The following is a 71932-nucleotide window of genomic DNA, read 5'->3' on the forward strand; positions in this document are numbered from 1 at the left end:
TTACGGAATGTACATGGAGTTTATCGCTTGATTTCTTTTTTATGTTTACATTTATTTTTTATGTTTATGTGCACATCTCCGATTTTTCACATCAGTCCTTTGTCGACAAGAATATGAATAAGGGGCCCCTTACTATTCACCACGCTTACATCTGATACTGGACATTTTGAGATACTGTTTCATATTTTTATGCTTGGCTTTTTATACAATAAATGATATTTTGTATACTCTTTATATATGTGTAGAGTATTCTGATTCAGATAGATTCACTCAGTACATTTAATTTTGGTTTATGGTGGTCATTGTGGTGATCCCAGCTATATTGGTCATTATTACACTTTATTTTATTTTGATTTTTATGTTTATTTGCATAATTAATTGGAGCGCTCACATACCAGTTATATCTTTTCTGTCCGGAAGACAGCCACTAGAGGCTGGCTAAACCCCAAATGTAAACATAGCAGTTTCTTTGAAACTGCTATGTTTGCATCTGAAGGGTTAAAACCTGATGGACCTGGCACCCAGACCACTTTATTGAGCTGAAGTGGTCTGGCTGACTATAGTGTCCCTTTAATGCTAGGATATGGGGGTGATGTGACGATGCCGGGGTATTGGGTGATTTTTAATGTTACAATCTAGGTGTGATGTGAGGATGCCGGGGTATTGGGTTAGTTTTAATGTTACGATATAGGTGTGATGTGAGGATGGTTGCTACATGCTCCCGGCTTCAAGGTACTTGCGAGTGCGCCTAGTGGTCACTATCTGGCTTTTCTCTGAGTTACAGTTTCTACTTCCTTCATAAGGCGGAGGCATTGTTCTTCTTGCCAAGGTAAAGCCACACATTGCACAGCCACGGGAAGACCCACGCCGTCTGACATACCCTGCAAAGCAAAAATACATGGTGCGATTATTGTGCAAAGAATTTGCCCATACTGCTCACATGTGCTTGCTCTTTTATACTAAATTAATGTTCCAAACCGTTAATACGAGTTTTATTTAGAATGTGTAGCATACTAGGTACCCTATAGGGTGTGGTAGGATAAAATCATCCACACTCCATTTTAAATTCTTAATTGCTTAAAACGGATTATAAATATTATCCATATCAGAGAAATATTCATATAAAACGTTTATAACCTTTTGCCTAAATCTGTTTTTAACAGATGTTTATAATGTATAAATACTTTAAAGAATAAGGAATCTACCAAACCTTTTTGCTGATCTTGTCAAGTCCCAATTAGGGCAATGAACTATAAACAAACAGTGACTTGAGACTATGAGTAATCTTTGACATTTATCCAAATGTGATGTACTGTGACATGATAAAATACCTATGTAATCCCATGTGCTATACCAATAAACTCAGAATTGAGTTGGACCTCACAGTGGTGTTGTGTGAGAGTCAATTTTCCAGGTCTGTGAATGTGACAGACTGCAGTGGTTATGATCCGTGGGAAAATAAAATTGCCAAAATAGTATTGGGGGCTCGTCTGGGATTACCCCTGGGGTAAAGTATCTCACCCCTAATGATATTTCCCGCAGTGCAGGTAATACAAGTGCAAAGCATGTCAATCAATCCCAATTTCCAGGTGAAATCTCAAAACAATTTGTAAGAGAGTTGCACAATGTTATTATCCTATTATTTTTGTTAATAATATGGCTGGATGGATTGGGGGCATGCAGCAGACTCTTTTCCAAGATATTAAGGTTTTTGTTCCCTTTTTGTTGGATATGATTAAGGGATTAGTTTAAATGAAATATATTTAATTCTCCCCTTGATATACTTGACTACAACCAAGGTGCAATTGGGTGTCACACAATTTGATCCCTAATGCATATGTGCAACAAATGCATTATATACTGGTAGGAGGGTGGGTGGTCCTTAAGGTCCCCTGTTCTCAACATCTGTCATCTTTAGCCATCTTTACCTGATCCAGTAAAACACCTTATTTGGGTTATAACTTATTTGAGAAGGAATACTATTGAAATGAAATTGGGTGAAGTAGATTGTAGATTTGTTTTGAATTGTGTTACTAAATGGCAGGATATTGTTTGGGGAAATGTATCTGCCCATTTAAAATAATCAAAATGACAGTCAGAAAACCAGGATAATTTGATCTGGACAAATGCATTTGCACTCTTAGTGTAGTGCTGTTGAAGTGGTGCCTGTCACCACGTGCTTGGGAAAATAATTTTGATGGCGCCGTGCCTGAGTCTATTTCAGACTTATTAACACGGGCACCGGTGGTTGAAGCAGTGCCTGCCTTAATAAGAGGCACAGAGAGGGAACTGGCCGGGGACATAGTGCTTTCTGCAGCAAGCACCTTGTGATAAAGTGATGCCTGCTGCCATTCTGCTGCTGCGAGGAGAGGAGACAGCCACGGCCTGGGTGAGCTCTGCAATATGTGCCTGATGTTAAAATGGTGCCTGCCGTCAGTCTTCATGCCAAAACACAGTCTAATGCTGCTCTCCTCCTAATCCATAATGGTAGGGCTCTGTCAATTGTTCTTGGACGGAGGGCAATACTGCTGATAATATATATTTTATCATCATCAGTATTGCCCTCTCTCCCTTTTCCCCAGAACAGTCAAACAATGGAAACTCATCCAATTGGTTATTTTATGCACGTTTTATATATGTTTGGAATAGTTGCCTTTGCCTGATTGACAGCTCCGGGGGGCAGGTTTATAGATGAGGGATTCTGACAAATCACTGCAGTTCAACACAACTCGCAGAGCGAAGAGTGAGTGTAGGATACTCTATGCAGCATAAACTTGGCACTAACGCAAAGTGGTTATGGTGCTTAGAGGTGTTCCCTTCAGACTGGTTGTCTTTGTTCTGAAAGACAGTTAGATAAGACTGTTGAAACTCATTGTAATGTACAGACATAAGGAGAATTTAGAAACACCTGCTCACCTTCTTCAGCAATTTATCCCAGAAATCTTTATAGTGACCCTCGTAATTCTTCAAGGCTTCCTCGTCTTCTTTCGTCACCTTGGTGACAGGCACCACCCCAGCGGGAAAGTCAACTAAATTGTACAGGATCGCATAGGACACAGCAGCTAAAAAAAAAAAAAAATCAAACAAACAACTAGGGATTAAATCTTGCACGTTACGTCTTCTGAGAAAGAATTATAGACATTTGGATGTTATGGAGAATTAACTAAAGCTTTATTTGGTAACAGTTTCCATTTCCATTTTCTAAAATTGCTGCCATTCTGTATTTGTTGACACAAAGCAGAGTTAGAACACGATTTACTATGTATTTTTTTTCCCCAGATTTAGCATGATAAAATGTGTCTCACTTTCAAGTTTGTGCTCTGTTAAGTAACTATTTAATACGAAAAAAAAAATAAAAAATACTTCAAATCATGGGCTTCATTTCCTAGAAGTACTTTGAGAAAACGACCTGGCTTCCCAGGCTGTGAATTCGATGACGATAGGATTTAAAGGTGAGGTCAGCCAACATTCAAGCCACACACTAAGTTGTGATAGAAAGGAGGACGGCTGAATGCCAAATTTGTATTTTAAATTCATGATTTGTCACTGAAGTGTGGCTTGCTGAAAAATGTATTTCAAATTTTAGATAAAAACGGAAGAACTGTAAAAATAGCCGTCTTGAGATTTTTTTTTTTACCCCCCAATTTGTCAATTTTGACATAAAAATAAGAATTTCAATTTGAAGCCTGGTTTTATGGGAGGAAGATGTTAAATGACCACTATAGTGCCAGGAAAACACTCGTTTTCCTGGCACTATAGTGCCCTGAGGGTGCCCCCACCCTCAGGGACCCCCTCCCGCCCGGCTCTGGAGAGAGGAAGGGGTTAAAATCTAACCTTTCTCCAGCGCCGGGCGGGGAGTTTTCTTCCTTCTCTCCTCCTTCCTAGCGACGTCATCGGCTGAATGCGCATGCGCGGCAGGAGCCGCGCGCATTCAGCCGGTCTCATAGGAAAGCATTATCAATGCTTTCCTATGGACGCTCGCGTCTTCTCACTGTGATTTTCACAGTGAGAAGCAAGCAAGAGCCTCTAGCGGCTGTCAATGAGACAGCCACTAGAGGCCTTAGAGGCTGGATTAACCCTCAGTGTAAACATAGCAGTTTCTCTGAAACTGCTATGTTTATAAAAAAAAAAAATGGTTAACCCCACTCATTAAGCTGAAGTGGTCTGGGTGCCTATAGTGGTCCTTTAATTCAGTCTGTATTGTGCTGGTGAAACACCAGTGAACGGGTTAATCCAGATAAAATCACAGCTATGTTAAGTTAATGATACATTGAACACCCTGCAGCCATTCTCAATTCGGTTTAAAACTGCAGCGGCTTGTAAACTCACAACTCTAAGCCAACCCCTCAGAGCTGTCAGTCAGACAGCCTGGAACTAGAAAGCTTGTTTAGATCATTCAAGATTTGCATCCAGTGCCACAAACACAACTTGTGCTAAGCCCTTTCTTCTCAAAGGAAAAGACAAGCCATGAACCGCAGATAATTAAAGAGCGACAGTACTGTTAAACTCCTGCTATAACAATACTGCACTTCAATCAGTTTGCATTTATTTTACTTCAAAGCAAAAAAAACCAAAAAACAGTGTATTATTGTTGAGCGCTCAACACTTTATAAGGTATTGTTCACTGGTTTATGGAGTGCTACCTTTTAAAAAGGTCAATTAAATTTTTAGTAGCTGCCAACTCACTGCACACTGGTATATTACGGTTATCAGTAATTTTTTTCTATTGAGTAGGTTATATTTATTTATTAAACCTTATGATTTTTGATGGACTTTTTTTTTATTGCATTTATAATGCAATTTCTTTACAATGCATTAAAACATAGTCTTCATTTTTTACCCTATTTGCCCATGAAGATGGAGGAAGGGAAATAAGACTGGATTGACTTACTCTCTACATATTTGCTAGTAATTTAACTTGGACAGTTTAAACATAAATAATATCCATCTCTATAAATTCACCACATACTTCGTAACGTGCACTTTAGGCAGTAGACATTCGTTAGAATCTCAAATGATCTTCAGATAGAATTCAGGAAGAAAGTCCATGAGATAAAATAGTCCCAATTTTTTATAAGAAATAACTGTTAAATACACATTTTGAAGACGGACCATAAAATCAGTAGTTTCATTTGCAGTATACAGTATACTTTTTTTTAGATAGCAGATTTCTGTGCTCAGAATAAGCTGTACACCCGTACCTACGAGATATTTCAGTAGAACAGTACCCACTGAATTTGGCAGCTAGTACCTAGGACAGTATTCGGATCTGTTCAGAGCAGCTGTTAATTTGGCTGCCGCTCACTATTTTACTGTACAGCGATAAGTTACTGATACAGTTTAAGAACCAACGGTAATGTCACATACTTGACAATTTTCCAGGATATCCAATGGTTAAGGCCGGTCCCAGAATAGGACACAGTACAGCATCCAGCTTTTGCTTTTTCCACAGCTCTATAAATTCCTGACGGTAAGTCTGAAATAAAACAAACAATAATAAAATATGAAGCTTACCTATCCCTGTACCATTCAGCTTGCTACCAGTGCAGGTATCAACCAAAGAGGCTTGTGGTCTACTCTCCCAAGAAGCTCGCTTCGGTATCACAGGTGCATGAGCATAATGGGAATTGCAGTTCTTAAACATCTGCAGTGCAGGTTTGTCTTGAGTAGCTATACATTAAGGAGTCTATTTGGTGTATTAAACACAGTATGCCTGTAGTGAATCTGAAAACAAACTGCAACAGTCACACAAAAATGGGCAAGCTGTGGATATAGTACTTCATCCACTCAGACTTTCTGTGTCTGCCCATCACAAGCTTCCCAATGCAGCTCAATGAGAAGTCTTTGCAAGGCAGGTGCACTGGGCAATAGCGGCCTCTTGGGTTTAGCTTCAATGAGCTAACCAAACCAGGAAGTAACAGGACTGGGTGCCTGATTGATAGTCAGTAGAGTGTAACAAGCTTTTTCTTTTTTCTTCTTTTTTTTTTTTTTTAAATAAATGAAAACACAATTGCTTTTGAAATCTGCACTTTTTGTAAAATAAAAATAAGAGGACTCATCCTTCACACATAAAGCACTTCACCAAGCTTTAGGGGTCCGGAGTGTCCCTTTAATAGCTACTGTTTTGATATTTAAAGGGACACTCATTGAAGTGGTTTGGGTGCATTGTCCCTGTCCACCTTAGTCCTACAATGTTAAACATTGTAGTTTTAGAGAAACTGCAGTGTTTACATTGCAGAGAAAAAACTGCCTCTAGTGGCCTTAATCCCTGCAAAGACTGCCTATTATCATAAGGAAACCACAAAGGAAATCACTGACGCAATGCTTACCTACCGGGAAGGCCTAATGTGCGAGCAGTATCTGGCGCATGAGCATTTTGATTTAAAAAAAAAAAAATCTAAAAAAAAAAATCTAATTACATATCATTACTACCTCGAAGATCCTCATTACACTTGTTACTTTGGGCAATGAAAAATTTAATGTACATAATTGTGGCTATGTACACACACACACACACAGTTTAAAAAGTCAGCCATTTCCTGACATCACATGATCTCTGCTGCAGGCGCCTCAGCGCCCAGGAGTCACCAGTAGCACTGTCAGACCGCAGGATTCTCCATGGAAAGAGCTGGGGGACAGCTGGGGGAAATGACAAGGCTTGGCAGCTGTAGTTCTGACTTTTTGTCAAACTTGTCAAGTGGAGATAAATACGGAGACAAAGAATTCTGTACATTGCCTGAGTTGTGAATTTCAGATCAGATTTGATCTTCATAAAATACTCACGTTTGATATGGGGGGTAACAGCGGTACTTACCGAATGAGAGAGTGTCATTTTAATGGGCTTCTCCAAGCACCATGACCACTTCACTGATATGAAGCGGCTGTGGTGTCTGGAGTCTGTACATGCAGTGTTTAGATTTAGAGTGTTTTACATAGACTAACCCCTCTGCTGTCAGAGGTGTAACTATAGTGGAGCATCATTAACCAAAATGCTCCGCCAACCATCAGGTTAATGTAGTTCCCAATGGATGAGGTTTACTAGCCATTATAGAGCAACACAAACAATAACAATCCGTATTATGACCGGTATCTGTGGAATTTCTAGAAAATTAAATGACGTATTCCATGATACGCCCATCATTCTCAGAGCAAGTTCCACACTTTATTTAACTTTAACTCTAGCTGTGTTCATATTTCCCAGACACAAAAACATTAACTCTTTCACTTTTCAGTTGGGAGGGACCCTAATGGCAAATTACTACAATGATTTACTGTCAAAATCCATGAAGTTATGAAATAATAAAATAGCCTTTTTTTTTTTTTTTTTTTTGAGGAAAACAAACAAACAAAAAATATTATTAAATATTTACCTCCACTTCTATATGGTGTTTCCAAAGCGTTTTAACAGACCTAGGAAAGGACAGATTTTATTTCACTTTAAACCAATTACTGTGAGCTTGTTACGTGACTTGAATACAGATCAGTAATTTCTTTAGCATCTTCCTAGTGCTGAGACTGACTACAAAGAGACTCTGCACGCACAGCACAACACGTCACAGGAAACAAATGGATTTACACATTTTGCAGGAGATCCAAATGCTTTCATTTGTTTGGAAGAAGTTGCCCGAACAGATCCCGCAGCCTGTGATGGTTCCTACCCACTGTTTCTGGATCGAGTGGGCGAGCTAGCAACAGACACACTGGCACCAGGCTAAAATGACACCATGACTCATTATTCAGTCTTCCTTCAGCAGAACAAACTAATCCAATTTTTTTCAACTGTTTTGAAACCCATAGGTGCCTGGATTGTCCACCTCAATTCTGGTGCTGGTGTCCTGGCATCACCCATTTCTGAGCAATGTTTAATTGCAGCTACTCTTTTAATAAATACATAATTCAACAATACATTTACGGTACCTCATTTCCTGTGAATACTGTAGAACCGCTGCTAACCTGGGGAACTAAAGAGAGAGACAAAGAGGAATTATCATACAGATATTGAGATTAAACTAATGGGTGATCTACTTCTATTATGCATGGAGTGTAGTAATGTAGTGATTGATTATATTTCCACAACCAAAACTGTAACATCCAACCCATAGCAAAACTGTATGGTTTGTCACATCTTACAGGAGGTTACCCAAATGGTTGGTCTCCTTTATAATTGCAAAGCATCATGGAAGCTGTAGTTTCAGAACATAAAAGGGTCCAGGTGTCACTAATAAAATACCCACCAACATGAAGGACCTGACTGGTAACATACGATAAGTAATAGGTGAGATACAATAAGGAGGATTTATAATACAAGATAGATACAGTAGATATGATGGATTGGATAGTTACAGGGAGATGATTGTGTGACAGTTCTGGGTTTCAAACCCCATTTTAAGGGGAAATAATTCTACCCAGATTAGGTTATTCACAGATTTTCACCACTAATTTCCCAAAGTGGCTATTCTCATGAAAAAAAAATCAGTGCTACAATGGAGTTCCATTTCTCTATTATCTATTTATCTAAATGTAAGGTTTCTGTCATTAAAGGAAATAAAAAGAAATTAGTAGTGTGAATTATCAGTAGGAGCTGGTGAAGTTCAGAGATGGTCAGAAGATCTTGCCTCTGGAATTTTGACTCTACCCACTGACTGTTTAGGCTCTGACCACTTAACCCCAATTATTCAACCCTTGATCGAATGGCAGGTCATGACCTGTCCAACACCGAAATCCTGTAGATACACGTACTGTATGTGAACGCACCACTTTAAAGCGGTCTGACTCCACCCCCTGATGTTATCATCCAATCACAGCACTAGAAGACCGGATAATACACAGGCGTCCGTGATCGGACGTTCCAGTGTTCCAATTAAGAGCCAAGGGCTGATGTTAAAAACCGTCTTGGGGCAGACAGCATATCAGAAGGGTCTATGCCCACAGACTGGGGCAAATGTTTTTTACGATAAAATGCCCCCCCAAAATCTTGATATGACTAGCACTCAGCAGCATCTTTACCCGTTTATAAGGGGAAGTGAGAGGAATCATGACTGACAAGACATGTTTAGATTCGAACACTTCGTTCTTTTCACACCAAGAGATCTGTTTTATAGTATTGCATCAAAAGTTAGAATAATGTATTGCAAGCAAAAACGTAGGAGTGGGGAGGCACTGATGACGACAAGTGATCACTCACCACAGGCTTCACAATAAACGAGAGTAAGCTCTTCAGATGTGATGACAATGCATATGTAGTAACTTGGGATTTCAAATTAGGATCCACTAGGTCCCCTTTACTGCAAAGAATGATACAGTTTAGACAGCAGGAAGCGAGTTCATTTCCTAGATCTGAACTACACTCATATATGATGGTGCAAGGCTCAAAGGGGTAAATACATTTTGTTTGTTTTTTCTTGTTCATATAAAATAGCCAGCATGACAAATAAGTAATCCGGTTAATTTATAACTGGAAGGTGTTTGCATTAGATTTGGGATATAGAGACACTTACAAGTTATCCAGAAAAGTGGAGCCCCCGTCTGCCAGCAGTCCCTTCAAGGTGAGCCCAAACACAGCCGTCTCCATTGATGGTGGAGTGAACGGCACCAGCTGGTTAAAAACATGCAAATTATAAAAAAATACGTTATGGAATGACTATCTATCCATGCCAAGCTTCTCAGCTCTAACCTACCACCAGTTATAATGAATGACTGACAGTGTTCCTCAAAGAGGCCAGTCCAGCCTAATATATAAAACAGCACAAAATTCCCACATATCTTTAAATCCATATTCTACGCTCATCCTATGATCTGCGTCCCCTTTGATCTATGCTACTGCAATTTGTAAGCTCATTTCTTCTATATATGTGCATTGGAATGTTATAAAATATAGAAAATATAATATTTAACAAGGAGGATTTTATTTAGCTACATCTCTCCTATGTCCGAAGAATGGTAGCAATGATTACAGGGTCACACCACGCTCCATGGCGATTCTGCATAATTAGAAAGTCGATGGCACAGAGAGCACCTTGCGCTACTCCCAGCTCTGGGAGCAGATTAGACCAGCAGCAAGGTGTTAAAATCCCACTGCTATAACCAGCCCCGCAGAGCTCATGATTTCTCAGTTCTGCCTAAAATCGTTTTTTATTCACATCCTAGGCTGCATGCACAACTTAGCCTGAGACCTGCATAGTGGAACGGGCTGTGTGTAAATCGATAGAAGTTGTGGCATGGCTGCCATCAGGTTAGAGAGCAGTTCTAATCATCCTCTGTGATAGTGGTAATTCTTTCAGGGGGCTAAACTACTGATCCAATAAACATATGCTAGGCAGGGAGTAATGAGGTAAGAGTAAAGCCCACAGAGCAAATTGAGCTGCTCCTTATTGCTAGAACCTATTCCTGCAGAGTCATACTGCGAGAAGTACAAAGATTCATACTCCTATTCACACCAACACACACAGCTACATGTGTCCCACCATGGCATCTGTAACATGGCTCTAGATGGAGGAGCTGTGTGCATTAGCCAATCTCGTTGCTGATGTTTTAGAAAGCACCTAGAGAATGCCGTAACGTTACTAGTGAGGCTGGCAGGAGCACAGACTCCTCAACAGCAGTGATAAGGGTGTAAACGTGGCCCTCATGTGGATTTTTACCAGCAAACCGAAAATAGAGAGATGCCAGGACTCCGTTACGCCTTTCTTATATGAGATGGGTGACTGCTGGCCATATTACAAATATTTAGGGAGTCAGAACCTGCCCACAGGCCAATACTTTGAGACTACTGCTCTAAACTACATCTGCAGGGAGCTTTGATGGAAACTTTTTAAATGAGTTTTAATGTTTTATCTAAAAAAAAAAAAATCGCACTAAAAAGGGGGTGATAGTTCCTTCCCACAGTGGTTCCCTTTTAACGATACTGAATATGATTTGTTTTAATTGAACTTGGAAGAAGAAATAGCGGAATTGTCCCTGATGGAAGCTCGATCTAAAGTAATAACACGTTTTAGAGATTCCCTGACAGGAGCAATAACCACTCAGCTATCTCACCTGGGTATACAGTACACTCACATGTTACTGCTATTACACATGGGGACTTCTATTAAAGACAATCGGTCGTCACAATCTCATTTTTAAAAACCGGATGTCATTGTAGAAGGTTCTAATTATTTTCGAGAGTCACCCTGTGTGACCAACCTTGTGTCCAGCGTCTTCTAGGAGAGCCTTGGTCTGTAAAACCGCACGCCTCATCGAGGGAGTGGCCATTGTAAAACCGTCTGTCTCATAGTATCCAATGCGAAGAGGACGGGCGCTGGAATACACCTAGACAAAAATGTAACAATTAAAAAATGACCAAGTTATCAGTAAAGCTTAAATTAAAGAAATGCACTTATTCAAGGCATGGGCCTCTTGGTTGGAAAAATATATTGTATGCCTCCGGCATAAAGTATCTGCTCATTAAAAGACAGATAATTTCGGGGCCTCAGAAAAATAAAGGCCCAAAACTTAAATGACATGGAGTGTATGAAACTGCTGACCAGCTACTGAAAAGTATTTCGATCAGACAACTAATCTTTTAGGTGTGAAAGACAAAATTAGATGACAGCAACTTGTAAATTCTGTAGCAAGAGTAGTCAGTTGGCATCACACTCAAAGAAACAAATTGCTCTGGAGATTCTGGAACCAACTTTGATTTGGACATCATAGCAGCGACTTCCAAATATCGGAATCCCAAATGTCAACAAAATTCAACTGCCGTAAACCTTTAGCAGTCAAAAACACAACTAATGAAAGCCAAAGGATAATAGGAGTTGTAGTTTTCTACAGGTTGGGGCTACTGGTACTTACAGCAGGATTATGTATTGGGATACCCTAGTTCTGATTGCCTTATCAAAATGCAATATTTGTATTCTTAAAGATGAGAAGTTGATGATGATACCTCCTCATTGAACGGAAGTGGTGGGACAGTAGAGTCCAGGTCAAACATGTCTTCGCACAGCAATGATCTCATAAACAGTACCAGGCTGTCAACGTCCCTAGCAATCGGTCCACTCATCGGTGTAACTGCAAATAAAAAAATAATGAATAAATGCAAGGAGCTTATTATTGCAGGGTAAAATTCTTACAATGAACATAAGGTTATATATGTATACCCGTCTAGATTTATTACATCAAGGTGCAACTACATGCCATACCATAATGTCTATCTTTTTAATTTGACACGATTAGAAACATAATCCTAACCAAAACATTTAGGGTTTGAGCCTGAATTCTACCAACTTTAGGGATGTGTCTATGATATTCAATATGAAAGTTCCACACCTGCAGAGCCAAAATGTATCATTCCCTCTGCTCAGAAAGTGGGCGAAACCTCTGCCAATCCTAGTCCTTCCACTGCTCTATTAGATAGAATAGAGGAGATGGATAAACCGATTTGCAGACGAAGGTGAGAACGTACCTGATTTCTGTCCCGGGGAACTGGATACAATGCCTTTCTTACTGTAAATTAAAGACAAGGTTAGCATCACTTTCTATAGCCATTATTTTATACAGCAAATAATATTCTGATGTAAATAAGATAAGAAAAGTGCATCTACACCTTCTACTAGAAAAGGTGCAGGGAGCACTGAGGTCAGGAAGGTGGTTCCAGATCCACCAAAGGGCTTGTACCCGAAAGAGGTTATAAAATTAAAGAAAATTATTTGAAACTCAAAAAAATGAGAATCAAAACTGGTTTTATAATGTATTACAAAGAACTCAACAGTATAGATGTGACCCCTGACCCAACCATCAGCACTGAATGTACATAATTGGGGGGAGGCAATAAATCCCCAATATTGGCATACAAGGATACAATATCAAATTATACTCTCTAATTGATGTCTCCCAGGGAATTAAAACAAAAAAAGTTTATTATAGTTAATATAAAATTACATGGAGACAACAAAGCTGGAACCCGACGCGCGTTTCGGTGCGTCTGATGCACCCCTGATGAAGGTGCATCAGACGCACCGAAACGCGCGTCGGGTTCCAGCTTTGTTTTAATTTATTTTGGCACAGTTTGTCACTATGGTAGCACTAGTTGTTTGATTTAAATTTACTTAAACTATCAGCACTGAAGGAGTCTTTCTTATAGCCAGCTAGCTGTCTCTACTTGCTTTTTCTCTCCTGTCGATAGGGACAGCATAGAACACCCTTGAAGGTGTTTTTTTAGGAGTTGCAGGGTATATATTTCTAACTCTACTGGACTTTCATCTATGCCACAGATAACCTTTGCCTGCTATCTTTATTCTCCTTATAGGGATAGAACAGAACACCCTCGAAGGTGTCTATCTTGGGAGTGATAGGGGTTACACCCCGGTGTATGAACTTCCGTATATGCTGTAGATACATATTTAGGCAATTGTTGCCTGCTACCCCTCCCTCCACAATAGGGGCAGCATAGAACTGTTGTATTATCCTCATTAGTGGGAGTTTTCTCATATCGATGCTCAGGAGAAATAGCTTAACCTATGATCACCAACGTGTCTAAAATATTAGTTACAGGGTGGATACATTGTCATTGAGACATTCACGTTTTTCTTGCTTTAAATTAACCCCCTGTATACCTGTATATTGACCGGCGTCATATTCATTCACTCAATCTGACCTGTTATCATAGTCAGACCTGGTAGAGCGGTGTTTGGCACCCATAGACTCCTCTCTTTCTTATTGTTTGGTATACTATATATATAGGTCTACACTTTTTTCTTAGCTCCAAGTTTTGTTGTATTTATATTAACTATAGTAGTTATATTAACTATAATAAACTTTTTTTGTTTTAATTCCCTGGGAGACATCAATTAGAGAGCATAATTTGATATCGTATCCCTGTATGCCAATATTGGGGATTTATTGCCTCCCCCCAATTATGTACATTCAGTGCTGATGGTTGGGTCAGGGGCTATATTTATACTGTTGAGTTCTGTGTAATACATTATAAAACCAGTTTTGATTCTCATTTTTTTGAGTTTCAAATAATTTTCTTTAATTTAATATTCTGATGTGTTGGGCATTCTCTTCTAGGTGAGACTACGCATCCACTGTGGCCTCAAAGTAAAAACAGTAAAGTAAAGATCTAACAGCATCTTTGGAGAAAAGGTGAGGAGAAACCAAAGTGTCAATCATCGATTACTGTGGAATGCAGCACACAAATTATGAGAAAAAAAAAAAAAAAAAAAGATTCCAGTCCCAGCAACTTCCTTTAAAGCAATCAGGTACCTTTAGGTACCTTTACTCAATGGCCCTGCAGTACCTTTAATCCTCCTGTAGCATATTAAAAACATTCATTGTTCCGAAGCAAAAGAATCGGAGAAAATCTGTTTCAATGCAAGCATTTAGTAAGAGAGCTCTTTGTCTCACAAAACATGTAGATGTTTATTATTTGCTGCTTATATGGGCTTCATTCTTCTGTAAAGGTCACTGCACAATGTATCATTTCAAAGCCCAAAAAGTGAATAAAAAGGTAAAAGGTTGCTGGCACTGCAATCTTTTCGTAATTTGTGTTATATTGGAAGAGGCTTTTCTTAGTGTTTCCGGATAAGCTGCTGTGAGCTTTAAATCTATCTTCACATTAGATAGATCGATAAACACGGTGCCGCAAAGGGAAGCCGCCGAGAGTGGACCCACTCCCATTTCACCATGAAAAAATTTTTTTTTTAAAAAAAATTATGAATGATATATTTTAGATATAAATATGCGATGGAAACATTTTCTAGGCTCTCAGATAGGCCACTAGGAGAGGGTTCATAGTCTCACCTCCAAGAAATCGCTCTGTCTTTTGCAGGGCCATATTGACATAATAAAGCCCATAATTAAATATTGATAGAACCAAGAACTTTTTTGTATATAACTGAATATATAATTCTTTTACTTTTACATTTTTAAATACATTGTAAGTGAAAACAAATCCATTTAAAAAAATCTCTAATATACCAAATTTCATGGACACAAAAAAAAAAAAAAAAAAAACACACACACCTTTCCCATAAAGTTTAATTTAGAAAAATTACAAAGAAAAAAGTTAATGCGGCTGCAGTAAAAAAAAAAAAAAAAAAAAAAAAAAGAATGAAACTTCAAGAAAAGATTTATGCTGTGTGCCATCTAGTGTTCAAGTTGTGCATTGCGTCTAGTAGTGATACAACTATTAAATAATACAAAGGTGTAATAGGACTTCAGCCACCTGCATGTGTTCTTGAATCTTAAAGGGTGAATTTAAGCACCATAGCAACTAATCATAATTGCAAAAGGTGCACTGTGTGGCGTTTAACTGCAGCAATTTGCAAAAAAAAGATCTCTGCAGCTATAAAGAGGCCTGCTGAGTTCTCAGTTTTGGGCAGCCTTTATCAGTTTTGTCAGCTTTGTACATACAGTGCACACACGCACAGATAGGAAGGATCACGTTCCTTTTCTCTGTAGACACCACAATACACTTATGTTACTTTCATCCTGGAACGTCGGACACATTGAGCCAGTGCAAACCCTGCATGGGGTGTCCCGAATTATCCAGAGTGTGTTAAGATAAAATTGCGAACAGCACATAAAGCAGAATTAATCCGAAATAAAATAGAATTTTGAGACAGATACCAGGTAGAAAAAGACACGCAGGGCAAATATCACTAAAGCTGGTCAAGTTTGTGCCGAGCAGCTGCAACAATGGCTCCCTGATATTGTAACAAGTAGCAATGTTCGGATTAACCGTACTTAAACTGTGTGTTAGAACTGTAATTGCAGGAGTGGGGCTTTACGCAAGGCCATGCATTCACATCGAGCAAGCAGCTTCTAGGATAGAGTTAGCCAACCTTCGTCATTCCAGATGGTGTGGACGATATATCCCATGGTGCTTTGCCAGCCTTATGGCTGTAAGGGCATTATGGGAATGCTTAAGGTTGATTACCTCTGTTCTATGACGAAGGAGCAGGGCTGATTGAACTTTGTGTGGAATTAGATTTTTTTTTTTTTTTTTTTAAACAGCAACATGTCAAATCTTTTAACACAAGTCAAATTGAAAAATGGATGCCATTCGCTGCCGGAGTCAATTTTCTACAGCACATTTAAATCCAATTACTTATTTATTGGGAGTGTTCCTTAAAATAAAAATTATTGATTATAAAGAACAGACAGACAGTAAGTAATTGCTTTACCTGAGCCTGTTCCCAGTGGGTTTAAAGCCACAGAGGCCGCAGAATACAGACGGAAATCGAATGCTTCCTCCGATGTCCGAGCCGATACCAAGGATGGAACCCCCTCCTGCAATGAGGGCCCCTTCTCCTCCAGAGGAGCCACCTGGAGTCTTCTTATGGTTAAGCGGATTAAGGGTCTGGCCATAGAGAGGGTTACTGCAGTCATAGCTGGGGGCACAATCAAAGCAACATAATTAAACATTATGAAAGTGGAATAATGATTTCATAAAAAAAAAAACAAAAAAAAAAAAAAACACACAACGATGTGAAAATATTAAGTAATGGGAACATTTACTTTTCGACAAAATGTGAAACGTTAAGCGGATATGAAATAAAATGTGATAGCTTTGAAGATTTGTTTTTACATTTTGCTTTAAAGGGACACTATAGTCACCTGAACAACTTTAGCTTAATGAAGCAGTTTTGGTGTATAGAACATGCGCCTGCAGCCTCACTGCTCAATCCTCTGCCATTTGGGAGTTAAAAATCCCTTTGTTTATGAACCCTAGTCACACCTCCCTGCGTGTGACTTGCACAGCCTTCCATAAACACTTCCTGTAAAGAGAGCCCTATTTAGGCTTTCTTTATTGCAAGTTCTGTTTAATTAAGATTTTCTTATCCCCTGCTGTGTTAATAGCTTGCTAGACCCTGCAAGAGCCTCCTGTATGTGATTAAAGTTCAATTTAGAGATTGAGATACAATTATTTAAGGTAAATTACATCTGTTTGAAAGTGAAACCAGTTTTTTTTTTATGCAGGCTCTGTCAATCATAGCCAGGGGAGGTGTGGCTAGGGCTGCATAAACAGAAACAGTGATTTAACTCCTAAATGACAGTGAATTGAGTAGTGAAATTGCAGGGGAATGATCTATACACTAAAACTGCTTTATTTAGCTAAAGTAATTTAGGTGGCTATAGTGTTCCTTTTAATATGTTGTATTTGTTTGCAGCATACCACAACTCGCTGTGTACAATTACACCCAGAATAAAAACGCAAGGCCAACTACCAACTCAAACTGAACAGAATTGTTCGGGGACTCACTTTAGCAATGATTGAGGGACGTTCGTTTTCACAAACGGGACTGCTCCTTTCCGTTTTAAGACTTGTACAATAACGCTATCTGTGCTTGCTGGTAGATTCACGCGCTTCAGCAAACCCAATGTGGAATCATGCCCCTGGTTATATAAACAAACACACTAGCAGTAAAGAATCCCTCTTGAATATATTTAATCATTTGAAGCAAGGTAAAAAAATGTTGTGCCCTGATAACAGAGAACAAATAGTATGTCTTTGAAGATACATGCCACATTTTGATTGCTGATCGCTATTGTCTCTTGTTACTTGGGACAGCCCTGTGAGCCTTGTAGAGGATTCAGTGTGGTACTATCACGTGGATGCCACGTTTCCCTGGTTTCCTTGACCTCACAAGACTGACATACAATCAGGGACGTATTTACAAGAAGGCTGATTAGGTCTGTGTCTAGGATAAGAGGGCTACTTATTGCAAAGTCCTGAAACAGTAACCAATAAAGACATAACATGTCTACTGACCCAGAGTGGCATCCTTCTACAGATAGAGTGGAATGTGCAGCATTTATTATTATTATTATTTTATTATTTATATAGCGCCAACAAATTCCGTAGTGCTGTACAATGGGTGGACTAACAGACACATAATTGAGATCAGACCACTGGACGTACAGGAACAGAGGGGGATGAGGGCCCTGCTCAATGAGCTTACATGCTAGAGGGAGTGGGGTATAGTGACACAAAGGGTTAAAGTAGGGGAAATAAATAGTTTGCTAGAGAAGGGTTTATTGAGTGCTTGGTAGGTCATTTTTGACAGTTGCAGGAAAGGAGTCATGGGGTGGGGGATGAGAAGCCTGCATTTATGTATATGAGCGAATGCAGATAGGTTTGTGTGGTTGTTTATAACACAGATAAATGTACACATGTATGAGTGTGTATGGTTAAAGACAGTCACAAAGTTTCTATATTTGCAGTTTCTACGTTTTGGACAAATGCTTCTTTCTTTAAGATGACAGGTAAGCCACACTGCGTGTACCAACAAAACATTTAACCCCTTAAGGACACATGACATGTGTGACATGTCAGGATTCCCTTTTATTCCAGACGTTTGGTCCTTAAGGGGTTAAACTTTATTAACCCAGCATTATTCATGTATTTTATACTGTGCGCTTCAACTTTGGATTTAACAAACATTATTATTCATGATTCACACTGGGACTCCTTCTCCAAATGCCCCGAGGAAGCTAGCTCGCTCAGTCATGTTCCTGCAGCATGTGGGTTTCAGCACATATTTACACGGTTTATTTTTGTTTAAATATTTAACCTTTGAATATAGTGTACAGGTCATCCAGCTTCACTGAAAATCAAATAAAGTTGAATTTATTTCTGTTGGCAACACCAAGCCGGGGGCGAGTTATGAATATAGGAAGGGGAATTTAAGATTTTAGTTATGAAGTTAGGCTAGAAAATGTGCATTTTGTTTACTTTAGATAAGGGGATTGCATATGACATAACATAAAATATATACAGAAACAAAACAGCTATCCTGATGAAGTTTTTAATTAAAGGGAAACTACAGTGCCAGGAAAACAAACTTGTTGCCTTCCCTCGCATTAGGATTTCACCATAGCAAAGCATTATTCAATGCTTTCCGATGGGGATTCCGGTGACGCTGGAGGTCCTCATGCAGAGTGTAAAGGACATCCAGCATCATTTATACGCCTAACCACCCGGAAGTCCCTCTAGTGACTGTCTGATAGACAGCCTCTAGAGGATGAATTAACCCTAGCAGGTAATTATTGCAGTTTATAAAAACTGCAATAATTACATTCTCAGGGTTAAGGGTAATGGGGGTTTGCACCCAGACCACTTCAATGAGCTGAAGTGGTCTGGGTGCCTACAGTGTCCCTTTAACAGGAAATTACAAAGTTCAAAAGGTCATCAGTGAAAATTTGAAGAATAGGGATTTACCTTACATCATAGGGTAGGATCTTTTTGGGAGAGGCGATTAATCAGATTTAGCATATGGCTGTTCAAACTACCATATTTGCTTGATTAGAAGACAAGGTTTTATTCAGACAAACACTTCTGGAAAAATAACTTGTCTTATAAATCGAGGTCAACTGTGCCAGTTAGCCACCTGGCAGACTGATGTGTCGGATCTTCGGTGTGCGACCGAGGGCCAGACACTGGAAGGAGGCCTAGTGGCTTGTCCTTTGTGTTATCTGTTGCGGGGCCGCTCCGCTCACTCTGCCCTGAGAGGGAGAGAGCTTGCACCTCCTGTCTGTAGCTCCGCCGGGTGCGGAGCTGCAGACTGAAGTATCTCGCGATCTCAGTCAGATCAGAGCGTTGCTGCGGGTTATTACGGCAACGCTCTGACACTTGCAAGACACAAACCTCTTGGTGAGCAGCTCTACGCCCGGCGCAGCTGCAGACAGAATAGAGCACACACACACACAGTCACTCTCTCACACATTGCCCTCCTACAGATGGCAGATAGATAGATAGATAGATAGATTAAATGTGCAACATTTATGTATATGAGCAAATACAGATAGGTTTGTGTGTGCAATGATTATGGTTGTTTGTAACACAGATACATGTATGAGTGTGTATGGCTTAAGACAGTCACAAATTTTCTATATTTGCAGTTTCTATGCTGCACCCTCCCCCACCCTCCCAAAAAACCACACACACGCTGCACACAACAGTCTGAGCCAGTCGTCCAGACCCCAGGGAAGCCACCCTCCTGCACCCAAAAGGTAGGAAACAGGAGTGTGACTTAAAATGTGTACGTTTTCCCTGTATGTGTGTGTCTGTATGTGTATGTGTGCGTTTGTGTATCTATATGTGTGCATATGTGTCTGTATCTGCGTGCATATGTGTATGTCTGTATGCATCTGTGTGTCTTTGTGCATGTTCTGTATGTGTGTGTTTATCTTCATGTGTTTATGCGTCTGTATGTGTTTGTGTATCTAACTGTATGTGTGCATGTTTGTATATCTGCATGAGTGTCATTATATGTGACTTTGTCCCTGTGTATATATCTGTGTGTCCTGTATGTCTGTATGTGTGTCTGTATGTGTGCATGTATCTGTGTGACTGTGTATCTGCATGTGTTAGCGTGTATTTTACTTTTTTTCCCACATAGTTTTTCAACAAGATCCAAAATTTGGGGGGGAAAGGGAGGAGGTCATCTTATAAATCGAGCAAATATTGCAAATGTTTTTGTGTATGTTGTAAAAACTAAATACACCGAGGTGGTTATGTCGGTATATCAAGCCATCACCCATGAATACCTCGCAGCTATAGTTCTCTTTCACACTGATGGGGATGCCGTATAAGGGACCTTTGGTTTTTTGATGTCTGAGTTCGGCCAGCTGCTCTTCACATTCCGACAGATAATCAACCACACAGTTCAGCTCACCGTTCACTTCCAACGCCTGAGGTTAAACAAAAAAAAAAAAATTAGTGTGGAGCAGACAATCCAAATGAACGCCTTAAGGAAACGTCACTGGTGCAATGTTGCATGCATCTCTTTGCACAAAGCTCAGTAGAATTTTGCAATTAGCCTCTCAAATCACAGTTAGCAAACAAACAATTTTAAAACATTCTATTTTTGTATCCATGTATATCGAGTGAAAGAATAAAAACATACATAAAAAAAAAAAAAGCAAACCAAAATACAACGTACTTTTCCCATGAAGCAATGAAGAACCATTTCTGGAGAGAGTGATCCATCGTTCAGTTTCTGAGATAGTTCATTTAAAGACAGAGATAGGATACTCTCGGGATCATCTACAGGATGCTGAAAAATGACAAAACACAGGTATTCTGAGACCGGCATAAATATGATCAAAGAATGCAAAGGTCAAGAGACGATGTTAATTGTGTACAACAAACTTATTTTTTATTTTTTTTTAAGCGGAAGTAAAGACCATTTTTCCATAAAAAAAAAGTTAAAGGGACACTAAAGTCAACGGAACAAGTACAGCTTACTGTATTTGTTCTGGTGAATAGAATCATTCCCTGTCTTTTCAGAGAAAATGCCGTGTTTACATTACAGCCTAGTAACTCCACTGGCCACTCCTCAGATGGCTGCTAGAGGTGCTTCCTGGGGCAGTGCTGCACAGTGTGACTTACATTCAGTGTCTCCACCCTGATGCATTGATTCAATTAATCTCTATGAAGAGATGCTGATTGGCCAGTTCAGACTGACTGTGCCTCCTTGACAGTCTCAGCCAATGCTATAGGAAAGCATTGTGATTGGCTCACATAATAACTTCTGATGATGTCAGCCAAGCAGGCAGATAAGAGGCAGCAGCTATATGGTGTTTTTTTTTTTTTTTTTTAAATTCTTTATTTTATTGGTGCAGTGGAAAGCTGCGCATTATATTGACTTTTACAGGAGGTAAAGCATAACGTTTTACAATGGAGTGTACATCGCAGTAATGTCAGGTGAAACAGCACACGTTTTTCTTTTTTTTTCCATGTTACATAACAATTGTCAACAATAGTGCTTTTGATCGCTCCTTGATTCACGGCCCTCCACATTATAGTGTCATCCTATACGTGGTGTGCTTGTGGTACTCTGGGTTATTAAGAGCAATCAATTGCAGGTTGTGGTGTCAGTGTATCTCCAGTTTTGCACTAGCCTTCCGTTTTGTGCCCTCTGGAGGGGGAGTTGGGGTCATGTGTTAAGTCCCGGCTACTGCTAGTGTTGTGATTGCCCCTAACCTAGGGGGCAGCAGGGGGGGGGGGGGGGGAGACAGTGTGTGAATCTAATGTGAATCTGTGCGGTTATCCCTGGAACAGGTCGTGGTGTTAGTCCTAGCCTCGTGAGGTGTGTCTGCGTACGGACTACGGCATTGAGCGATGAACGTTAACAAAAACAAAAACAATAGATTCTAACAAAACAGCATGCAATAACAGTGGGTCCGGTTTGTCCGGAGTGGTTGGTTTCACTAGTCATGTCGCTAAGTCCTTGCGTGGGGTGCGGGGGGCAAACGGTATTGCGGTAGCTGGGTCCCCCATTTTGGATAGCCCCGTCTGTGCAGGTGTCTGGGTGGTGTCTGGAAGTCCTAGGCGAGTGGAGAGTGCAAGGACGTCAACCTCTGATGTGGCTCTGTGGGTAGTCCCGTTGTGGGTGATCAAGAGTACCCTCGGCAGTCCCCATCTATATTGTATGCCCGCCGTCCGTAGACGGCTTGTTAGGTGTTGGAGCGATCTCCGCCAGTGCAGAGTTGATCTGCTCAAGTCCTGAAAGAATTGCAGGTTGGATCCTTCAAATGGTAAAGGGGTTTTGCCTCTCACTGCTGCCATTATTGCTGCCTTGTCTTGGGAGGTGTTGCATCGCAGTATGATATCTCTGGCCTCCGCTGGGGCCGTGTTGTTCCCGGCCGGTAGGCGAAATGCGCCCTCCAGGGTGATTTTCCGGGCCATGTTTGGAGGCAAGATTGTGGCCAAAAGTCTTCTTGTGTAGTGAGGGAGCTCCTCTGGGGAGATGATTACCGGCACTCCTCTGAGTTTAATGTGATTGCGGCGCAGGCGGTCTTCTTGGGTGGCCACCTGTATCGCCAGCGCCTGATGGGCTGATTGTAAAGACTGCAGGGTATCAGTAAGGTTCGACACGCCACCGTGCAATGTTTGAATTTCTCCCTCCACAGCACTCATGCGCTCTGTAGTTTGACGTACCTCCGTTTTCAGGGTTCCGAGGTCCGCGGCCAGCAGGGATTGTATCTCCTGCATCCAGTGTTGCAGGTCTTGTTTTGTGGCAAAGGTGCCGTCCCCAGAGCCTCCATGGGCCGGGGATGTGTTTGTTTGCGCGTCCTCTGCTCTTGTCTCTGGTGAGTGAGCTTTCTGCTGCTGAGCGGGACACTATAGTCACCTGAACAACTTTAGCTTAATAAAGCAGTTTTGGTGTATAGAACATGCCCCTGCAGCCTACCTGCTCAATCCTCTGCCATTTAGGAGTTAAATCCCTTTGTTTATGAACCCTAGTCACACCTCCCTGCATGTGACTTGCACAGCCTTCCATAAACACTTCCTGTAAAGAGAGCCCTATTTAGGCTCTCTTTATTGCACGTTCTGTTTAATTAAGATTTTCTTATCCCCTGCTATGTAAATAGCTTGCTAGACCCTGCAAGAGCCTCCTGTATGTCAAATATAGAACGTTCCATTTTCAAATTGAAATTTGCCAGATTGGTTATGTTGCCTTTGAGAGCGTATGGTAGCCCAGGAATAATATTTACCCTTATGATGGCATACCATTTGCAAAAGTAGACAACCCAAAGTATTGCAGATGGGGTATGTCCAGTCATTTTTAGTAGCCACTTAGTCACAAACACTGGCCAAATATTAGTTTTTTGCTTTTTTCACACAAAAACAAATATGAACGCTAACTTTGGCCAGTGTTTGTGACTAAGTGGCTACTAAAAAAGACTAAACATATCCCACGTTCAATACCTTGGGTTGTCTACTTTTTCAAATGGTATGCCATTATGGGGGTAATTCTCATTCCTGGCCTACCACACTGTCTCAAAGGTAACATTACTAATCTGGAAAATTTCAATTTGAAAATGGAACGTTCTATATTTGACCCTGTAACTTTCCAAAACACCATAAAACCTGTTAATGGGGGATACTGTTGTACTCGAGAGACATCGCTGATTACAAATATGTGCATTTTTTTGCAATAAAACCTAACAATATGACATTTACAGCTAAAATGTGAGGCGGAACTCGAAATTTTAAAAACATTTTAACATTTCTCACAGTTTTTTAAATATTTGATATGAAATGAAAGCGCTGTTTCTCCTGAACAAAATGATATATAATAAGGGGGGTGCATTTAATATGAAAGAGGTGAGTTACGGTTGAACAGACATTCAGCGCAAATTCCAGTTTTTGTTTACGTTTTGTTTTGATCAGAACGTGTACTATTGACTCCGTCCTGAAGGGGTTAAGGGGTTAAACAAAGGGGGACATAAAAATAAAAAAACAAAGCTAAACTATTTAGTAACGGTAAACATTTATAAACTATGAAATGGTGACTGTAAAAAACCCAAAACAAAACATGCATTACTTCTAAACATTTTGAACATATCATTTGGATGTGGGGAGTTGATTTTCCCGTCCCCACTGCCCAGACCAGAATTCTAACACAAAGTTGAAATTCTATCCAAGTGCCCTTGGCTGATCTGATCAAGATTAAAGGAGAGCAAATTACTTGGAGCTAATCCAGGAGGCACACTAATAATTCGACTTGTAAAAGGTAATAATGCAGAGATTTTGATTCCATAAATAGCTTTAAGTCTGATAATGTTTGGAACGTACTGCAATCATTACATCTTAAGATAAGATTCACCTCTCCTGAGATCAAGGTCCAATTGAAATGTGAATATTCGGCAGAGGTGGAATGATTGACTAATTAATTCAAGTCTTATTGAACGTTTTGTCTACATCTGAAACTAAATTTTATTACAAAATCCTAGTCTCCACCTGCTGTTAAACTATTGCAACCAACCAGACTTACAATTGGGGGATATGCAATATGAATGTGGTCATTTTGCTTTTCATTTTTAATGTAAAAATGAAAATAAAATTAATGCAAATGACTATGATTTGTATATTCTCTGAACGTTAACCCTATATGCAAATTACAATTATAAAAATAGGGACTGTCCCACCTAAATAATGACAATCGGTAGGTATGCTGTAGTTCTGCAGATTTCAGCTGTTGTTTTGGACCTAGTTACTGTGCCCGTTGTGTTTTTGGGGTATAATCATCAGCTTTTTAAAGGGTTTAATAGTAATGTTTGCTGGATCGAATCTAGAGGTCATAGATATTTTCCAGGCTGCGTAAAATGTGATTGATAGAGGATTTATTATAAGTTCTTATTTAATAAATAAATATAAATATGTATACGGTATATTATATATATATATATATATATATATATATATCTCATTATATATATCATATATAAAGCATTATTTTATGTGGATCCGAAGGTGCCTTCTGCACATGTTTGTGTGGACATTACGATAAATCTAACGCATTCCAGACACAGGAGAACATGATTTTTTCGAAAATACTAAGCTGTAAAGGAATGCACTTTGGTCCCAAAAACTGTGTCAAGAGTTACAGGGACATAGGTCTCTTAACAGTAAACCATCAACACAATGAGGCTTATTCAACAAACACTGAATTCTAATGACCTAAAACAGAATTGCACAAAACAGAATTGCAAAAACAAAAAACTGTCTCCTAACTGGCTCCTGGATTTTAAGCAAATTTGGCAAGCCCTGTTTTAAAACTTGCATTTTTGCCTAACTTTTGCAATGTGTTTTCTAGCTCACTACAGTTCCATGTTTGTGAATGAACCATAATGTGTCTGGAAGCAATGCCAATAAAGTGACAGTGAATTGGACCGCAATGAGCCAGACAGAGAGGAGTTTGGACAATGAAATGGTGGCCATTGTGCCGTCTGGAATCCGATACGTGGGGATTTTGAGTCGGTGTGTTAGGTCACCAGTTTGAGTTTGTTATTGCGCTCTCTGTGCATAATATTAGAAATATATAAACACATGGTGCCATTCTGCCCTGTGCCAAGTATCACTATCATATTATTATTATTATTGCAGGGGATGCAGCGTTGACAGAACCCAAGGCCCACGAATACCGCAACCCATGCAACCTCTTCTTTAAACGATGGTCTGGTGTGGCAGAGGGCGAGCATTGCCTGCTGTATTACACACAACAGACATGGGCATCAAAAATACCGTGGCGATATTACAGCGCCATTTGTTAAAAAAAAAAATTGTCTTTTCAGCACCATTTCGAACAATGTGCCTATTTAAGCGGGATCAGAGTGGGCTTATGGCTGATTTGCTGGCTTCTATAACCATCTGCCAGGCTTTGAAGGCAGGTAGGTACTCCCCTTATCCTATCAGCCCTTTAAACATAACCCTAAGTGTCCTTTCCCATCGCTAACTTTATCCTACCCTCCCACTCTGTGGCAATGCTTGGAATGTTGCCATTCATAGGGGAGTTACCGGCTCCTGCTAGATAGTAAACAAAGAGAGATATTAGCTTGCAATTAAAATAAATGAATAGGACATTTATATATGGATTTCTATGGCTCAAAAACGGGTCAACTTGAAAATAAATATAAAATATATCAATTGATACATCCATTTAAACTAATCATTGGGGCAGGGCAAGGACGGACACCCCCTGCAACCTTGCTTCTATGGACTGCAACTCCCATCATGGTCAGTGGATGGCTGTGACTGATAAGGGAGTGCCTGGTGCTAAGGATTAATAATCAATTATCAGAGCAAGTTGAGCAACTGGATGGCTGTGACTGACAGTAGCGAGGCCAAGTGCTGGGGCATTAATAAAGATAGTCCCCTTTGACTGACTTAGAGTGCTGGGAGCTGGCTGTGATTGATAGGGCTGTCCCCCTTTGGCTGGCTGAGAGTGCTGGGAGATGGCTGTGATTGATAGGACTGGCTGAGCGTGCTGGAAGCTGGCTGTGATTGATAGGAGGGCTGGCTGTGATTTATAGGGCTGTCCCCCTTTGGCTGGCTGAGAGTGCTGGGAGATGGCTGTGATTGATAGGAGGGCTGGCTGAGCGTGCTGGGAGCTGGCTGTGATTGATAGGACGGCTGGCTGTGATTGATAGGGCTGTCCCCCATGGCTGGCTGAGAGTGCTGGGAGCTGACTGTGATTGATAGGAGGGCTGGCTGAGCGTGCTGGGAGCTGGCTGTGATTGATAGGAGGGCTGGCTGAGCGTGCTGGGAGCTGGCTGTGATTGATAGGAGGGCTGGCTGAGCGTGCTGGGAGCTGGCTGTGATTGATAGGGCTGTCCCCCTTTGGCTGGCTGAGAGTGCTGGGAGCTGGCTGTGATTGATAGGAGGGCTGGCTGAGCGTGCTGGGAGCTGGCTGTGATTGATAGGGCTGTCCCCCTTTGGCTGGCTGATAGTGCTGGGAGCTGGCTGTGATTGATAGGAGGGCTGGCTGAGCGTGCTGGGAGCTGGCTGTGATTGATAGGGCTGCCCCCCTTTGGCTGGCTGAGAGTGCTGGGAGCTGGCTGTGATTGATAGGAGGGCTGGCTGAGCGTGCTGGGAGCTGGCTGTGATTGATAGGGCTGTCCCCCTTTGGCTGGCTGAGAGTGCTGGGAGCTGGCTGTGATTGATAGGAGGGCTGGCTGAGCGTGCTGGGAGCTGGCTGTGATTGATAGGGCTGTCCCCCTTTGGCTGGCTGAGAGTGCTGGGAGCTGGCTGTGATTGATAGGAGGGATGGCTGAGCGTGCTGGGAGCTGGCTGTGATTGATAGGAGGGCTGGCTGTGATTGATAGGAGGGCTGGCTGTGATTGATAGGGCTGTCCCCCTTTGGCTGGCTGAGCGTGCTGGGAGCTGGCTGGTTGCTCTGACAGACTGACCTGAGCCGATAACCTGCACACAGTCTCCTCCATGCGGTGCAGAGCTCGGCCCCGCCGCTCCCGGGCGCTCAGTATGGCCCGGCGGACCGACCTCCTCCTCAGCCAGCGCAGCGCGAGCAGCAGGAAGAGCGCGGAGCCCCCCAGCGCGGCCCACAGGGAGCGGGAACCCGGGAACCCCGACACCAGCATCGCTACTGGAGGACCCAGGCACCGGCACTGACAGAACTATAGAACGGACACGCCCACTGACCAATCAGAATCAATACCATCCTCCAGGACACGCCCACTGACCAATCAGAATCAAAAACAACCTCCAGGACACGCTCACTGACCAATCAGAATCAAAACCATCCTCCAGGACACGCCCAGTGACCAATCAGAATCAATACCAACACCCGGACACGCCCACTGACCAATCCGAGGCCACACACCTACTCCAAGACACACCCACTGACCAATCACAATCAATACCAACAAGTACAAAGTACAAGGGTGGATCCAGCTGAGGGAAACAAAATGACAATATAGTGCAACACTGTGGCACCCAATCAGACAATATAGGATGTGCCAATGGGTCACTCACACTTTGTAATCAGAACTCTCACATATAATGTGATAATATGGGTCTCACTGGTAAATAGAGCCAGGTAAGGGGACTGCAGGCTGGTGTGCAGTATAAAAAAATGGATTTACTTACACATTGGTTAAAATCAGCTGGCATCAAATCAACGTTTCATCCCGACCAGGGACTTCTTCAGGAACACTTTTCATCCCGACCAGGGACTTCTTCAGGAACACTTTTCAGTTGAACAGCAAATACCAAATGAAATACAGAATACAAAACATCCCCTCCCCTTTATATCAACCCATCATTCGGGATTATTCTAGCTTTAGTGACTGAATAATCTAAATTTTATTAAAGACAGGAGGCGAATATTTGCTTTAAGCTTCTTTACTGAACCTCCCAGCAGCAAATAGTTAAAAATATATTAAGGAAAAAAAAAATCAACCAATCAGGACACATATTAGAACATAACAGTCTGTCAGGCTCCTCCCAAATCCTCTTTCTGATGCAGCCTATCATAAGTGTAGTCAACCGTGTAAACCTGAGTAATCCTTCAACCATGTTAACCAGAACGGAACCGATTCTGGAGACCAATGGAACGTAGTCTTCGTGGTTCATGCAGAGAAACTTCACACTAAAAGACAGAGAAAGATCGTGAAAGTATGGTCACTTGGACTGGGTGTCCGCAAGATACCTACACATACGCAGATCTACCCCCTGGATATTACGAGTATAAACTATTGCAAAATCTAAAATAGTCAGAACCAGGCAGATTAATAAGCACCTAAACCAGAGCAAACAGCCAGATTAAAGGACTACTATAGTGCCCTGAGGGTGCCCCCACCCTCAGGGACCCCCTCCCGCCGGGCTCTAGGGTGGAAGGGGTTAAACTTACCTCTTTCTCCAGCACCGGGCGGGGAGCTCTCCTCCTCCTCGGCTGAATGCGCATGCGCGGCCAGAGCCACATGCGCATTCAGCCAGTCTCATAGGAAAGCATTCACAATGCTTTCCTATGGACGCTGGCGTCTAACTGTGATTTTCACAGTGAGAAGCGCGGAAGCCCTCTAGCGGCTGTCAATGAGACAGCCACTAGAGGCTGGATTAACCCTATTATAAACATAGCAGTTTCTCTGAAACTGCTATGTTTATAGAAAAAAAGGGTTAACCCTAGCTGGACCTAGCACCCAGACCACTTCATTAAGTGGTCTGGGTGCCTATAGTGTCCCTTTAACCCCTTAAGGACACATGACATGTGTGACAGGTCATGATTCCCCTTTATTCCAGAAGTTTGGTCCTTAAGGGGTTAATATAAAGTCTCACACGAAACCTAGAAAATATTAAGAGTATATGTGACCTGAAAAAAATCTGGGGTGGGATACCAATAGGGTGGGAAAATAGTCGCCTCCTGTCTTTAAACTAGAATAATCCCAAATCCCAAATTTTATGGCAAGACAGGAGGCTTCGTATTTGCTGTTTTAAAGTGTGGAAGCCAAAGAGAAAGAAGCATGGGACGATTGTTGAAAATAAAAAAGGTACGGAAGGTAGAGAGTCTAGACCAATCAGCACATTTTAGGATGTCTGCAAGGGATCCCCCAGCCATAAAGGCGGAAGAGGCAGCAGCAGCTCTGACAGAATGAGCTCCAAAAGAGGAATCTATGCCCGCTAAATCGAGAAGCCATTTAATCCAGCGGGGAATCGTGGGACAAGACACTGGCTTGTGTGGTCGCACAACGAGCAACGCAGAGCGACGGTCTGTCAGAAAAATAAGGGTAAGTAATCGTTAAGGAATTAGTTTTAGTGCAGCGAGAAATGTTGAAACGTACACCTTGTGTGAAATCAATAGCGTGAAAGTCAAAATGCCTGAATATCAGACACTCTTCTAAAAGAAACTAAGCAGAGAAGAAGAGCTAATTTGGCCGACAGTTGTCGTAGAGAGAGTGCTTCGTTGGGTGGCCAAGTCTCCAGGAAGGACAAAACAAGAGCAACATCCCAAAAATGAGAATATGTTGGGACAGGAGGTCGAGCAAGACGAATACCAGGCAACAGTCTACAGATGGAGGGGTGTTTACCTATTGCTGTATTATCAATGGGGCCATGAGCTGCCGAAATTGCTGAACAAAACACATTAATGGATCTGTAGGATTTACCTTGATCAAAAAGAGAGGACAGAAAGTTCATAACGTTAATCAAAGAAGCTGAAACGGGATCTTACCCCTTTCAAAGCACCAGCGATGCCAAACTTGCCAAGTTGAGAGGTAAGAGCGTCTAGTCCCGGGGGCCCATGAGTCCCATAAGAGTTCTCTAGCAGTCTCCAAAATTCCTGCGGCATTCCAGGATCCCCTGAAACAGCCCAGGCCACTAGCTGGAGATGACCCTGCAACGCGAGAGGGTGAAAGTTGCCTGCGGGATCTTTGAGAAGATCGTGCGTGGCAGTAGTGGATAATTCACCGACATCTCCAAGAGATTGGGGAACCATGGTTGGGTACGCCACAAAGGGTTCAGCAGTGTTATTGTGGTCCCCTGAGTCTTGAGATGATGGAGAGTGCAAAGGATCATGGAGAACGGAGGGAAGGCATAAGCTCCGGTCATTGGCCAAGATTGAAGGAAGGCGTCTACTGCCAGAGAGGTCAGATCCGGCAACCAACTGAAAAAAGCGTCCGTTTGTCGATTCAGACGAGACGCAAATAAGTCGAGGTTGAATGGACCCCGAAGAAGATGGAGACGGTAAAAAAACGTGTGAGTCCAATTGCCAGTCGCTGGAGTCTCTCCAGTGTCGAGAGAACAAATCTGCGACTAAGTTGTCGGAACCAGGTAGATACTCCGCTCGAAGGGAGATGTTCCTGTTCAGACAAAATTGGTATAAATCTTTTGTGAGGTCTGAGAGCATTTTGGAACGGGATCCCCCTAAGCGATTCACGTATTGAACAGCTGAGATGTTGTCCATTCTCAGCACTATGGAACAATTGTAAGAGTCCTTTGCGAAACTGCGAATCGCAAAGGAACCGGCAATCAACTCAAGGCAATTTATGTGAAATGCCCGTTCTGATGGGGACCAAGGACCTCCGGTAGAGAGAGATTTGTGCATGATGCACCCCAGCCCAGAAGACTGGCATCTGTTTCTAGGATGTAATCTGGCTGTGATCCGAAGATTGCTCTCCCATTCCATGCATCCATATGGTGTAGCCACCAGTTCAGTTCGAATCGGACTTTGTCTGTCAAGGAGATCTGTTGATCGTAAGATGCAGAGTGACGTAAAGAGCGAGTCTTCAGATGTTGCATTGCTCGGTAATGTAAAGGAGCTGGGAAGATCGCCTGAATCGAGGCGGAGAGTAGTCAGATTATGCGAGCTAAGTCGCGAAGACGGATAGTCGAAGAGGCTAGATATTTTCTGATGTCTTTTTTGATGTTCTTGATCTTTACTGAAGGGAGTTGTAGGATAGCCAAAACAGAATCTATTTGGAATCCAAGGAATTGAACCATCTGAGACGGGGTGAGGATGGATTTTTGGATATTGATCACGAACCCCAAGTTTTTTAACAGAGCTGTGGTCATGTCTGTATGGAGGCGTAGAGTGCCTGGGTCCCGAGCCATAAGGAGGATATCGTCCAGATATATGATGGAGCGAATCCCCTGAGAGCGTAGCAAGGCCATGACCGGTTTCATCAGCTTGGTGAAACACCAAGGTGCGGAACAGAGTCCGAAGGGGAGGCATGTGAACTGCCATGAGTCTTGATGCCATCTGAACGGTAGGAAACAGCGATGGGCCGGTGTTATAGGAACCGTGAGGTAAGCATCTGTCAAGTCCAAACAGGATAACCAGTCTCCCTCGCAGAGTAGGTCTCTAAGGAGGTGGATACCCTCCATTTTGAAATGTTGGTAAACAATAAAATTGTTTAGGTCTTTCAGGTTGATAACTGGTTGAAAGTCTCCTGACTGTTTTTGGACCATAAATATTTTGCTTATGAATCTGTGAGGGGACAGAGAACGCTCTATAGTGCCCTTGGCGACAAGGTCGTTTAGCGCGGTCTCCAAGGTTGCATTGTCCTCTTGAGACATGTGCAGAGGTGGAGTGGGAGACTCCTGTAGAGGGTTGTTTGCAAAATCTATATGGAAACCAGATACAGTTTGAAGGATCCATGGATCCCGAGTTAATAGAGACCACTGTTGGAAAGAAAAAAAAAGGGTTAACCAGCCTGCAATAGGAACTTGAGAATAAGGAAAGTCGATTACCTGAAGCAGTGCGGCCCCGGAGGGAAGCATATTCACGTCCTCTGATGGAACGTCTAGAGGGAAAGAACTGCTTGTGGTAGAAACGGGTATTGCCCGAATTCCACGAGTCTGCTGGTTGAGGCCTGTAGCCTGTGAAGGCAGTTCTGCCAGTCTGAACACCCTGCGAAGGTTCCATTGTGCCTTGTTGAGGGAGGTAAACACGGATACGTGTTTATTCAGGTCCCGTATGAACCTGTCCCCAAATAACAGTCCATTAGCCTCTGGACCAAGTTCTTTGGTGCCTAGTTCTGCCAATTTAGCGTCAATTTTATATAATACGGCTTTATGCCGTTCAACGGAAATAGCTACATTGGCGTTGCCCTACAGGCATAACGCTCTTTGTGCCCATTCACGCACCATGTGTGCGTCAAAATTGCCACCTGCTAGCGTCTCGTCAGCGATTCTAAAAAACTGGATAAGCGGGCCTGCTATATCCGTCAGCTTGTCTTGGGTGGCTTTTTTTTTTTTTTTAATTCTTTATTTTTGCTGTGCAGGTGGGTACAAGGAATCAACAGACGCCACAACAGTGTATTGCAAGATATACAATGGTTAAACAGTGGCATGAGAGTCTGCACATTTTTATATTTTTAGCAAGCTTGGCTAAACAGTTATATCGTTAGCGTGAGGTTAAATAAAATACAGCGAGATAGTTGATGCTTAACCTGTCTAAATCAGCATTTGTGCTAGGCATATGTGTGAGAAACAAAACAGTGAGCTTATTTTTGCCATTAAAACATAAGCGAAGGTCATCATCAAGAACAGATTTCTATAAGCTTAATTAAGTTTAACCACCAGGGGGCAGCAGAGCGTCGGCTATACATGCAAGCTCGGACATTTTAATTACTTTCTACCTGCAGGAAGAGAGTCTGCTGTAAAAGACACACATTAATGTTGTAGATGAGGTGCTAGCTTAAGAGGTACATCATAGCCTGTCATAACTTTAGGCATATGTGGTTAGAAGCCGCTTGATCCCTCCTGCAGCTGTGCTAAACCTGTGCTTGTAGCTGGTTGTTTCAGCTTGTTCCCCATTCTCGTTGTTCCCTTGTACTCAGGCAGGGTCAGAGTCCATAAATAGTCCCCTTATATCCACTGGTGTTAATGAGAGATGATGCCTCTGTTGGTGTGAATGTTATAATGCTGAGGCTTGCTTGTGGAGTATATCCCTTATACAGTTATCCTGTGGGTGGAAGGAGCACTCAGTCGTTGCTTAGGTAGTTCCCCCTCACTTCTCCGTCTCACAATGAGCACGGCAGCCATCTTAGTTTGACCCATGCGGTCCCCGGTCAGTCTTCCTGCAGCCTGTATGCCCTGAACGAGCGCTGCGTCCCCGGGATAACCCCCCCGGCCCACAGGGGGGGGGGGGGGTAACGGGGCCCTTAGCAGGCGGTGGGAGGTCCCGCCGGACCAAGTACGGGAGATCGTCCGCTTCTCCCGCCAGGGCCTCACAGCAGGCCGCAATCCCACTCGCCCACCAGACCGCATCGCCAGCGGAGCGGGGGCTGATACTTGCCCCGAAGGTTGTTGATCGGGTCCCCATTTGCCCTCTCACGGCAGCTGAGGGTTTTCCAGGCGAGTAGGGGCATTTTTAAGCTGGTTATTGCAGGTTTGTCAGGGAGCCGAGGTGCCCCACGTCCACCCAGCTCGGCGGCCAGGCCCCGCCCCCGTCTTGGGTGGCTTTTAAGCCAACTTCGATTCCTTTGCGGGGATCTTTACCTGTCTTAGTTAGAAAAGTGACCAGGAGTGGGTCAAGTTCAGGGGTGACAGCCACCTTATCAGGGATTATAGGCCATGGACATTCTGCTCTTAATTTGGCTCTAATCTCCTTTTCTAAAAGGTTTACAAAGCCATAATCTGCAATATTTGGCAATGTGATCAGGGGGTGTCCATTCTGCTGAACGAGGGTGTCTGATGCAGCGTGGGTCAAATAGAGGACAACCATTGGTATCCAGTAGGATATCGTCCTTAGTATTGTCTAAATTAGTAGTGGACATAGGATCAGTGTCCTGAAAGGACTGGTTTGGGGTAGGAGAAAAGTCTCCGTAACAAATTCAGAAGAGGAAGGGTCACCTGGGAGATGCTCATCTGGATATGCATTGTATTCGTCTAACACTCGAAGGTGATAGGCAGAGGTTGAACCCTTTAAGGGGTCAGATTCTGAAGTCAAAGTGGGTTTGGCATGAGACAGTTTAGCTGTCAGAGCTTCTGCTGGCAAAGGCAAAGCCCCAGCAAAGTTACCCTTCCAAGGGCGCTTACGTGGGGCTTCGTCATGGTCAGAGACCCTGGAATTGATACCGGAGAAACTGACGGAAGCAGAGTACAGAGAGATGGACACAGGTTTCTTCAGGAAGGAAGAGATCTTTATTCGATTCACCGACCGGGACTCAGAGGGACTTATGTCACCAAAAACAGCAAAATCTGAGCCCCGATCATACAGTGTAGGCCCCTTATATAGGCATATAGCTCCTCCCATAATCAGCTCCACCCACACGTACTCTTACCCAATCAACAGAATAAAGATTAACTTCCTGTTTGACCACATGGCTTGCCCAGCACAATGGAGATGGGGAATACTCGTATATCCTGTATTCCTGCACATGCTCCATACACTACTGATTGTATCATTGCCACGTGCAACCAACCGACCGATACATCAGCATATGCACGTGCACATACCACGTGGCAATCTCGGCCTACTAAATTTATTTTTACCGAGATTCCACCACATTATCATCCAAGTCTGACAATTGCGTGATGGTGGCAGTAGTGGCTGTCTGGTCACGAAACGTTGCCAAGGCTTTGGGGATAGAGTCTGCAATTTAGTTCGAGCCCGGTGAATGAGTAGGTGGACATAGTGCATGAACTTACTTGTGGTAAGGACAGTATCATACAGCGACAGTAAGGGTTCAGTGCGTATGGTGGCGTGCCCAAGAACGTAACCAGTACTTTAACCGGGCACCCAGCATTGCTTGTAAGGTAGTAGGTTATATGCACTGGCTCACCCATCTGACTCGTCTTAGTTTTAGGAAGGGTCTGTGTGTTTTAGAAGATAAGAGGTCAACAGGTACTCTTGTTTATGATGTTGGCCGCTGATAGTGATTTATTTTTTTTGGCCTGAGAAAGCCGTTAAAGGCTAGATAGGTAGCCGTTTTGATAACTGCATCGGTGCGTGGCTCGGAAGGTGCATGGTCGAGTGGTTCTGACATGGTTTGAACATTGTATGTCTATAGCCAGTTTTTAGTTTTAGCGGGAACGTCCGCTTGGCTATGTCTCTAAGTAAGGTATGGATGGGATAGGAGAATAGGAACCCTTGTGTTTTGAGGAAGGAGAAATACATATAGTGTTGAATGCCTGTGAGAAAAAGTTTAACTGTGTTGTGTGAGAATTTTTAACTTAAGGTGGCAAAAAGAGGCGCAGGCCATAAGTGGTAAAACCTTAAACCAGCTATCTAAGTGATGGTCCGACATGAACGTATTGTATAAGTGCAAAACCCTGTTGCAAGCGTGTTGAGTGCTGGTGGACAAGGCCAGTTTAGTCAGAGCCCGGCTATGTTGGCGAGGTTCATGTAATCCATGACCTTGACCATAATTGACCCCCCTGCCATGGCGGCTGTTACGGCAGCTGCTACAATAGTTTACCATTACGTGTGGTTAAAAAAGTCCACCATATGTGTAAGTCTGCCATGGCTTGGTTGTCTAGGGACAGCCCCTGATCATGCGGGAGTGTGTAAAAAGCAAAGTGGTCTGAGATGAAAGCGTGGGTATGATGCGCATTGCAAAATTTAAGAAACCTGGTAGGGATTGTAGTTCCATGCGGTTGCAAGTACCAAGCAGGAGGTGGTAATTGGTGTTGTTGCGACTGTTCCTATTTCTCTTATGGTAACTTGTTGGCATGGATGCCTAGTCAAGTTGTATGCCCAGGAATGTAACAACAGTGTCTGAGTCTTCTGTGACCTTAGGGAATACTGGGACACCCAAGTGTTCAGACATACTAATGGCTTCCTTGAAGTTTCTAGATGGAAAGGCGTTCCCTTTGACCAACAAGAAATCATCTCGGGAGTGTTTAACTGTGGGGCATCTGGATATGTTTAACCACAACCAGCAAAGAGTTCAACGAATATATTGAAGATTGTGGGCTGCTCTTGACCCGAAATGTAAGCGGGAGAAGAAATATTAACTGCTGCCCATAAATGCCCTGTAAGTGCCAGTGTAGGGTGGATGGTGGCAGTCTGAAATGCGTTTGTGATATCAGTTTTACTTAACCAGGCTCCCCCCCCCCCCCCGCTAGAGTGATAGCTGTAATGGTATGAACAATGGTAGCATACTGTAATGAAAACTCCTCGGAGGGTATGAGGGAGTTGAGACTTGGGGTAGCCGAGGCGTGAAGTGCAGATAAGTCTATGATCAGTTACAGTGTGAGGGAAGATTCCCTGTGACAATCCCAATGGGATTGTGCCACTCTGTAAATGGTGTAGATCAGAGAGGCCCAGGTAGAAATCTTTCTGCCCTTTCTTGGGCCATGAGTGTAATGCCAGCTATTAGATGCTGCTGTGATGACTGCAAGTTAGGGCATTCTAGATTCCCCCAAAAGTATATGGTAATACCTGTACGGAAGGCCTTTAAAATCAGAGGTTAGGAAATCGACTAAATGTCTGGACGGGTGATGAGTTAGACAGTACTGGAAATGCATTATGTTTACATACGTGAAATAAGGTTCCGGGTACATTTATTGGAACACATTGTTTGCATGTGCCCTGACATATTGAGAACATATCTGCAACAGTCTGCATGCACTGAAACTACATGTGCCAACATGGAAATTGTTGCAAATCTGGGATTTGCCAAAAGAGAATGAGACAACCCAATTTGTTTCTAGTAGTTCTCTACGTACTACGAAATGTGATCGTCTGCTGTGTTGGGACAAAATTGTCGCGTTGGGACTAGCAACATCTTCTCCAAGTGAAAGTGTGTTGACCAGGGGTCAAGTCCTGGGGAATAAAGTGTGGGAACTCTCCCTCACACACATTCACAGACACACACACATTCACAGACACACACTTACATTCAGTCACAGACACACACTTACATTAGGCCACCTCTTGGGCCCCCCCATGACAGGGGGAACACGGGGGGCATTTGGGAGCGGCATGAGTCCTGGAGCAACAGCGGGAACGGCGTTCCTGCTCAAAAGAAAGTGCAGGAACGCCGTTCCCACGCGTTCCTGCAGGACTCGAGCCCTGGTGTTGACTCTAGCTGGAGTGTTAGGTAGAGAGAAATCCTTACCACCTGCTTGATACATACTAAAAAACATGAAGATAGCCATTATTATATGAACCCACAGTGTGCTAGCTAAAGCCGCATGGCGAAACAATTAATCCTTTGTTTAGTTACAGGTGAGGCCCTGCTAGTTGCCAAGTGGCTTGAGAGGCTCTATCAATGCAATGGCGCGAGGGGATTTTTGTGGCCACAAAACATAGTGGCAGGATGCTGGCCTCTCGGTGACTGTAACCAGAAAAAGGGTAAGGGAGTGACAGGTGACGCCCTCTCTATATACCATGCGAGGCGGCTAGCTCACGAGTGGCCCGATGGGTGTTTGCCTCCGAGCGTTGAGGCGGGGTGTTGGCCTCGCGGGACCACTATACGACAGGCGTTGATGCCAAGAAAGGAGAATACCTATTGGAAACTTATAGTCCCTAATTGCCAGTACGCTAAGGATATACCCAGGGGGAAACAGAAAATGTATGTATATACCACATGAGTGGGTGTATGTACCTGGTAGTATGATTAGATACCCTTACTGGTTGTAAGGGTTATTAATACCTGTATCCCAGACGGGTAAACAATGTATGAAAATTGAATAGAGACATTTAAAAGCGTATACCCATATGTGTGTTATGCAAGTTTAATAGAGCAAAGTGCTCCGTCCCAATGTTTATTGTATGCTTGTAATGCCCCTGTTTGAAGGAAATTAACTTGTCGGGAGTGTTATATCATCTGTGATATGGAATACAACTGTACCCCGAAATGTGAGTGTAGTGAACCATGACTGGCAGCTGAATAACCTAATATGTGAAAATACGTAATTTGAAGGACTTATATTTTAAACGTGCAAACATTCCCTATTAGACTCTGGAATCCTGCATAGTGCTTTAAATAGTATGTGCATTCTTGGGTAAATGTATGCGTATTGTCAGTAAATGTAACTAAATGCCTATGTAGGCAGGTATGGAGGAATGGTTATATCATAGCAAGCATGAGTTGTAAGGAAGTGTTCTAGTGTAATTATAATTACAGTGGGAATGTTATGAGGGGAATAACCATATGTCTGAAAAGCCTGTAGTATACCGTTTGACAGATAGGAGTCAGTATAAAAGCGAAAATGCTGTAGTTAGTTTGTTTGCTTATGAAGTGAAATAAAGTCTGAGAAGCCTGTAGTATACCGATTGACCGGTAGGGGTCAACATGTAGGCGAAAATGCCGTGGTTCGTTGGTTTGTACATAAGAATGCAATAATGTCTGAGAAGCCTGTAGTACACCGAATGACCGGTAGGGGTCAGTGTGTAGGTGAAAATGCAGTGGTTTATTGTTTTGTACATGAAATGCAAAAACGTCTAAGAAGCCTGTAGTACACCGAATGACCAATAGGGGTCAGTGTGTAGGTGAAAAATGCAGTGGTTTGTTGGTTTGTACATGAAATGCAATAATGTCTGAGAAGCCTGTAGTACACCGAATGACCGGTAGGGGTCAGTGTGTAGGTGAAAATGCCGTGGTTCGTACATGAAATGCAATAATGTCTAAGAAGCCTGTAGTACACCGAATGACCGATAGGGGTCAGTGTGTAGGTGAAAAATGCAGTGGTTTGTTGGTTTGTACATGAAATGCAACAATGTCTGAGAAGCCTGTAGTACACCGAATGACCGGTAGGCAGTCAGTGTGTAGGCGCAAATGCAGTGGTTCGTTGGTTTGTACATGAAATGCAATAATGTCTAAGAAGGTCAGTGTGTAGGCGAAAAAAATTATTTTGTTTGTAGTTTTAACCGAACAGATTTTAACCAAAACAGATTTTAACCAAAACAGATTTTTACATGAACAGCTAGGTGAGTATAAGGTAACAAAATAACCGTGCAAAACGAAAGGAAAACCGTAAAGTGAGGACCCGTGCTGTGCTGAATGCCATGGGAACTAATCCTGGCAAGACAGGTGGGTCAACTTATGGTTTGAGAGTCCCTGAGGCACCAAATGCGATGCTGACCGGAGAGAAGGCCACTGGATTAACGGAAAGCCCTGCTGCAGGATTCCTGGACACAGCTTGGAGTAGGAGACCTCATGGAGCAAAGGTGAAACCAAAATGGCGTCTTGTATGACCTGGAAGTGGATCTCATGCAAATGCTGACCTCAAACAGTCTATTCGTCTGACCAACAAAGGTAAGGGGGGGGGGGGGGGAGGCCCTTTTATAGGTCTATAGAAGGGGGGAGGCCCTTTTATAGGTCTATATATACCCCTTAAGGACACATGACATGTGTGACATGTCATGATTCCCTTTTATTCCAGAAGTTTGGTCCTTAAGGGGTTAAAGGAGTCAAAATAAAATCTATGGAAAAACAAAATAAGGCAGGTCAATAATATATATTAGAGAGCTATAATAGGAATAGAGTAGACTCACCTGGGAGGCGAGCAGCAAAGAAAGAGGAGGTAGGAGGAGCCTGACAGACTAATATGTTCTAATATGTGTCCTGATTGGTTTATTTTTTCTCTATATGTTTAACTATTTCTTTGCTACTGGGAGGTTCAGTAAAGAAGGTTAAAGCAAATATGAAGCCTCCTGTCTTTAATAAAATTAGTGGCAATCTTCTCTTTACGAAATTCATCTGTGGGTTTCAGCTGGTTTTGATCTTCTCTTTGTTGCTTCCGGGTTCGCGTCATTACGTTCTACGTGGGATTACGTTGTTGCATTCACGTGTGCGTTCCAAGCGCCGAAATCCGGAAGTATGCGTTTCACCATGCGCATCATCCAAATGAATGTCAGTTTTTGTGCAAATGATGGCACAAAGTGAATATGAGCATATATTCAAAAGGGTGAGGGGTAGACAAGGAATTAATATTCACATAAAAATACAAATACAATTTCCATAGACTAATTTCAAAATCCATAGACCCATATCTTCTATACATAATAATATATAAGTTAAAAAAAAAACTGTGACTTGCTGGAGCAGTGCTAGTGAGGATTTTAATATGTGATATGTCCTATTGGGAATAGTATATCATTATAGATAGCCATAGATAGATATGAATAAACTGTGTGAGTATATTAACCCACACAAATCTACCTAAAAAATATATTTAAAAATTCTAATAAAAATAATATAATTAAATATTCTAAATGCAAAGAATATTGAAAAATATATACAATAGAAAGGAGAAAATTATTTTTTCTCTTTTCCCCTTTTTCCTCTTTTCTTTACATTAAAATCTTTTTTTTGGTACATTGAAAAATTCCCATACTGCATTGTTCCTTACATGAAAAATGTGAAAAAAGAGACCCTTAATTCAATGAATAGTTCTAGTGTTTCTAGGGATTAAAAATCCAAAAAAAAGGACGAATATAGGAAACTCAGAACGAAAGGAGAGAGCGGTAAAACTGAATCCAAAAAGCACCATAGGTCTATATCCTGGTTAAAGGGAAACTCCAGTGCCAGAAAAACGATCCGTTTTTCTGGCACTGCAGGGTCCATCTCCCTCCCACCCACCAATCCCCGGTTACTGAAGGGGTAAAAACCCCTTCAGTCACTTACCTGGGACAGCGGCGATGTCCCTCGCCGCTGTCTCCGCCTCCGCGACGCTCCTCCTAGTGCTTACGTCGGCCGGTGGGCGAGACTAATCACCCTGATTCTTCCCAGCAAATAGAATATTCCCCAAATATGAGCCCAGACTTCATGAAGGGTGTAACAGAACTGACCTTTACTGAAACAGGCTGACTTTTATGATAAATCCTCCTGCAAGAGGACCTCCCACAGCAAACAAATACATTAACCAATCGTTATACAGTATTTCACTAATACACGCCTTCCCTCTGCCTGGGAGATATTGAGATAAGTTAAGGAATAAATCAATTATCTCCAGGCAAAGGGCACACATTTTCCCCAAAAATTAGAACACCCCTTTTCCCACAAGATATCCCCACAAACATATCCCCTGATCGTCCCGATCTGGGGGACAAACATATCCAAATTTCACCCAGATCGGTTCAGGGGTTCTTGAAAAGTGTGGAAGTCATGTTTTACCGACCACACACGAGGCTCCTGCCCAAAACAGTTCCACGAATTCACCGTGTGCGGTCGGTCAATTGGGAAAAAGGTGAAAAGCGAGCAAAATACCGAATAGATCCTCCTGGCTCATAGCAGCGATTGTTCCCCTCGTCTGCACGAACATAACTACCGAATGCCGCTCTTCTGGCTGTTCGGTAAGTGGGAGAAGCTGGTGTTCGGTAGTTTTCAGCGGTGGTTCGTGAGGTTGAGTGTCCGATTTTAGTTCCAGACACTCGACGACCAAGTCCCGCTGACTCCCCTCGTGCAAACAAGATGGCCGCCGTTTTCTTTTCCACGTGGCGTTCGGCTATACGAACAGCGGCCACCCAGGGAACACTTAAATCGACGGTACTTTTGAACTTAACAAGCCAGGAGGGGGGTCGGTGTTCGGTAGTTTCAAACTGCCGAACTAATAACCAATAATTATACAGGAAAATGGAGAAAACACACGAATATAGAAGAAAATGTCTAAATAAAGTCCATTTTCTTCACATACCCCATAACATGCATAATACATATAAACCCTGCATAACACACACTGTACCAAGCATGTCAAACTCAAAGGCTAGCACGGGCCAAATAAACAAGGTTTAACTTGGCCGCAAAAAAAAACCCAGCATCCCTCTCTACTAAACCCTATTCCCCCCCATACTAATTCATAGTCAGTCCGCCCGCCCGTCCCCCCTCTACTAAATCCCAGCACGCCCCTCTACTAAAACCTGGCTTCTGTATAAAAAAAAAAAAAAATAAAAAAAAACTTCACTCACATTGCCAATGCCAGTATGCGACTCTGGAGTCCAGCCTCTAGTATACCACCACACCCTGGGCCAAAGCGGATCCTCCCGCTACTCCTTAAAAACCCTGTGAAGGTGGAGCACGTTGACGTCACATCGGAACGTGACATGGCGTTGCGTGCCTCTGTGCACCTCCAGGTCCAGCCACGGCCAACGCAATGCAGACAGACACTGACAGGCACACACACACGCTCACATCATTTTGTTTATTGCTCCCTACCTTTGGGAGCTGGTGTGGGGCGTCTCCCTTCCTGCTCCTCACTGCTCCCTTGCGCGCAGTTTAGTGATGCCAGGTCGGAATGATGTCATATTCCAGCACCACTACAGAGGGCGCGTGAGTTTGACATGCTTGCTCAATACCTTGTATAAGATCCTGTATAATCCAATGTATACACTGTATAACACACCCTGTACCCTGTTTAACACCGTATTCTTTGAATAACACACTATGTATCCTACAAAACAAACAGTGACAATTCCAAAACCTGCTAAATCACCTATATTAGTGATATATTTAGACAAATTTCACTGCTCAACACAGACAAACAATTATGCCAAACTATTGGCTTACCAACTGAGCTCTCTCCTGCTCACACTAGTTTCGGCTGAACAAGCAAGATTTGTCCCAGGCTTGACAGGTAACACAAGGTGCTTCCTTGACATCCTGAAACTAGTCCATAAGCCTAATAAGGCTACCACTGGAGAAAAAGGCCAAAAATATATTTGATGTCTAAATGGTGTTACATGACAGAAGTGTGTGGGGCAAGGCTGTCCCTTATCATCCCTAATCTTCACTTCAGCCCTAGAGCCATTTGTTTGTAAGATCCAATCAGATAAATCTATTAGAGGAGTTTCAACACCAGTAGGCGAGCAAAAAAAAAGGCTACAGGTGATTTTCATTGTTTTATTCTGGAATTTCCAGAAAAATTATGTATTTGACACCACGGTACTGTCGTCACTCTATAAATAAATGGCAATAATCTCTGAACTTTGTCAATACTACTAAATATGAAATAGGAAACAAAACTAAAATAAAGATAATAAAATCTATTAGAAATTACAAACATAAAATTCGATATTATATTTGCATTTCTTTTATTTAAAGAAGCACTGCAAGAATCCTAAACATTATAGCCTGCTGTAGTGGTTATGGTGACAGTAGTACCCTGGCGCATCCCTACTGAAGGGAGTCAAACCATGTTAGAATGGTGTCACTTCTTACCTGAGGTCTGTTGGTTACTGCTTCCTGTCTCCAATACAGGTCAGTGAGAGCAGGCAACCTCAGCAGTGCAGGGCGCCGCTCCGGAAAGCTAACAGAAGCTCCTGATTAGTAGCTCCTATCTTCAAAGAGCTGTAGAGAAAGACTGGAGCAGCACATGGTGAACCCAAGCTTTCTGCTTTTACTCACATGCCTGCTGGTTTACTATAGGCCCCAGGATTTGGGATAGCGCTGTTCTTATATTTGCACTTTTCTGCTCATGCAGCCGAGGCATACACCCCCAACAGGTAGCACAGGTATATTGAAATTGCGAGTGTAAATAGTATCATATTCTGAAACTGTATTTATTGATACAGTGCTACACTATTGGTTGGGACCTTCTTTTTAGGTCAGGTTAAACAAGGAGAAAGCTGGGCAATGCCTAGCAAGCACTGAATATCTATATCTATAGTCTGAGTTTTGAGCCTTTGGCTCAGTTGAGTTTAATGTAATACTTCATATTTGTTCATGATATTTAAAAAGGATCAACACCATAATTACTTTTGTTTGTAGGTTTTCATGGAGATTAATAGAACATACACGTTTCTGTAAATCACTAGACTTGCACAAAAATTAGTTGGAGCCAATGTGCCATAAAAACTTGTTAATCCACCCCTGAACGAATTGAATTGTCCGGGATATTATTTAATGAATCCTATGTTTGGATTAAATGAATTCTGATTCGGATAAACTGGCTGAACAACATTTTTGCGCAGGTCTTATATCATACCAAGGATATTTTAGTCCAAATTGTGCAATACAGTTTTTGATTCATTACAGAGCTCTGTCCAAGTCTTCAAACATTAACATACATACATGTCTGTCTGTTATCTCTTGCTTGTTGTCCATATTACTGTATATAATACTATTATATTGCTTAAAGGAACTCCCTGATTGTTTGTTTTGGAAAACACAATGTTGCACTATTATGATGTCTCCTGCTTTAAAGAGGAAGTGGAAACACTGCTACCGGGAAGAACTAATCCTCTGTCGTCAGATTGTCCGTGTATAGCAGCCGTGCACATCCATGGGCTACTAGTCACAGACTGTTATATTTCCTATTCATCATGGTCATACAGATTATTTTGGAAAATGTTATTAATAAACGTATGGGTCACTCTTTATATATACGAGAAATGTCCTTTGGGGTTTGCTTGGGTTTTTTATTTTTTTTTAATTTTTTTTAAGAGACAGCCTCAAAAATAAAGGAATGCCAGCCAGAACAATGCAAGCAGCTGCAGGGGTTTTTGAGAGTGCCTGGAACTCCAGGACTTTGTGTGTTGTCACGACCTTGCTTTAAAATGTTGTTCCGTGTGCTTCTGTTGCTGCAGATACTTGAGGCTAGGGCAGGCGCTTTAGCTTACAGAAGTACATAGGCCCAAAGTTTGCAGTGAGATGAGGGAGGACCAATTCCCCTATCCTGCAGTCTGTAGAAAAGTTGAAAATGTTCTTGAAAATCTCTCTGAAGCAGCTAAGGTCTTGGAGCTCTGTGTGAATTCCGTGTTCAGAGGAAGCAAGCTCAACTGCTCGCTGCACTACATACTCATTCTGCAGCTGGGACAGAGAGCACGTGGAGTATACCACTTCACCTCCTGGCTTTACTGCCTGCAGGGCAGCCCTGAAGAGCAATAAGGAGGAGAAAGGCATTAAAATATATCTAACTGGAGAAACCATATTAACCCCTTAAGGACGGAGCCAAATGTACACGTTGTGAACGAAACAAAATGTAAACAAAACCTGGCATAATTCACCTCTTTCATATTAAATGCACCCCCCCCTTATTATATATCATTTTATTCAGGGGAAACAGGGCTTTCATTTAATATCAAATATTTAGCTATGAAACATAATTTAATATGAAAAAAATGGGAGAAAATAAGATTTTTTTATTTTTTTAGTTCTACATGACATTTTAACTGTCCATGTCATAATACTGTAATAATATATATATTTAATCAGTATCAGTCTACGTGTAATTTGATATTAATATATATATATTTTAATATTAAAATACACCTAGACAGTGTGTGTGTGTGTGTGTGTATATATATATATATATATATATATAATCTAAGTATATATTTATTTATTTTTTACACTTATTTTAACTTTTTTTTTATTTCAGCCAGCAGGGGGACTGTCATTACAGTTAGTCCCCCTGCTGGCATTGCTGCAGCCAGCTATCCCGGCCATGTGATTGTGAGGTCCTCGCAAGGACCTCACTCTCACATGGCCCGGGGGAGCTGAAGAGGACGGAGGTGCCGCGGGGGCTCCCTGGGAGTCCCCCCAACCGCGATTGCCGGCGTGGGATCGCCGGCGACCGGGTAAGTAAAAAAAAAAACGGAGGGCGTACAATTACGCCCGGTGGCGTTTAGAGCCGCTTTAAAAAGGACGTAATTGTACGCCCTCCGGTCTTAAGGGGTTAAAGGCCTAACATGTTCTAACATATAAAAACACTTGTGAGAAACCAATGGACCCAAGTTACCATACTTTCACCAGCTAAACCAGGAACTGCACTTATCCATATACAAAGACTTTGGTGCAACCGAACCAAGGGCCTATGGCCGCTGGGAGTGAGTGCGGTTCCTGTGACCAATTTTGCATCATACTTTCACTGACATATTAATAGTAAGCCATCTACAGCTTGGTGCATGACGACAAGCTTGCTATCAATCCTCAGTGTAGATTAGAGAGGGGATTACCATAATAAAGGTTTATTTGGCGGAGACGAAGTGGATAAGGACTGAGATGCTAGAGTGGATCAAGTGAAAGATGAATGAAGAAAAATGGGATTAGATGAGGAAGCAGAAGATACTGAAAGGACGGCACACTGAATTAAAATGGGGTCTGGGCATGATCAGATTGGCTACTATAATTCTGCATGAAATAGTGAAAGTGCCTTTTTGGAACCTTTGCATTAGGGGATTGTTTAACCAAAACACCTCCCCTCATCACCACAATCTCCTTCGAATGACAAATGATGCAACTATAACAAATAATTATATCCAGTTAACTTACACCAACAGCTCAATCTGGACCATTGGCAACATCTGACGCTCCTTAGTCCTCAATCGATGGAAAATGTTGTTGTCCTCTTCAAGAAGGGAATGCCTGTCTGTGGTACATGGGGCATCCACCAGAACCTGAATAACGAAACAAGGGAACAGCATAATTATCAAAAACAAAAATCACAATTAACCTTCTGAATGCCAGCAGGGGACACAAATGAAGCCGTATAAAATACATTTACAATCTCTTTGCAAATTGTTTTACTTTGGTCTCATATTACCATCCTATATTTAGGGAACTGACCCGGTCATAGGCACTGCTCTCGTTCTCGCCCCAGTTCCGGCCATCCCATGACGTAATGCGCACTTTGTCCTCTGTTCGAAATTCTCTGGGAATATAAGACAGCAGGACCCTACGGAGCCGACCGCTGCGTGAAATGGACATATCGTTGGCAGTAAGGTGTCCTGAAAGACACAGCAAGTGTGAATATGGAGCTTATTACCATGAATTGCGTGCCCAATATATCAATTCTACAAGGTTAAACTGCTACATTCAGCTTTTCAAGCGAATGGTATAGTAAGCTATAGGAAATGGCGGTAACATTACTTTGCAAAATGATAGATACATAATAAGGAATATAGTCCACCTTATTCAGTAAACAATGAACTGTGCGGATATAAAATCTGAATTACAGAATTCGTGCTTAAACAGCCAAGCTGTGACTATAGCATGATCATCTATTGTTCCCAATTGGATTTTTAATTTGGGGATTAGTAAATGTTAATGAGCCCTGGATAGCCTTGGCATTAGAGAGTTTTGTGTACTGCATTTCCCATTGTTTCCTTGAGTAACACAGAAAATGCAGTCTACATATGATAACCAGTATTGTCCCTACATTTATCCCAAAGTATATTTCTTCCGCAGGGACTAAGGCAGAGCAGACAGTCAGCTGCAATGATGCTGGGACAGAAAGCCTGTCCTTCCACTCTTGGTTGAGAAGCGACTGCCCAGGCTAATGAAGGCTCCGTTTTCTATGCCTTGGGTGGGCATTAGGAAATTATTTTGTATTCATTTCACACACATTGTTCAATGTATGATTATATTTTGCACTCAATACATTTTGGGATGATTCTGTTTTACGGTCCCAGTTACCATCCATGTGTGTGATATACATGGAGAGTAGGGAGGCAGAGGAAAGTAGGCTGATTATTTCTTCATACTTGCCATTACAATTTAGATGATTAGGTCACCAACATGTTTGGCATAAGCTAGAGCCAAGTATAAGCATGTCGACACAGAAACAGTCGCTGTTCGCTTTGATGAAAAGCAGTTACGGAAACATATTACAATTTCAGGATTTACTTGTTTAATAGGCTAGTGTTCCTCTAGTCGCAGTGGTCAGTTCTCAAGTACCCCCTAACAGTCCTGGATTCAGGGATTACCCAGTAGTGTGGTAATCCCAAAATCCTGGACTGGTAGGGGGTACTTGAGAACTGTGTTGGGAACTCGTGTTGACGTGATTTTAGTTAATAGTAGTAGCAGTCTGGACTTTTCTAAAAAGAAAAAAAATCCCACAGAACGCCTGGTGACGCTACAGCTACCAAATCTTTAGTGTAGGCCAAGATAGACATTGAAAGCAATAGCATGTGACATTGTATCAAGTCACTTTAGACTGGTGCAGTATGTCAGAAAGCAAATAATCTTAGCCAAACATGTAGGTCAGTGTTGACAGAGGTGTGTGTGTGTGTGTATGTATGTATATATAACAGAATCAAGAGCGTATGCAGTCATCTATAATCGTATGCACTTCTAAAATTCTTTCCTTTACTATAAATATTTTAAAAGCCTACGGCTTATCATAATGTGTTACATACTGCAGTTTCCAGCCAGCAGAAGTGCCAGCATTTTTCCACCAGGGGCAGCACACATGTCTAGAACGTCACTATCAGGTGGTACATTTAATGCCAACACAGGTAACAGAGATGCAGCGTCCATCAGATAGTATTCCAGATGCCCAAAGATGTCTGACCTGTAACAAAGATTGATTAATAAAAAAAACTATGACAATCTAGATTATTACATTCTAGGAGCTAGAAGCAGTATATCAAATAATGTATCAACAACATTCTTCTTGGCTAATACTCTGGCCTTTTTGGATTTACCGTGCAGTGTGCACCAGGACCTCCTCGCTAACTCAGAGTGAGTGCCATTTTATTGAGTTCATCAGAATTATTTTAAAAAAATGAGCAAACATATGAGAAATCAGTCATAGAGACAGCAATAGACATTCTTGTTTATTTGACAGCAATACATGATAGTAAGCCTGAACACTACATAAAGGACTTTGCAATATATAGTACACACTCCTATTATGATAAGTAAACTATTTCATCTATATTCTACAACACACAGGTTCCAAACAAAGGTATACAGTTGCAGATACGTATAGTGCAAACAGACTAGCCTACACTCATTTACAGCATTGCTGTTAGAATAGAATATGACTGATCTGTCTTGGGGGGGGGAGGGGGGGGGGGAGATGATAGCTCTTACAATTGGCTGTCGAGTAGATATTTTATTCTTCCTTTGGCTTTGATTTAACTTTTTAGATAAAACTTTTAAAATGATTGCTTTTCAAAATATAAAAAAAAAAAAATCTCTTACATTAAAAAAAAAAAATCTAAATATTAAAATAGGTTTCAAAATATTACATTGTAATTATATTTTATTTACAAAGCAGTGAATGCAGAGCAAGTTAGGAAACATTCTAGAATATCTGTATCATGCCCTTGGATCAGGGCCGGATTAACATGGGGGTTGATGGAGCAGCAGCTCCAGGCCCATGGAAAAGGCCCATTGATTTAAAAAAAAAAAAAAAAAAAAAAAAATTTTTGAAGCTGCTTGGCCGGTGATGATATTTCAGTAATACCGACAATACAAATTCCGGTATTTTTTCAGTATAAACTTACTCTGCAATCCCATCACTGGCCAGTAGGGGACACTGTGTGTGTGGAGAGAGGCAGGGATAGGAAGTTACAGCATATACCAGCATTTCTTTACTCACTGATCCGCGGGGGAGCAGCTACACAGCACAGAGAATCCAGACAGCAGTTCCCAGCCTCCAGAGACAGCCTACAGCTCAGGGAAGTAAAGGCTGAGACACTAGGGGACACTGTGAGACATGGGGACGCTGAGACACTTGGAGACATGTGGACACAGACACACATGGGGACACTAAGACATGGGACACTGAAACACTAGGGGGCACTGAGACACTAGGGGATGCTGGGAGACATGGGGACACAGACACGGGAAACAAACACGTATGGGGACACTGAGACACTTGGAACACAATGTCCCCGGTTGTCTCAGTGTCCCCATGTCTCCCAGCCAGTGTCCCTGGTGTCTCAGTGTCCCCATTTCTCCCAGTGACTCAGTGTCCCTAGAGTCTTAGTGTTCCCATGTCTCCCAGTGTCTTTGTGCACATGTGTCCCTGTGTGCCCATGTCTCCCTAGTATCTCAGGGTCCCCACGTCTCCCAGGGTCCCCACGTCTCCCAGGGTCCCCAAGTGTCTCAGGGTCCCCAAGTGTCTCAGGGTCCCCAAGTGACATAGGGACACTGGGAGATATGGGGACACAGACACTAGGGGACAGTGAGCGAAATGGTGACTCTGGGCAACATGGGGACACTGATACACAGTCTCAGTGTTCCCCAGTGTCCCCTAGTGTCATGGGGACACTGGGAGACATGGTGACGCAGAAAATAAGTGACACTGGGTGACAGGGAGACACTGGGAGCAATCCATCTATACAGCAGAATCAAACTAAGTAGTTTTTTGGTGATTTTACAGAATTTTCTCTTATGTCACTTCTTGTGATTTACATCATGTGATGTCACGCATACATAATTAGTTATGCAAATTAGTAAGGCTTGTATTTTTTTTCCAAGAAAGGAGACAACCCTAACTACTCTTCACATACTCTTGCTTAGGTATGGAAACTTAAGAGGGATGTATGGGAACAAAACCTGTGTGGACTGACTGACAACGAAATGAGTTAAGGTAATGCTGACTTTGGTCTCTCTAACACTGTGGCATTTTCCTTTTCTTCGACACTCACTACATCCACCTTTTCTGAGTCTCAGACCCTGTATACCCAGAGCTTCTGCCTGCTAGTAAGAAGGTAAGGTGACAAGTGGACATGTGAGTGCTAGGGGACAGTCCTTAGAAAGCATGGAGCGAGCGCATCATTAGACGCATTTATGCCAAGCTCAGGATGCGGTTGTCCAGCATGCATTCATGCCAGGCTAGCTTTCCAATTCTTTGGGCAGACATGCCTCCTTTTTGGGCATGTTCGTCCCTTTCAGAAGTTCTGGTTACATGCGTCAGTGGCCCACCCTTTTACATCGGCCATTAACTTCCTGCTTCACCGGACACTGCTGTTAGGGGGCATGGATATACTTGAAAGATGAAAGCATGATTTAGAGAGAGATTAGCATATTTTAAGACAATCTGAGGTTTATTTTTTATAGCTGCTTCATATGTTTCCCTTTCGGCAACATCTCCACCAGATACATAACGCTTTAGAGGTATGACTGTTTTAGTGTCTTTGGTCGATAAGAGTCTCTACTTAGGCTCCTCATAATTGTCATCACCAGGCCCATTGGGCTCTTAATCTGGCCCTGCCTTGGATGCAAATCAATAATGCATTACAGTACTATAAACTTTTACCTGGGTGATGGGAAGCGGCTGATATCCCCCCTGGAAAATGTAAAGCAGGAGAGACTTGAATACAGCAGTGATGACATCAGACTTGATGCTTGCTTTTTTGGAAGATGTTGTGTTTGAGGTTCTAGAACATCTGCTTCCAGTGGAAATTCATTTGCCTCTTTTACTACTTTGGAGTCCTTTAAAGTATCCAACTGCAAGTCCGAGACTGATCTCTCAGCCTCAAAAATAAAGTCTGCGGCATTTAAGGTGCTCAGCTTTTGTATAACCGTAGGCTTTTGGGAAAAGCTATTTACAAGTGCTCCATACTTCTGTTCGGAGAGAAGGCTGATGCGGATGGAAGGCCACAGTTCACCAAACTGCAAACTATAATTCATATCAAAGTACTGCAGTGCTAACCTTGAACAGGTAATGTTCGGAAGAGTGGCAGCCTACAAATAAATGAGAGGATTTCAATAGTGAGAAAGTGTGAAAGTCGAGAATATATCTTCAACATGAAACCTCTACAACAGAGTAAATAGCAGGGTCTCTGATTGCCCCCAAATTGCAAAATGTAGGGGAACTCTCCAAATTTGGTCTGACATTGCAAACTGCATATTGGCTAAATGGGGTTCAGTTTGTTGAATCACTGTCATTACTTCACACCGATCTTCTATTAGACTAGAGCTCCCAGGCACAGGTTTCTTATCCTTCTGTACCAGTGTGTAACTAATATTATGGTAAATGTTTTGAAATACCTGTTAAATATCAACTTTTCTGTAAATCAGGTTATATTATACAGAGGTGTGGAATTTGCTGGTGCTACATAAACATAAATTAATGATATTAAGCTCATTCAATTTCTTTTAAATGGTTTTCATTTTGATGTGCTTAACGTGAACATCCGACTGAGACATTAAACATTAGGTTGCTCACGCAGAGGCTTATTAAAGCAACATTCTGATTGATAACCTGCGCCGAGGTTCAATATAGCTTATGGGGAGAGAATATTGATGAGCGCATTCAATTTGGAGTATGCTAAAACAAACAAAAACAACAGTAAAACAAATCTGAATGCCATACAAAGTTCAACAAATGTTTAGTTAATTGCATCTGAATTGGCACAGATATTTCTGTTTCATAGCCCAGGATGCAAACAAGCGGTATTGTTAAATGGTTTCCAATCAGTTTTTTGTCTTAGAATTATGCCCCATGGTGCATTATTTTTTAGGTCCCCCCAAAAGACACTGGAAAAAAACATTTTGTAATAAAATTAAGAAACTCCAGCCCTGCTTGGCATGCCCCTATCTGAGCTCACAGGAGCTGCAGGCAGGTACAATCAAAGGCTTCTCCTAGATAAACATTTGATTGGACCATTTAACCAGCTCAGAGTGCATGCATATGGTCTGAACTGGCAAAGAGACGGGGAGAGGAAAGGAGTAAACACAATATTAGCGCATGGGATAAGGAGAAGGGAGGGGAGATATGCGTTTCCCCTTGAAGTATTTGCCTGCAAGGAAGAAACATTCAACGTCTGCAGCAGGCGTCCAGTGTGTGCTGACGACAGACATAACATATGCATAAAATTGACAATAGGCAGTCCGGCACAGGGTTCCTCAGGCATATCTAGTTCCTGGCACACAAGTGCCAGTAAGTCTGGTAATGCAGTGTTTCTAGCAGACCCCAACCACCATGACCACTTCAAAATGCAGAAGAGGTCATGGTGGTTGGAATAAACCTTTAATATCCTCACATCGTGGTCTTGGCAGTTGAACACATCTATTCTTTTAGTAGAAAATGGATGCGGGTAGGAACCAGGGGGACCCAGGTTAATATTATTTATATAGCGCAAAAAAAAAAATCTGTAGCACTGGGGTAAATTGTAAACCATTCTAATAAAGGTTTGCAAAATGTAGCACTTGGATACTCCCACACTGCATCAGGCAGTAATGGTTATGGTGCTTGGGTTAGTCCTTTAAGCCTCTGCAGATAGAGGGGCTCCTGATTGGCAGAACATCTGGGTCTGGACAGAGTCCATTGTGCTTGTCCCTGCTAAATGAAATAGATCCAGGAACTTTAAAAACGTTTTTTTTTTTTATTTAAATTTAAATTTATTAATTGCTTTTTTTTAAATGCATTAACTATTTAACAGAAGAAGAGGACCACTTACTGCCCTGGGATTCTCTTTAAAAAAGTTATGAGTCTCAGCTCACCACCAGTTTAGGACTGGACTTCCAGGATGTTTTACAAGTCATTTGGCTGGCTGAGGATGATGGGGAAAGTAGTCCTGGCTTACCACATTACCCTGAGCCCATTAATAAATATCTGTAGTCAGCCCATATTTATAGCATTCAGTTTTTGAAACATGCACCATGAACTCCCTTACCCATTTCTTCTTGAATTTGTATCTTTGAAAAGTCAGGCCATGTGTTCTTAACCTCCTGCAAAGCAGACCTGCACCTATGGACGCCGCCATCTTGTGTGTGCACCACTATCATCGTCCGTGCAGACACAAAGCTCTCCAACTGCAGGTTCCACTAGAGCAGGAAACAGCCAGTCTTTTAATGCTCTCACTGTACCAGGGAATAGGATTCTGATATGTTGAACAAATACAAAATGATACAATCATTTGAAAACTGCACCCAAAAAAAATGCCAGTTACTGGAAAATAAAGGCAATATTCAAAAGAACAGTATTTCTTTAATTGGAAATGTTGTTTAATTTTACCCAACCCACTATCTAATTTTAAAGTTGGGTGTAATTAAATATGCAGCAACCAGATTTGGAACTACTGAAGGAATGCTAAATGCTACACATCATTTATTGCAGGACATTAATATGGTCATATTTGGAACACATGGAAAATGCTGCATTCTGTGTTATAATATATATGTTGCAGGATTCCTCATTGACTACTCAATTCCATACAGAATCTTCGGAATTCTACATTCTACAGAGCTAATAAAGCAAAACGTGGGTGAGAACCACACATCCAAGTGTATAGCAGATCACAAATACAGGTGGTCCTCACTTTACGACCTACCTGTTTTACGACTGCTCATACTTACGATCAGCTCTCTAGATTTCCTGCGCTAGTGAGCTGATCTATCTGTGAGCGAATCTATGAGCTAGTAAACTGGTCTTTCGGAGGCTTCCTTCTAACGTAGACCTGCTCTCTAGCGCATGTTCGGTAGTGCATCCTAACTTACCGACTAATTCGTTTTACGACAGAGTCGCAAGAACGGAATCTGGTCGGTAAGAAAGGACTGCCTGTAGCACATGGCGTAATACAGCTAATAGTGTAAGAACATCCCAAAACAACTAGGTAATGCACTCACAAACAGATGGTAGTGTCAGGCTCATCGCCCTTCCAGGGTAAATAAAATGGGGCAATCTTCTGTGAAATGAACTCCTTGCATAGATATACAAAAGAAGAAATAGCCACAATAGTAAAGTATAAACATGAAAAAGATTTATTGTATCACACTTGTACACAGGCAGCATTAGAAGGCATATCTCCACTTGCAGCGGTGTGGAAGGAGAAGGTACATCCCCAGCTGGCTAAGCAGCCCAATACTCAGAAGTGGGAAAAATAAAATAATATAAAAACAAGTAAAATAATATGTCCTAGTAATCCAACGCGTTTCGTCCTCTATAGGGTACTTCAGGGATATATAGCAGTATCTGGAAGACTATATATATATATACATATATATATAGGAGGTTTGATTGTGGTAGATCGATTCACATGCGTCCAGTATTTCCCAGGCGTCCGCCATGCGGAAAGAGGCTGGGCCTATTGACGAAATTAGTACACTTGCGTCCCACTGTGGACTCGCCAAACATGGAAGCTGCACAGAACCAGAAGACGAAAGGGGGGGGGGAGGAATGAAAGACTATCGCATAGCAGTATCAATAAATACATATGGTACACATAAAAAAACTGAACCACCAACAAAACATGCAGTAAGCCACAGGTCTTAGACCCTTTCATCCAATCAAGGCATTACCAGTAAAGAATTTATTAATTATATATAAAAAAAAATATGTATATATGAAATATTTATATAATACATATACATAAAACAAAATATACCAGTATACATGTTGAACACTTACTGCAACTAAAAACAAACTTTAAAAGACTAGATGGGCCGAATGGTTCTTATCTGCCGTCACATTCTATGTTTCTATGGGTATTAAACAGACCAGAGCTTTGAGATTGAATTGAAGAAAGACTGTGGGCCAATCAGTTATTTATTTATTTATTTTAGTGGCTGTCTTCAAAATAACCATAGGAAAGTAAGGGATTATATTTCCCAAAATATTGTCCTTTTTTATTATGTGCCAGTGTTTTTTTTTTAATAGCTCTATTGTTTTGGCATGTGCACTATACTGAGTAATGAACGCAAAATCAAATTTGTTTTGATTTTTTTTTTTTACATTCTTACAGATAAGATTCCTGAGGCGAATCAGTTGACCCTTAGGGAAATTGGACAACCAGGCGGCATGATAGGAACGAGTACCTTCAATGGCAGTATTACACTCTGTGACTCTGAAATACATTTTAGTTTTTACATTTTCAACAAAGTGTATGGTCTAAAAAGAAATGAGGCTCTGAATGAAATGAGGATGTGAAATCATCTACGGTATATAGCGCCGCCATAGGACAAATCTTCACACCTCTTCCCCACCCCCACCCAAAAAAAATCACACAAACCCTCATAACATGCCTCCCAATTAGATACGTACAGGTTAGCGAAACTGGGGGGCAAACGTTGTACTCATCACAACGACACATAGCTGGAGAAGGAATTTTGAGTCAATGCAAAACCAAATCAAATCTTTTTTTTAAGAACAAAATCAATACAATTAACAATAAAGTCTATTTCCGCTGTGGCAAATTGATTATGAGCAGTAAGAATCTCTTGTATGACTTCTAAACCTTTCTGGTGAGGTATATTGAAGCAGAGGCGGCTCTAGACTTTATGAGGCCTTAGGCGAAACGCAAACATGAGGCCCCACTAACAAAAAAGTGTCACATATACACATTGACGCACTGTCTACCTGTGTATGTGCCTGAGAGTGTGTCTGACAGAGAGTATCCTTGTGTGTGCGAATGTATGTCTCTGTGAGCATGTTTGTGTTTTTGTCTGAGACCCTATGTGTATGGGGTAGCTGATGGTGAGAGGGAGCGGGGGGTGTGATGGTGAGAGGGAGTGGACGGTGATGGTGAAAGGGAGCGGGGGGTTGATGGTAATGTGAGAGGGAGCAGGGGGTGATAGTAATGTGAGAGTGAGAGGAGGTAATGTGAGAGTGAGGGGGTTAATGTGAGAGTGAGGGGGTTAATGTGAGAGTGAGGGGGTTAATGTGAGAGTGAGGGGGTTAATGTGAGAGTGAGGGGGTTAATGTGAGAGTGAGAGGGGGTAATGTGAGAGTGAGGGGGGTTAATGTGAGAGTGAGAGGGGGTAATGTGAGAGTGAGAGGGGGTAATGTGAGAGTGAGAGGGGGTAATGTGAGAGGGGGAGGGGGGTAATGTGAGAGTGAGGTAATGTGAGAGTGAGGTAATGTGAGAGTGAGGTAATGTGAGAGTGAGAGGGGGTAATGTGAGAGTGAGAGGGGGTAATGTGAGAGTGAGAGGGGGGTAATGTGAGAGTGAGAGGGGGTAATGTGAGAGTGAGAGGGGGTAATGTGAGAGTGAGAGGGGGTAATGTGAGAGTGAGAGGGGGTAATGTGAGAGTGGGGGGGTAATGTGAGAGTGGGGGGGTAATGTGAGAGTGGGGGGGTAATGTGAGAGTGGGGGGGCTAATGTGAGAGTGAGAGGGGGTAATGTGAGAGTGAGAAGGGGGTGATGTGAGAAGGAGGGGGTGATGGTGAGTGGGGGGAAGCTGAGGGTGGTGACGGAGGGTTATGCTGAGGGTGGTGATGCTGAGGGTGGTGGGGGGTAATGCTGAGGGTGGTGGGGGGTGATGCTGAGGGTGGTGGGGGGTGATGCTGAGGGGGGTGAGGGGGGTGACGGGGGTGATGCTGAAGGTGGTGGGGGGAGTGATGCTGAGGGGTGGTGAAGCTGAGGGTGGGGTGAGGCTGAGGGTGGTGGGGGGTTATGGGGGATGGTGAGGCTGAGGGTGGTGGGGGGTGAGGCTGAGGGTGGTGGGGGTGATGGTGGGGGGGGTTGAAGCTGAGGGTGGTGGGGGTGATGGGGGGTGAAGCTGAGGGTGGTGGGGGGTGATGGTGGTGGGGGGTGATGGTGAGGGTGGGGGGTGAGGCTGAGGGTGGTGGGGTTGATGGTGGTGGGGGGTGACGCTGAGGGTGGTGGGGGTGAGGCTGAGGGTGGTGGGGGTGAGGCTGAGGGTGGTGGGGGTGAGGCTAAGGGTGGTGGTGGGTGGTGATGGTGGTCGGGTGTGAGCCTGAGTTTGGTGGGGGGTGATGGGGAGGGAGAGCCTACCTTTCCCTGGTGGTCCAGTGGGCTCCCTGGTGGTCCGGTGGCCCCTGCTCCCGGTCTGCAGCTCCACTGACCGAGGACCTGACACACTCTGCCAACAGGCGGTTTAGGCGGCCGCGAGGCCCCGGCCAGCGCGAGGCCTTAGGCGGCCGCCTAAACCGCCTAATTAGAGAGCCGCCTCTGTATTGAAGTATAGAGCCATAACGTAGCTGTGGCTAAGATGCATGTGGGTTTCCATTCCATATTTTGTAAATCATATAGTATGTGCTTAGTATCTTTAATATAAGACGGACTTTACGGTACATAAGGTTAAAAAAAAATATGATATACTGGGAAATAGTGATGTCCCGAATAGTTCCTGGCGAATATCGCTTGCTCGCGTTCGCCACGGACGGCGAACACATGCGCTGTTCGGTCCGCTTCCTATTCATCACCATTGAGTAAACTTTGACCCTGTACCTCACAGTCAGCAGGCACATTCCAGCCAATCAGCAGCAGACCCTCCCTCCCAGACCCTCCCACCTCCCATTCATTGTGAAGCTGCATTCTTAGTGAGAGTAGGGACAGTGTAGCTGCTGCTGATTTGATAGGGAAATTGATAGTTAGGCTAGTGTATTCAGTGTCCACTACAGTCCTGAAGGACTCATCTAATCTCTGCTGTAAGGACAGCACCCCAAAAAGCCATTTTTAGGGCTAGAACATCAGTCTGCTTTTTTTTTTCTTCTGTGTAATGTAATTGCAGTTGCCTGCCTGCCAGCCTGTGTGTCAGGCTCACAGCATATACTGTGCCCACTTGCCCAGTGCCACCACTCACTCAGTGGTGTCACAATAGCTTGCATTTAAAAACAAAACAAAAAACTTTTTTGACTGTAATATAATAGCAGTCAGTTTCCTTCACTAATGTGCGTTTCAGGACCTGCCCAGTGCCACCACTCACTCACTGGTGTCACAATAGCTTGCATTTAAAAAAAAAAAAAAAAAACTTTTTGGACTGTAATATAATAGCAGTCAGTTTCCTTCACGAGTGTGCATTTCAGGGCCTGCCAGGGCACAGTGTCACACCAGTGCCACTCATATCTGGTGTCACAGTAGCTTGCACGCATAGTACCACTAATCGAAAAAAAATGACAGGCAGAGGCAGGCCACCCCGCAGGGGCCGTCGTGGTCGTGGTGCTGTGATTCCCTTTGGCCCTAGAATAATGCCCAGTGTTCAGAGGCCACGTACCCTTAACTTGAAAAGTTCTGAGGACATAGTTGACTGGCTAACACAGGACACCCAATATTCTACAGCTTCCGCTCGGAACCTCGACGCACCTTCCTCCTCCAGCTTAGCTTCGGGCACCTCTCAAGTTACCACTCGCCCGCCTGCCGCCACCACCAACACTAGCACCACAGCCGCTTCACTTGGTATGTCAGAGGAGTTATTTACACATCAGTTAGAATAAGTGAGTGATGCGCAACCATTATTGCCAGAGGATGTAGATAACAGGGATATGTCTCATTCAGGCAGCATTACACACGTACGGTGTGATGATGATGATGTACCCACTGCTGCTTCCTTTGCTGAGTTGTCAGATACAAGTGAAGCGGTTGATGATGACGATGCATCCGTCGATGTCACGTGGGTGCCGCAAGAAGAGAAGAAGAACAGGGGGAAAGTTCAGATGGGGAGACAGAGAGGAGGAGGAGGAGACGAGTTGGAAGCAGGGGGAGGTCGTCGCAAGGAGCTAGTGGCACAGTCAGACAGCATGCATCGGCACCCGGGGTCAGCCAGACAGCACGCCAATCAACGCATGCTGTTGCCACCACCAGAATGCCGTCATTGCAGAGCTCAGCAGTGTGGCATTTTTTTTTGTGTATCTGCCTCTGACAACAGCGATGTCATTTGCAACCTGTGCCAAAAGAAACTGAGTCATGGGAAGTGCAACACCCACCTAGGTACAACTGCTTTGCGAAGGCACATGATCGCACATCACAAACGCCTATGGGATCAACACATGAGTACAAGCAGCACACAAACTCAAAGCCGCCATCCTCTCCTGGTCCAGCATCTTCAGCCACGTTAACCACTGCTGTCCTCCTTGCCCCCTCTCAACCATCCGCTCCTCCGTCTCTCGCCTTGAGCAGTTCCTGCTCATCTTCCCACAGTCAGGTGTCTGTCAAGGACATGTTTGAGCGTAAGAAGCCAATGTCACAAAGTCACCCCCTTGCCCGGCGTCTGACAGCTGGCTTGACTAAACTCTTAGCCCGCCAGCTTTTACCATACAAGCTGGTGGAGTCTGAGGTGTTCAAAAAATTTGTAGCTATTGGGACACCGCAGTGGAAGGTACCCGGCCGAAATTTCTTTGCACAAAAGGCAATCCCCAACCTGTACTCGATTGTGCAAAAGGAAGTAATGGCATGTCTGGCACACAGTGTTGGGGCAAGGGTCCATCTGACCACTGATACCTGGTCTGCAAAGCATGGTCAGGGCAGGTATATCACCTACACTGCACATTGGGTAAACCTGCTGACGGTTGTCAAGCATGGAATTCGTGGCTCTGCAGAGGAGTTGGTGACACCGCCACGACTTGCAGGCAGGCCTGCTGCCACCTCCTCTACTCCTCCTACTCCATCCTCTTCCATAACCTCCTCGGCTGAGTCCTCTTCTGCTGCTGCATCTTGCTCCACATCAACGGCACCCCCCCAGCTCCCCAGGTACTGTTCCACATCCCGGACACTCCTGTCCGCCCTGAATGCACAGGTGTATCAGTGGCTGACTCCGCACTAACTGGAGATCGGCAAAGTGGTTTGTGACAACGGAAGAAATTTGTTGGCGGCATTGCATTTGGGCAAGTTGACACATGTGCTGTGCATGGCACATGTGTGTAATCTGATCTTACAACGCTTTGTGCATAAGTACACAGGCTTACAGGACGTCCTTAAGCAGGCCAGGAAGGTGTGTGGCCATTTCAGGCGTTCCTACACGGCCATGGCGCACTTTTCCGATATCCAGCTGCGAAACAACATGCCAGTGAGGCGCTTGATTTGCGACAGCCCGACACGTAACAGCTCCAACAAGAAAAAGCCGTGAATGAGTATTTGTATGACCGGGATGCTAGTACAGTTTTTGCCACGTTACTGGACGCTCATGCGCAATGCCTGTAGGCTCATGCGTCTTTTTGAGAAGGTGACAAACCTAGTCAGTCGCACCGAAGGCACCATCAGCGACATCATACCTGGAGCATGCCCTGCGAAGAGTGCTGGATCAGGCCATAGATGAGCGTGAAGAGGAAGAGTTGTGGTCACCATCACCACCAGAAACAGCCTTATCAGCATCGCTTGCTGGACCTGCGGCAACGCTGGAAGAGGATTGTGAGGAAGAGGAGTCAGAGGAGGAATGTGGCTTTGAGGAGGAGGAGGAAGACCAACCACAACAGGCATCCCAGGGTGCTCGTTGTCTCCTATCTGGTACCCGTGGTGTTGTACGTGGCTGGGGGGAAGAACATACCTTCAGAGAGATCACTGAGGACGAGGAACAGGACATGAGTAGCTCGGCATCCAACCTTGTGCAAATGGGGACTTTCATGCTGTCGTGCCTGTTGAGGGACCCTCGTATAAAAAGGCTGAAGGAGAACGACCTGTACTGGGTGTCCACGCTACTAGACCCCCGGTATAAGCAGAAAGTGCCTGAAATGTTACCGAATTACGGCAAGTCGGAAAGGATGCAGCAGTTCCAAAATCAATTAAAAAGTATGCTTTACACAGCGTATAAGGGTGATGTCACAGCACAACGGGAATCTAACAGGGGAAGAGGTGAAAGTAATCCTCCTCCTCCCACGACCACGCCAGCAAGGACAGGACGCTTTACAGACGTGTTGTTGATGGAGGACATGCAGAGCTTTTTAAGTCCTACGCATCGCCACAGCCCTTCGGGGTCCACCCTCAGATAATGACTCGACCGACAGGTAGCAGACTACCTTGCCTTAACTGCAGATATCGACACTCTGAGGAGCGATGAACCCCTTGACTACTGGGTGTGCAGGCTTGACCTGTGGCCTGAGCTATCCCAATTTGCGATAGAACTTCTGGCCTGCCCAGCTTCAAGTGTCCTGTCAGAAAGGACCTTCAGTGCAGCAGGAGGTATTGTCACTGAGAAGAGAAGTCGCCTAGGTCAAAAAAGTCTAGATCACCTCACCTTTATTAAGATGAATGAGGGATGGATCCCAAAGGGACTGACAGTGGGCGATACATTCGACTAAAAAAGGCCTGATGAGGGGGACTACTTAACACACCACTCCTATCTGGTGGCACATTAGATTGCACGCGCAGTGCCCCAAATTTGAAGTAGGAGTACCGACCAAGCATCTTTTTCCATCTCCCGCTTCCTAAAATCGATGCCTTATATACACGTCCCCTGATAGGGGACGTAACAGGGATTAAACTGATAGGAATAGTACTACTTAACACACCACTCCTATCTGGTGGCACATTAGATTGCACGCGCAGTGCCCCAAATTTGAAGTAGGAGGACCGACCAAGCATTTTTTTCCATCTCCCGCTTCCTGGGTGGAGGAAGAGAGACCTTCAATGACATCAGTGAGGACAAGGAACGGGACATGGCTAGCTTGGTATCCAACCTTGTGCAAATGGGGAGTTTGCGGTTGTGCAAATGGACTGTTTGCGGTGTGTTAAACGGGGAGTTTGGTCTGTCACTGTGAAGCGGGCGTAACCCTTACACTACCTGATCGATACAAAATCATACGTGATGTTTTAAAGCATGTTATTCCAAACAATTTAGGAATGTTAGGTGATTTATGCCCTTTATGGATTAAAACCAGACTCTGCATCAACTATGTAATTTTCCATGGGAGTTTTGCCATGGATCCCCCTCCGGCATGCCACCGTCCAGGTGTTAGTCCTCTTGAAACAACTTTTCCATCACTATTGTGGCCAGAAAGAGTCCCTGTGGGTTTTAAAATTTGCCTGCCCATTGAAGTCTATGGCGGTTTGCGAACATTTGCGGAAGTTTGCGTTTGCGAACCAAAAATTTTATGTTCGCGACATCACTACTGGGAAAGTTACATGTGAGCGAGTCAATGCCACTAATAATGGCAAGGCCTGGTGCAGTTCTGCCTTATTATTATTATTATTGGTTGATGTATTTGCGAGATACATTTGGTAGATCACATCTACACGTTTATTTCATTACGGTTTCAGTACCGGTATTCTTGTGCTGCCTTTCAATGTGTTAATGTTGTGTGTCCAGGAAACCATTGTCAATATGGCAACCCAACATATGCCAGAGCATGTACGTAATCAAGTGAATGGCATTTTTCCATAGATGGTGAAGAACATGTGAGCATTCCCAAAGCATCATAAGGCAGCAAAGTCCTGGCACTATAGCACCCTATATTGTCCCCGCCCCGTCGCGCACACCCCTTCTATCATTTAAAGGATCACTATAGTGTCAGTAAAACAAATCAGTTTTCCTGACAATATAGTGCCCTCAGGGTCCCCCTCCCGTGGCACTGAAGTGGTTAAAACCCCTTCAGCAGCTTACCTTAACCCAGCGCCGGGTTCCCTTGGCGCTGGTGATCTCTCCTCCTCGCCGTCAGCAGAGCCAAATGCACAAGCGCGGCAAGTGCCGCGCGCATTCAAATTGTCCATAGGAAAGCATTTGTCAATGCTTTCCTAAAGACGCTGTGCGCGATATGTGCCTCCAGCGTCGCAGATGCACCTCTAGTGGCTGTCCAGAAGACTCTGAAACTATTTTTGCATCTGAAGGGTTAAAACCTGAGGGACCTGGCACGCAGACCACTTCATTGAGCTGAAGTCGTCTGGGTGACTATAGTGGCCCTTTAATTAATTCCAGTGCAGACTCCGCGATAGCTCGCATCAAGGCTACCAAAAAGTAAAGCATTGTATAATGCTTTCCTATGAGGATTTGGGTGACAATGGATGTCATCGTGCATAGTGGGAGGATGACCAGCATCAGTTAGGCGGCCAAAAGTCACCTAACGACCCGGAAAGTTGAGTTAACCCTCAGAAGGCAATTATTGTTTAAAAGCTGCATTAATTACAATTGCAGGTTAAGGGTCCTGGGACACTGCACCCAGACCACCTCAATGAGCTGAAGTGGTCTGAGTCCCTATAGTGTCCCTTTAAGTTAGAATTTAATTTCTGCCACTCTGTTAATAGCTTGCTACACCTTGCCTCCTGTGTTTGATTAAAATTCAATTTACAGAGCAGGAGGAAAAAAAAACAAAAACACCTTCATAAGTGAATTAATGTCTGATTGAAAATTAAACCATTTTTCATGCAGGCTGCACTAAAGTTGTTTGGCGTTTGTAGAATCCCTTTAATGTAAACACTTCCCCTCTAGTAAAAAAAGTCAGTATTTACATTACTGCATGGTAAGACCTCCATTAGCAGTCACTCAGACAGCCACTAGAGGTGCTTCCTGGTTCACGTTGCACAGCATTTTGCCACACAATAGCCTCTCAATCCTTTCCTATGGCAAAGCATTGGATTGGCCGAGATTGTCAAGTTTGATGATCTCGGCCACGGAGGCGGAACAGGAATCTGCATGGCGCTGTAAAAGAGGTGAGTAAATCACCTTTTACTTTGCTAACAGGGGGCCAGAACCCTAAACTATGTTTTCACAGCTATAGTGACAGGTTTGTATTCCGGTCACTATAGTGCTCCTCTAAACTAAAATAGCAAAGCTGTTGGTGAATGTTTGGAAATCTGAACTTTTTTTACCTTTAATTTTTTTTTTTTTTTAATTGACAAGTTCTCCACAGTTCTTTATATAACCCCACAAAGTATTTTGTCTTTAATCCAGTTATACAATATAAAACACAAACACTAAACAGACAGAAAGAAAGTCACTGTAAGTCAACACTGAACATCTTTATTAAGAGAAGCAGCCACGATGATCTTGATACTGAAGTTTAGACATTCATGTCAAGGACAATTTCCAAAGCCTTAAATAAAAACTGTACTGACAATGGTCTCAGGAAGTTGTAATCCAACAGCAGGATGGGTCACAAAAACTAAACATCTTATATTCTGAAGATTCTTGGGCATTTCAGATAAAGTTTCACTTCAAAGAGGGAAAACAAAATAGGTCTATTTCAAATGCTTGAAGAGTTTGTGAGCCACCTATAAAAATAAAAATATAAAAATTCAAGTTAACCACAAATAGAATGGAAAGAAATACACACTAAAGCACAACTGTCTTATTTAGACAAATATAACTTGGTAAAAACATAACACCAACTTTGACAATCTCCTCTCAGCAGCCGCTCTGCCTTACGTGAGATCATCAATGCTGATCATCTTGGTCCCATCAAATGCTTCTCACAAAGAAGTTTTGGGAACTATACCAAAAAAACTACTATTGCAATGCTTTGCTAAGTCAATGGTCATCACAGAGAAGCACTGAATCCGTTGTTTCTCCAAGAAAAGCATTAGCAGTGTTCTCTCTGTCAACATGCTCTGCGTGGCGACACAAAATGTGACATTGAATCAGTCTGCTACCAGTCTGGCAGCCACTAGAGGCATCATTTGGGGAAAATTGAAACAATGCAATTTATCAAAAAAACTAAACAAAAAAAGAAAACTGATAACGTCTCGAAAACGTATCCATTTCAATGAGATCAAGAGACTCTGGTGCTTAGTGTGTTCGTTTTAAACTATACCCTGGCTTTTTTTTTTTTTTTTAGCTGAATGGGTTAATCTAGTATCGCGGAAAAATGCCTCCCCCAAAGAAAACACCTCATGAGATATCTTAGGCTACAATCAGGGATGGACACACAAACAACCCACCACTTGAAACATAATCCTTATGAGTTTTCCTTGGAATCACACAATAGCACCATTTAAATTTTATGTGGTGTCATATCTCTAGTTCAATAAAGTGGAGGAGTACAGAAACAGGTGTTAAGATTTAAAAGTATCTGTAGGTTCCGTACTGTAGGACCTTAATCAACACAGTGTTTTTTTTTACTTTTTGATTTCACTACAATTTTAATAGTGCTCAGCTTTACACGGTCAGATTTCCAACACTGAACGAAGCCACGGGGAGTAGCACATGCTGAAAGGTCATCTATCCATAGCATTTTATTAATTCAAAACTCAGCACACGCAGTGACAGAATAATCTGCCTTATAAAACAGAGAATCACGGAGAAACCAAAACTACAGAAATGACAGCACATCAAAATGTACTTATTTGCCTGCATTGCATGGCATTCTGAGAGAGTTCTAAAGAGTTCTTTCAAGGCTGCTGTGTCTTCGGTAAGTTTATTTTATTTGGTGTATGATATCTAAATACACAAATTTGAGAATTTACTTTAAAGTTTCACCCTGATGCCACAAGAGCAGCGATTCCTAAACCGGTCCTAAAAAAAAAAACACATGCTGATTTACGCAGTATCCCTGTTGGAGATGTCTAAATCCTGGACTATTGGCATGCCCAGGACCACTGCTCTAGAGCACTTTAAATCTGCTGATTCTCAGGATACAGACACATACTCTTAAAACACTGTTCATCATATCCGTGAATACATATACACTGCACTCACACAGTGGTCCCTTGCATGCAGGAAATCCATGAGTTCTTCAGTACATTCCTCCTCTGTATGGGAGCGTGAGTTAACCCGGGACTCGCACAAATCCGTCTTCTCCTTCGCCTTTACACATTTCTCGGTCTGCTCACAGAGCTCCCTCACTGTAGTTAAAGGATCCTGATATGATAAAGCCAGATAAGCAGGTTTAAAATAAAACCCAGTAAAATGCTTACTTCTAGCAATTTATACATACATACATAAAAATAATTAGTATAGCAGATATAATGGAACAGAAGGAAAAAAAAACTACCAGTAGGTGTCTCCTAACTCAATATAGTATAACAATTTGAACCTTAATGGGTATTGTCACAGTTACAGATTATAGTTAAAACTTAACTTTTAATGAGTTCGCTTTAAAGGAAATAAAATGATAAAAGCAAACACAAAAAGCAGGATATTCAGTCCTGTTTCGAATATGTTATCTTGCTAAAGCAGCACAGGCACAGAGAGAACTATGGTGCTGGACAAGGTGAAGGGGATACTAATAAGAGGACTAAAATTATACAATTATAACACATGGTATACCTAATTACACATGTATATACAGTGAAGGTTTAAAGAAGAGGCAAAAAAGATATCCATTAGCTAGACTCTCCTGCAGAAAAGAGTCTGATATGTCCCTACTGCCTCTCTTTCAAAAATCATGTGTATCAAGTCCCCTATAAACACCAAATAGAAAATAGAGGAATGAGGCAAAGATTTCCAATAACGTTCCGGTGGCAAAAGAGGTTCCTAGTGATAGTGGGTCGCTGGGGTCAGTGTATAACAGTCTGTTTTTATATCAGAATGTTGCACGTCCTATAGCTGACTTATCTGGTCGAATCAGATCTAATGTGTCTTCGTGGGCACCCCTTACAAAATGCCTACACTACCACTAGGTCCCACCACTCTAAAGCTAGAATAAAGTGTAAAGTATAAAAAACTGACTGAAATATCAATCGCAGGAGGCCTGTTCAGAAGCAAATGCGGTTTCTATCAGGAAATCCCCTCTGATGAGCAACTCGGGCAAAACGCGCGCGTGAGGGGCTCAGGATGCCTAGTCGGCAATACACAAGTGACTATAGATCGTGTAGCAGTAAAGTCCTCCTATTAGGTGAGTCAACTGATCGGCAGCAAACGGGCTGCACGCTAGGGACGTCCACATCCCTTCGAAGGCCCACCGCTACACGATCTAAAGACTAAGGAGGACTCTCTTCTTGACTGCTGCATTGTTTTACCCCTTCTACAACCAGGGAAAACAATCTACACTACTACTGTCCATCCCTGTGAAGACATTACTACTTTTGGTGAGATCCACCCATATATAAAGAATTTCTCAATGCACCATTCTCCAAAATTGGACTGCCTTAAAAACATTTTAGCCTTATTTTTGCCCTTTTTTCAATTAGTTCTTTTCTTTTTTTCCTTGACTTTTTTTTGACTATTGGTCAACAATAATATTTTTCTTTTATTCATTTCCCCAATATTTTTGTAATTTTTCTAAGGCCTAGCATTACCACAGCAGGTGGTGGATCCACCTAGTAAAATTTCATCCCTACACGTACGGGATATCAGGACTGCAATTGGTTGTAAATAGTATTGTATATATCATGAACTTGTGTTTTGTGTATGATATATGAAATTATGAAGGGATCACCAGTGGTTGTAAATACCAGTAGTATCTGCATATATTATGATTTTTTTCTATGTGCATGATATATGAATTTAGGATAGGGTCACCAATTATCTTCAGTAGCCTTTGAATTACACTGGGTTAGTAAACAATAAATGAATTTTTTTCGCAAACTTATTCATTTTTCTTAGTATGCATAATTAATGCATAGAGTGCGGTATTTATGTTTATATTGTTAAATTCCAAATATAAAACACAAAAAAAAAAAAAAAAAAAAAAAAAAAAAGGGGAACTGGGGGCACACCCAGAACATGATTTGCTGGAAATGCAAGCGTGGTAGTCTCAATGCCATTGGTGAATATTGGACGTGGAGCAGTGGTGAGACCGCAAAGACAAAATGGATACAAAATACAGTAAAAAGGAACAGCGCGCACACACACAAAAAAAAAAAAAAATAAATAAAATTTAAAATACCTGAGTATATTTCTTAATAGAGAACAGTATAATGATGGCTATCTGCTATGAGATGTGTAATGTCTGCAAACAGCCTATGGAATACTTTTTATTGGATTCCTAGTGGTGTTCCTGCTCCATTCACATTATGAGCTGAATTGTGCATGCTCAGTCTGTGGACAGAATCTGATGTGGCCAGCTAGCCCCGACATACATGGTTGCTGGCACACTGCTTGCCAAGGAGCATTGAAAGGGTGAACAATAAGATATTGTCCCAAAGAATTGGCACTTTGTACCCAGATTTTACCACGGCGCTACAAGTGTCCACAGTGTTTATTTAGCCAAGAAAGCAATGTGTATTTCTCACATACATTTTGAGTCATAACTCCCTCTAAACAAGTGTAGACAACTCACTACAGAGATTTGAAGAACCTGGGCTGCCTATGTGCATCTATAGAAATGATAATCACATCATAAGGGTAACAGCAGTTCATAATATGCAAATAGCATGCGTGTTATAGGACAGCATACTGTGCAACGATTAACAGTGAGAGATGACCTACAATAAAAAGGTCACCTTGACCACGCTGTACTCTTATAAGATAATTCTTGTAGTTGTGTATGCCATCTTCATATATGTGAGAACACAAGCATAACAATAAATGAAGAGCAGAACACAATGTTACCTTATGACAAATTTAGAATCCATGTTGTGTGCACTAAGAAGTAGCCATGTTCAGTGATACCCTATTCACAAACCAGGAAGTGAGAAAATAGGCACTCTACTCCATCAAATACAAAAAGACAAGTCCTGCGCTCACTCCCATCACTCCAGGGCGGCAGCAACGACCACAGCAGACACCAGCTCCAATACATAGTTACTCTACTCCATCAGCTTAATAATACCCTAAGATTACAGTTACACTTCAAACGGCCAATCAGCAACAGAAGAGATTTTAAACCTGTCCATGATTGTCCTATTTAAATCTCTAAAATATACCATATAGAGTTATGTTCACAAATGGCATTGAGTGCAAGCACTACCACACTTGCATTTCCAGCAAATCATGAGGTACTGTACTTATACCAAATATAGGAATTTTGCCCAATCTTAAGAACGCCAAATTATGAAACACGAATGAGACAGAAATAAAAAGAATGAATCTCTACCAAAATAAAAATGATAATAATTCTGCACACTTTTACACTGTAATAATTAACACACATACAAGCAATCACAATAGTAAACATTTAACCCTTACCACTAGATCTTCCTCTTCTTCCTCTTCAGCTTCTTCCTGCAGTAAAGAAAAAAAAAAGGATGAATGATTATTATGTCTTAGGAAAACATATAGAGATTATATAGAATAGTAACAGTGTGCCAAAGGTAAGTCATCGTCAGCAAACACTGTTTGCGCTTAAAGGAATTTACAAGTCGTTCAGTTGGGCACTGGTAGCAAACTATCGCTATTATGAAAAAAGCTGGACATAGCTCTATAAAAGTTTATTATTTTATAAATTAGTTATAAACAGAAACTAAAATGTTTACACCTGACCTATTACCAATGAAATATAATCCTGCATAGCTGCTAACCCTGAACACTCCAGCCTGTCTGCGCATCATGGGAATACTAGTCCAGAGCAGTAACAAGTGTTAGCAATGTATTAATATCAATATTTAGAATCAGGTTATATAAAAAGTGCTTTTTTTCCAGAAACCTGAGCTTCCAATAATTCTGAGGAGTATATAAATAACCCCTGCACTAAGCTCAGACAAACAGGGTATTGCTGGTCCATTAAGGTCAATAAATCCCAATATAAATGTAACCAGAATAAGGTGTGAATACCTAGGGATGGTCCATTAATGGGAATAAATCCCAATATAAATGTAACCAGAATAAGGCTGGGTATAATGGCAGCAGAGAGGATGCTGTGAGCTGGCAGCATGCCAGGCTATGCCCTCCTCTCACAGAGACTGCACCACCCACAATCCTCAACCAGCCCCCTGCCATCACCTCCTCTGGCTCCACTGCCAGGCTATGCCCTTCTCTCACACAGACTGCATCACCCACAATCCTCAGCCAGCCCCCTGCCATCACCTCCTCTGGATCCCCTGCCAGGCTATGCCCTCCTCTCACACAGACTGCATCACCCACAATCCTCAGCCAGCCCCCTGCCATCACCACCTCTGGCTCCCATGCCAGGCTATGCCCTCCTCTCAAACAGACTGCATCACCCACAATCCTCAGCCAGCCCCCTGCCATCACCTCCTCTGGCTCCCCTGCCAGGCTATGCCCTCCTCTCACAGACTGCATCACCCACAATCCTCAGCCAGCCCCCTGCCATCACCACCTCTGGCTCCCCTGCCAGGCTATGCCCTCCTCTCACAGACTGCATCACCCACAATCCTCAGCCAGCCCCCTGCCATCACCTCCTCTGGCTCCCCTCCTCTCACACAGACTGCATCACCCACCATTCTCAGCCAGCCCCCTGCCATCACCTCCTCTCACACAGACTGCATCACCCACAATCCTCAGCCATCACCTCCTCTGGCTCCCCTGCCAGGACTTTCTCCATCTCTAGCACCATGTCTGCAGCTCTGCAAGAAGGACAAGAAAGGGTCACTGGGCGGAAACACGTCACTAGACACGCCCTCTCCACCCGGAAGCGCTCCTCACTGACTGCGCCTACATGAAGGGAGGGGGGCGGGACCGGATGTGCTCTGAGACAATAACCAGAGGGGGCGTGGCTATGGCAATAGAATATGCAGGAGTGCATTCTGGGAGTTCTGGCACTAGGCAGCTATTGGGCTCTAGCAGCCATCAGTGTAATGCAGGCTGTGTGAGAATAAACCAACATTAATAGTGATTTATTCGCCACAGCAACACAGTAACACAGAGAGCAGCAATCATTTATAATAAACATAATGTTCTGCAACAAGCACATATATGTATAGCAGTATCAGAGCTTTATGGTAGATGCCCTACAGTGAAAGTAATAATCATTAAAGGGACCCTATAGCGTGACGATAAAAGTGTATGTTAACGCTATAGGGTCCCTCAGCCATAAACAATATTGTCTGCCCCCCTCTGACGCAAGCAATGTGGGAGGATCTAATGTGCATGCGCGGTGAGCGCGGTGAGCGTTGCATGCACATTAGACCTTCTCCATAGGAAAGCCTTCATTCTATGCTTCCCTATGGGCAAATTGAAGATCCTGAATAAA

The 71932-nt window shown here is 42.8% G+C and overlaps 3 protein-coding genes across 3 annotated transcripts; all 3 read right to left on the bottom strand.

The window, feature by feature from the left end:
• Nucleotides 1-301: 301 nt before the first annotated feature.
• LOC134568985 (fatty-acid amide hydrolase 1-like) lies at nt 302-27880 on the bottom strand. Its single transcript, XM_063427755.1, has 15 exons — nt 27682-27880; nt 20928-21041; nt 20533-20676; nt 17246-17379; nt 16167-16373; nt 12443-12483; nt 11924-12048; nt 11182-11307; nt 9498-9595; nt 9185-9284; nt 7918-7961; nt 7371-7410; nt 5368-5476; nt 2917-3062; nt 302-881 (listed from the first exon to the last, which is right to left on the bottom strand). Exons 1-15 carry the CDS (start codon nt 27868-27870, stop codon nt 759-761), a joined length of 1740 nt encoding a protein of 579 aa, XP_063283825.1. The 5' UTR covers nt 27871-27880; the 3' UTR covers nt 302-758.
• Nucleotides 27881-43521: 15641 nt separating this feature from the next.
• On the bottom strand, nt 43522-54062 carry NSUN4 (NOP2/Sun RNA methyltransferase 4). Its single transcript, XM_063427184.1, has 6 exons — nt 53973-54062; nt 51611-52038; nt 48756-48910; nt 47185-47345; nt 46891-47015; nt 43522-45490 (listed from the first exon to the last, which is right to left on the bottom strand). The coding sequence occupies exons 1-6, from the start codon at nt 54060-54062 to the stop codon at nt 45214-45216; spliced, it is 1236 nt and encodes a 411-aa protein (XP_063283254.1). The 3' UTR covers nt 43522-45213.
• A 10841-nt stretch (nt 54063-64903) lies between these two features.
• Nucleotides 64904-71382, bottom strand: LOC134568988 (cytochrome b-c1 complex subunit 6, mitochondrial). Its single transcript, XM_063427759.1, has 4 exons — nt 71252-71382; nt 69970-70005; nt 66598-66759; nt 64904-65174 (listed from the first exon to the last, which is right to left on the bottom strand). Exons 1-4 carry the CDS (start codon nt 71294-71296, stop codon nt 65142-65144), a joined length of 276 nt encoding a protein of 91 aa, XP_063283829.1. The 5' UTR covers nt 71297-71382; the 3' UTR covers nt 64904-65141.
• Nucleotides 71383-71932: the final 550 nt, after the last annotated feature.

The sequence above is a fragment of the Pelobates fuscus genome, chromosome 7, assembly GCF_036172605.1.
Source record: "Pelobates fuscus isolate aPelFus1 chromosome 7, aPelFus1.pri, whole genome shotgun sequence".
In the NCBI taxonomy this organism is placed as follows: domain Eukaryota; kingdom Metazoa; phylum Chordata; class Amphibia; order Anura; family Pelobatidae; genus Pelobates; species Pelobates fuscus.

Bases quoted from the DNA above. Each gene is read 5' to 3' on its own strand.
- LOC134568985 (XM_063427755.1), bottom strand. From the start codon at position 27,870: ATGCTGGTGTCGGGGTTCCCGGGTTCCCGCTCCCTGTGGGCCGCGCTG. The intron at 7,411-7,917 runs GTACCGTAAATG...GTCCTTTCCTAG, and splicing joins CAGTATTCACAGGAAATGAG to GTCTGTTAAAACGCTTTGGA. The intron at 3,063-5,367 runs GTATGTGACATT...TTTTTTTTTTAG, and splicing joins ATATCCTGGAAAATTGTCAA to CTGCTGTGTCCTATGCGATC.
- NSUN4 (XM_063427184.1), bottom strand. From the start codon at position 54,062: ATGGCGGCGTCCATAGGTGCAGGTCTGCTTTGCAGGAGGTTAAGAACA. The intron at 47,016-47,184 runs GTCAGTTCCCTA...TTCGTTATTCAG, and splicing joins AGAGCAGTGCCTATGACCGG to GTTCTGGTGGATGCCCCATG. The intron at 45,491-46,890 runs GTAAGTTAACTG...ATTGCTCTTCAG, and splicing joins GTCCAGATTGAGCTGTTGGT to GGCTGCCCTGCAGGCAGTAA.
- LOC134568988 (XM_063427759.1), bottom strand. From the start codon at position 71,296: ATGGTGCTAGAGATGGAGAAAGTCCTGGCAGGGGAGCCAGAGGAG. The intron at 70,006-71,251 runs GTGATGGCTGAG...TCTTTACTGCAG, and splicing joins TGGCAGGGGAGCCAGAGGAG to GAAGAAGCTGAAGAGGAAGA. The intron at 65,175-66,597 runs GTGAGTGCAGTG...TTATTTTTATAG, and splicing joins TGCATGCAAGGGACCACTGT to GTGGCTCACAAACTCTTCAA.